Source organism: Chenopodium quinoa, unplaced genomic scaffold (assembly GCF_001683475.1).
Source record: "Chenopodium quinoa cultivar QQ74 unplaced genomic scaffold, ASM168347v1, whole genome shotgun sequence".
Taxonomy (NCBI): domain Eukaryota; kingdom Viridiplantae; phylum Streptophyta; class Magnoliopsida; order Caryophyllales; family Amaranthaceae; genus Chenopodium; species Chenopodium quinoa.
Window position 1 is genome coordinate 16,380 of NW_018745470.1, and position 60,948 is coordinate 77,327.

General features: G+C 39.8%; 1 protein-coding gene and 1 pseudogene across 1 annotated transcript in view; both read left to right on the top strand.

Moving 5' to 3' along the window:
* Positions 1 to 4,218, top strand: part of LOC110715107 — an 8,723-nt gene extending 4,505 nt beyond the window's left edge. The window contains exons 3-4 of the mRNA XM_021893685.1: positions 3,013 to 3,371; positions 3,450 to 4,218. Coding sequence (XP_021749377.1) covers positions 3,075 to 3,371; positions 3,450 to 4,037 — 885 coding nt within the window. The 5' untranslated portion in view covers positions 3,013 to 3,074 and the 3' untranslated portion in view covers positions 4,038 to 4,218. The remainder of the gene's footprint in view (positions 1 to 3,012; positions 3,372 to 3,449) is intronic.
* A 21,792-nt stretch (positions 4,219 to 26,010) lies between these two features.
* On the top strand, positions 26,011 to 60,395 carry LOC110715114 (annotated as a pseudogene).
* Positions 60,396 to 60,948: the final 553 nt, after the last annotated feature.

The window sequence follows — 60,948 nt, forward strand, 5'->3', positions numbered from 1 at the left end:
TTATTGAGGGTAAGCTGGATCCACGAGCCAAGAAGGGGTGTTTTGTTGGGTACGGGGATGGTGTGAAGGGGTTTAGAATTTTTTCACCTTCGGAGGGTCGGGTCATTCTTAGTAGGGATGTTACTTTCGATGAAAACACCATGTATTCAATTAAAAATGCAGAGATTTCAGATTTGAGAAGGGAAGTAGACAATTTATTACAGACAGATGGGGTACTTGAGGTACATCAGTCTACCATTGCTGATTTACCTCGGGTACAATATATTGATGATGATGCTGATGTTCCAGTGCCGGGTACTCCTGAACCTGAGATTACTCCTACTCATTCTAACTCTGGGGATGAGGTGGAGCAATCTAATCAGGGGTCATCTAGTCAACCTGACACCATTCTTGAGATGCCTAAACGAGTTATCAAGAAGCCTGTTAGATTGATTGAAGAGATGGAGGGAAGAAATTGCTGTGTTGATGCGATGACAGGTTATGCATTGAGTGTAGCTGATGATGTAGAGTCATTTGAACCTGCCACATATAAACAAGCAATTAGTTGTAGTGAGTCTGCGCAATGGCTTGCCGCAATGGGTGAAGAGATGCAGTCCCTTTACAAGAACAGAGTGTGGGAACTGGTAAAGGTACCGGAAGGGAGGAAGCTTGTGGGTTGTAAATGGATTTACAAGAAGAAAGAAGGGTTGTCGGAAACTGAGCAAATACGTTTTAAGGCTAGGCTAGTTGCTAAGGGGTTCAGTCAGGTAGAAGGGGTTGACTTTGTTGAGATATTCTCACCTGTGGTTCGACATACTTCTATCCGTGTGTTATTGTCAATTGTAGCACATTTTGATCTTGAGCTGGAGCAGTTGGATGTTAAAACGGCCTTCCTTCATGGCGATTTGGAGGAGGAGATTCTGATGAAGCAGCCCGAAGGATTCGAAGCTCCTGGAAAGGAACACTATGCCTGCAGATTGCTAAAGTCATTGTATGGACTTAAGCAATCCCCCCGACAGTGGTACAAAAGGTTTGATTCTTTTATGGTTTCACAAGGTTTTGACAGGAATTCATATGATTGCTGTGTGTATCATAGTAAGCTGGATAATGGTTCCATGATTTATCTTTTGTTATATGTTGATGACATGTTGGTTGCCACAAAGAATAAATCTGATATTGCTAGATTAAAGGAGATGCTTAACTCGGAGTTTGACATGAAAGACTTGGGTGCAGCTAGGAAGATTTTGGGTATGGAGATCTACAGGGATCGGGCTAGAGGTAAGCTTTTCTTGACTCAGAAAAGCTACATTGAAAAGATTTTGTCTCGTTTTGGGATGGAAAAATCGAAGCCTATAAGTACGCCAACTACTGTTAGTTGTAAGTTGTCTTTGTCTATGTCACCTCAATCAGAGGAGGAGTTGTCTTATATGTCTAGAGTTCCATATGCAAACGCGGTTGGTTGTTTGATGTATGCTATGGTCTGTACTAGGCCGGATATTGCGCATGCTGTTAGTGTTGTAAGCAGGTTTATGGCTCGACCTGGGAGGGAACACTGGCAAGGGGTGAAAAGGATTTTTCGCTACCTGAGAGGGACAGCTGATATTGGTCTTGTGTACGGGAATGATAAGGAATGCTTGGTCACTGGGTACAGTGATTCTGATTATGCAGCTGATGTGGATACCAGGAGGTCTGTGACTGGTTATGTGTTCACTTTGGGTGGTTCTGTGGTTAGTTGGAAGTCTACATTGCAGTCATCAGTTACGTTGTCAACTACTGAAGCTGAGTATATGGCTCTAACTTCTGCAGCTAAGGAGTCTATTTGGCTCAAAGGCCTAGTAGGTGAACTGGGTATTGCACAGGATTTTGCTACAGTGTATTGTGATAGTCTAAGTGCGATTTGCTTAGCTAAAGATCAAGTACACCATGATCGGACGAAGCACATTGATGTCAGGTATCATTTCTTGCGTACTGACAAGAGGATTAAGGTGAAGAAGATTGGGACTGCTGACAACCCGGCTGATTTCTTCACTAAGCCTGTTCCGTTTAGCAAGTTTAAACATTGCTTAGACTTGCTAAATATTGATTACTACGTGATGTAGTAGGCCCTGAGGGGCGAAGTTGGGGAGCTCCTGGTGTAGGTGTGTTGGCCTTAAGGTGGAGCTTGCCCGGGGCTTGTGATGCAGGTGGAGCATTATGAGTTGTTATACTTGGAGACGAGTATGTGATGGGTCTTGGTTGAAGACTTATCGGGATGTATGGCTTATGCATGAGTCTTGCATCGGGTTTGGCTTGAGATGTTTTTTCACTATGTCTTGATGGGGTCGTTTGCTGACTACGAGTTCTCGTCAAGGTGGAGATTGTTGATAAGTATATTAGGTGACTCGTACTTCGTAGCTTTGTCCGCCCGATCGGGCGGACATTGCCCGGTCTGACCGGGCGGAAGAAGAAGAGGTGCCTGGCAAATTCGTTGAAGAAGCTGCTCTCGCGCCCGACCGGGCGAGCCTTCGCCCGACCGGGCGAGCCTTCGCCCGACCGGGCGAGCCTTCGCCCGATCGGGCAGACCTTGCCCGGTCTGACCGGGCGGTGGGGGTTGGATACGTTGAAGCATTCGTATGGAGTTTTCTTCTCGCGCCCGATCGGGCAGACCTTGCCCGGTCTGACCGGGCGGAGAAGGAAAAATGCGGAGACGCGGATTTTACGATTTAAAGTTATCTTTTATGTTATCTTTTTGCCCAAGTATCTTTTATTTTAGGGATTAATATAAAACCTCCCTAATATCAGTATTAGGGTCAGAAGAGAGACAGAGTGAGAGCCGTTCTTGAGAAATACAAGAATCATCTTTGTAATCTTTGCAGTTTATAGTGAAATCATTCGATCTCGGTGCCCGTGGACGTAGCTATCACATCGATAGTGAACCACGTAAATTCTTGGTGTTGTTCTTATTGTTTGCATTGAATTTCTTTATTGTTTTCTTGTTTGTTTACGACCTTTGCTTCCGCTGTCGCACAACACAACTTGTGTTTTGTCTTTCAGAATTCGAAGTCAATGAATAAGCCAACTGAGAGGGGGGTGAAGGATCTTCCCAAGCGACGACGATGGAGTTGGATGATCAGGGGTCTCACCATGCTTCCCCAGCGGACTCACGCCATATTGAGCTTTTGGAAGCTGAAGGCTATGGGAAGCAGGGAAAACGACCTCGCATTGAGGAAGGGAGTAAGGCCGAGGACCCCAAGCCACCATTGTTTCGCGAGCCTTTCTTAACTTTGACTAAGTCGGGGCGTAAATCTATGGTGAAGGATCTCATGCCCCGCTTCTCTTCGCCGGGAGACTTTCAGGCTTTGAGGAGAGACCCGTCCAAGTTTGTCTCCTCTGCTTTTGATAGTATCTTGAAGGTATATATTTTTACATTTTACAATGGTTTTCTATGTCCTTGGGGTTATGCTAACCATCCGTTATCCTTTTTGATGTAGGTCGGCGTGACTTTGAGCGTGCTGGCCGAGGAGTACAAGAGGTGTGCCGTGCAGGACATGGAGGGACTGCGGGTAGAGTTATCAGAGGCTCGGACTCAGATTCATGATCTGAAACTGGAGCTCAGCTCGGCCAAGGATGCACTGGAAAAGGCCAAGCAAGACCTTACTGACGCCCAGGAGGCTAAGAAGACTAGCATCCAGGCGGTTGAGACTAAAGTTGCTGAGGCCAAGGAGGAGAAGAAAAAGATGACCGAGATGCTTAAGAAGAAGGAAAATGAGCTGACAGACCTGAAGAAAGAGTTGACTCAGGCTCGGAAAAGAGCGGAGCAGTCCCAGGAGGAGGTGATTGTTGAATGGAAGAAGTCTCCCGCCTTTGTTGATTTTCAGAATGAGCTGGGATATGAGGCCTTCGAGGCGGGGATTGCAGATGCTCTGGCCCACATGGAAATGACTTTTGCTGCCCTTGGTCTACAAGAATATTATCCCAAGGTGCGGGAGAAGGTTAGGGATCTCCTCGCCGCGACTGAGGCGGAGGAACGGAGGAAGATCTTGGCTGACATGAACCAGCAGGGCGGGATCGATGGATAGCTTCTCTAGCTTGGCCTTTTGCATTAGATTTTGTTGATGTTTCTTAGGATGCATTAAACTTGTGGCACTTTGTCTTTGTTTCAATGAACTTTTAACTTATCTTTTGATGTAATGAAACTGCATATCCTCCTTTGGCTTGGTTTTATTGACGTAACGGAGTTGCATGTCTCCTTTTGACTTCTTTTTTGTTGAGTTTTCGCACTTTGCTTGATTCCCTAGGGATTATTGAATCATAGGGGCCAAAAATCCTCTATTAATTGACAAGTAATCCTAACATGCTATTCTTGCTTTTTCGGGTTAGGTGGGGGCTAAACGAGCCCCATATTATTGATGCATGAGAAATGGTGTTGTTTTTTAGTTTTTATCTTGTATTTTTAAAACTCGTTGAGGGGCTAAACGAGCCCTTAGTTATATATATTATATTGATGGACTTCGATAAAAGGTTGGTTAGGGGCTAAAACAAGCTCCAAGTTGGGAGTTTTATGAGAGTAATGCTATTCCAATTCTTTAGAATAGGATGAGGGCTAAACGAGCTCTAAGTTATTGAGAGTCTAATAGCTGAGCTTGCCCCTCTTTGAAGCGGGCTAAGGGCTAAACGAGCCCTGACAGACTAAAGTCATATCACCTAATCAAAACTATTACCTAAGTCCTCTAACTAATGTAGATAGGGAAGTAGGGTCGAATCCACAGGAAAACAAGTCTTTCTATTCCTAACTAAATTAAATAATCTAGATTATCAAGTAACAAAAATTGTTGTTATTAAAAAGGAACTAAATTAAGGAGATTAAGAGTAGGGAGAAATCAATTAATAAAAGGCCTAGGGTCATAGGTTCACCAATAATTAATATTTCGGGATAAAACATAACAACCAATAATTAACATTGCATAAACATGATTAACAGGCTCTCGCAATTTATTAATCAACATATATCTAACAGGCTCTCGCAATTTACTAAATTTAAGTTCCTATTGAAAATAGCCTTTAATATCAAATTAACATCTGCTCGATTCATCAATTCAATATTGATATACTTTTACAAGCAAATCACAACTGCTCGATTCATATTTCGGTTGTAAAGCGTTAAAACAAATCAATAAGAAATTATCATGCAATATCAATAATCAACAATAACAAATTATCCCTTCATATTAATTACGGATCCCTAAGAACCCTAGAATTAAACTACTCACACATAATCAAATCTAAACTAAACAAAACAATTAAATAATACATGATCAAAGAAAGAGAATAAAACACTGAGATTAAAAGAGAAGAAATTGTTACCAAAGTTAAGGGAACAAGGGATGGAATTAAACCAAGAGTTGTAGAGAGAGAAAATAATACTAAGAGTTTTAGAGGAGAGAGAGAGAGAGAAAAGTTAGAGAGAGAAAGAGAAAAGAAAACTAAAACTAATTAAAAGCTAACTAAAACTAAACTACATCTAATCACCCCAACCTACATACTACTACTCCTTTTATAAGGAAAGTCCACTAAAACAAATTCCCACTAAAACAAGGAAATCAACATCTGGAGGAGTTAGCGAGCCCAATAACTAATAAGCCCAATAGCTCAAATAATCTGATGCATAAGCTATTTACAAATTTTTACCTACACTCTACGGCAGGGACACTGCCTGCACCCCCCTTCCGCGCGTGTCCCGCCCCCATCCCTTTTCATTTATGAATTTTCTGTAAATTTTTTATAATATGTTCATTTTTGTATTGGTAAATGTTCATTTATAAATCATTAGATGTTCATTTTTATAATAAGGAGTTTTTGTTCAAATTGATATATTTTATGAATTGCATTTTAAGAATTTTTTTATCAATAAAAATGAGAGAAAATTTATTTATATGGATTGTTGCGTTCAAATCATTTTTATTATTAGAAGTATTGCATCATCCAATGTACATTTTTGTTTATTCGTGTTTCAACATATGTTCATTTTTGTATCATTAAATGTTCATTTCAAAAAGCTATGTGTAAGTTTTATAGTAAGATGTATGCAAATACATACGTCTTAGAATTGTATTTATATAAATAAAGAGTTGTTAAAAATAATTTCCAACATAAAATAAATTCAATTTAATTACAATAATAATGCATTTCCATACAGTTATACTATTACATGTAATTGTTTCATAAACACGAAAGTGAACATTTTCAGCATCCAATGTTCATTTATATTTAATGTATGTTTTCTGTAGTAAAATATAGGTTTATTGTAGTTGTATTTAAATATAAATGTTGTACACGTGAATTTCAATAATTTTTATTCTTTTAAAGACGCTCATATATATTTTAACTAGTGAACATATTTTAAAATTTGTTATTTTGTGTATTTGTAATAATGTTCAATTATGCAATTATAAATGTTCATATGTATTATAAATGTTCATATGTGTGTGTGTGTGTGTGTGGGATTATAAGTTGTACATGTGACTTTTAATGATTATCAATGTTTTGTAGTTTCATAAATAATGTTCAGTTATGTAACAATAAATGATCATATATATTTTTACATATGGTAATTTAACTGTAATTGATCAAATGCATTATTGTGATTGACCATTATTGTAACTGTATGTGTTCATTTGTTACATGTTTAATTATTGCAGTGGGAAAAAGAGAATGCTATTATTTTTGAAGAAGCAAGTCAATTTGATTTTTGGGGAAAACAATTTCCTTTTGAAGATGATGCATATGAAATGTATAATGAGTATGCTTTTATGAAAGGTTTTGGTATTAGAGTTGGGAGTAGTAAAAGGCAAAGGAATGACTCATTTTCTACGAAAATATATATTTGTTCTAATGAGGATTGTTAGAAAGATAACAAGTGTAGAAATATTATGTCCTATGAGAGACTTGATACAAGAACTGAATGTTTAGCTTTTGTACAGTTTTCTATTGATAGTGTCAAATATTCTAATATATATAGTTAGTGAATAATGGTTCAAAGTCGACAATAATTGTAAATGCTCAACCACAAATTCAAGTTGTTATGAATATTTAGTTTTTTGTTTATGAACATATTGGTTTCCTAATATGAACATTATATAAGTCATCAAAAAATATGAACATTATATATACTTTGGGAAAAAAAAAGTTTATTTCCTTTTAAATGTTTGCTTTTGAAGGATGTGATTTGTAATAATACTTTGGGAAAAAAAGTTTATTTCCTTCTTATTAAAATCAAATAGAAATTTTATATCACCAAAAATTAAAATATTGGATATTAAAATATACAACACAATTCCACACATATTATTATACATACTGAATTCTCGATCCAAAATTGAAAAATACAAGCTCATGTTATTGGTTCATGTTGCGCAAATCCATGTCTTCTTGATTAATTTCCTTATTTTTGTCGTCTTCTTTTTTCTCTTTGCTATTATGTTGTGTAACTAACTCACTATATCCACAATTCTTTGTTTAACTAATAGACAAAAACAAATGAATTTTTAGTTAGATTTGAGTAAGAATAAGTGTTGAAATGAACCAATTTTCATATGAATATGAATAGTAGAACAATTGAAATGATCGATATATATGAAAATGAACATTCATCACACCTTTGATATACTAATATACAAATGAACATCTATCAAAATGGAAAAAAAATATTTATTAAATAAAAAACCCACTACGAACTAGTTTAATTAATGCTTACTTTTCTCCAGATTTTCTATGTTCTTCTCTAAAACTATTTCCTTCGTACTGCAATAAAAATGAACATTCATCAAACACCTTTGATATTCTAATAATCGTATGTTAATTAATATGTGAAATTGTGAATGACCTTGTATTATTATGTGATTGAACATTTACCAAAATAAAAACGAACATTCATCAAAATAATTCTCCACTTCAAACTATGAAAAAATGAACATTATTACACGAATGACTATAAATTATTAAATACATATGAATTGAATGATTTATGAGCATTTGTATTAATTAAATGAGAGTTTTTTCGAAAAAAAAAACATGTGAATGATAGTATACTAATGTATAAATGAGCATTTATCAAATGGAAATGAACATTCATCAAAAGAAAAATTTCACTACGAATCAATTTTATTAATACTTACATTTTTCCAGAATCTTTGTTTTCCTTCTCTGGAACTTTTTTCTTCGTTGTACAAAAAGAAATGAAGAATGTAATGATTTGATTTACTAGTTTTTGAACAAAAATCACTAAAACTATAGTAAATAATTACATGATGCATTTTCCGCAGTTGATGTTTCAATAATTGTTTTGAAATACAATCACAACAAAAAACAAAAAAAAAAAATTAGTAAACCCTAGGTTTCATACTCTTTTTGAACCAAATATGAGCAAAACCACTTATTCTTTCGAATTTCAATCTTGTTTTGTTGAATTTTGTAGTGATTGAACAATTTTTATTGATAATTTATCTCAAATTCGTAGAAATTTTGGGTTTGAAAAAGTAGATCAATGGGTTTAGAGAGAGAAAATGGGTGTAGAGAGAGAAAATGGGTAAGGAGGGAGAAAATGAAATGAAATGATGATTTGAATTTTTATTTTTAATTTTTTTTTGTTATCTATAGGTGGGAAAAAAGTGTGGTTACTATTCAGTTACTACTCAATTACAGAAAATGGGTTTGTTGAGTTTGTTTATGCATTGTTTAGGGATGGGGGTGTAGGGATATATAGCTACACTAGAGGCTAGGAGTATATAATTAGAAGCTATTCGCCTGACCGGGCCAGGCCTCGCCCAATTGGGCCCGGTCAACTGGAGTTGCGGCTGGGCCTTGCGCCTTCTTTTGCTTTGGGCCATTTCTTCTTTCTTTCCTTCTTTGTCCGTGACACTTGTTTGGTTGTATATTGTGGACTCCTTCACTAAAACCGAACCCTTATTCACCAAACCAAATCCCTTTAACTTGGTCTTGGGCTTTAAATATGTGGTCATAAAATACGATCCGACTCCAATATCTTTGTAGTGGCTCAATAAGCTCGGGAATTGTCATAAATCTGCAAATTCCTACAAAATAAACCAACTCTACAAAAACATTAGACAACGTATATTAGTAATAAAAATAGCTCCGCAGAGCTCAAATAAACACAAATATGACCGTGGGATGGGGAATAAATATATATATATAATAGACTCATCAAACTCCCCCAAGCTAAAACTTTGCTTGTCCTTAAGCAAAGCAATGAATAAATAAATCAATACTTCGCCCCAAAAATAATTAAAATCAATAAATACCATTCAAGGTAAATCTGACAAACAAGTATCAAAGTCAATCAATCAAAATACCAATCTTTCCTAACAATTGTCAAGTAGAGCAAACCACAAGAACATATAGAATTTAAGACTAGTGCTCACACACTCAACTCTCATTTATGTGGCGAGTAAAATATGTACTCGATCGCTCTCCATCCCAACCCCTTTAATGTGAACAATGCCTCCCAAACTCACACTCTCATGTGTTTAAAAAGATATACACTCAACCTACTAGTCGACTCGAAATATGTCAAATCATAACTTGCATTGATAAACAACACTTTCACATTCACACAACTCTATGCACAAGGTCGGAAGGTTTTTTTAGCTTGTAATGTAAGGCTAGGGTAAAAGGGTAGGAAATATTTAGGAAAATGTGAGATAAAAGCCATGCTAAAAGGGAGCCAAATCCTAATATTACCAAGGTCAAAAATAAATAATGGACCAATCATCTCCAACATACTTAACTCCAACAAAAATTCACCAAATAACTCCAAACACAACAAACAATCCAACACTTACAATATCACTCACAAAAATATAATAATATAGAACTGTGAATAAACAAACTTTATTTTCCAAACTCTGATTTTCATTGAAACTCACTTTTTTTTCCTTTGTTTTTCTCTTGATCAACCTCTAACTAGAACATTTGAATATTAAACATTTTTTTCTTTTGCTCTTTTTTCTATTGAAGTTCACTTTTTTTTTTCACTTTTTTTTTCTTGAAATTCTCTTTTTTTTTTCTTCATAACATCATACTTTATTTTTTCTCAAGAAGATTAAACAATCAAGCTCATCAAAAATAAACTACGATCAAGAACAAAATAACTTCTCAAAACCCACCCAAATTGTGCAAATAATAAGCACACTAAAAACTCCCTCACCTCACTCACTAATAGCTCCCCCAAGCCAAGATTGAGACTAGTAACCAATGAGGCAAAATAGGCTTGTAACGTGGCTAATAAACAACAAAAAGGTCAAGGCAACAACATGGGTAGCAAGAAGGGAACAAATGTATCTAAACCATTTGAAGGCTACTTAAAAGAATGAACGCCTTCGTCCTCCTCAATGTGCATAATAATGAGTCATACAAACATTACTCATAGTTGCAAATCAATACCCAAATTCATTGACATACCAGGAGCTAACACACATTCCTAACCAAATCAACTAGTCAAGCACTATATTTACAAGTAGTTGGGCAAAATTGACTCATGTTAAGGTTTCAAGGCAATCAAACATCAAATCATGATTAACTAATCCACAATACTTATCATCAATAACAAAGAATCAAAACAATTTTAAAAAATTTTCATCAAGGGGCACAGGGAAGCATGATTTATAATCCATTGGAACGTATTTTTGGATTTTTTTTTATTTTTCAATTTTTTGTATTTTTCATATAAGAAAGCAATAAAACTATATTAGAAAGCAAAAAAATCTAACCTAAGAAAACACACCAAAAATAAAAGAAAAGGGAAAAAGAAAAATACCAAATCCAAAAATCTCCCTCAAGCCAGAATCAGACAATGTCCTCATAACTATCCCAGTTGGCTAATCCTCATCATACTCATCCATGGAGCCGAATCCTCCACCGCTACCACCTGCACCACCTGTACCAGAAGAGCTACCACCAAAATAGTTAGGCTGAAAATCCCCCCAGCCTGTCCCCCAAAAGGTATGTCCTGGTCATACTAGTGGAAAGATGAATAGTCAGTATAAATACCACGGGCAGTGGGATCTCTATCGTATCCCTGGGGTGGGGGCTGAAACCAATCAGGGTAAATAGCATCGTCGGGAATATTGCCCCGACGAGCATAATCATCATACATAGGATACAGGGCTCTACCCTGGTTCCTCTCAAGGTACCCTAGTCGCAGGTCAAGGGAGCCTACCATCCTCCTAAGGTCGCTGTGTAAATGCTCTATACGCCCTATGGACTAACCTATACTCTGAAGATCCCAAGTTGTCTCATAATCACTATGGGGAGGAGGTGGGGCTGTATGAGACATGCGAGGTGGTGAAAGCACTACCTCAGGCTTAGGATGGGGTGGTGGAACTTGTGGTGCTTGCCCCCTAGTGTGGGCGACTAATAGGGCATATGTGTAAGACTCTTGCCCAGGGGGAAAAGCGGTCAACTCGGGATTAGGCAGGGGAAAGATAGGTAATGGTTGCTCCGACCCTGTCCTAATGCACCAATGGGGGACTCTCTGGCTATCCAAACGTACCCAACCCAAATCCTCTAGGTACGTACCAGTCATGTAGGTGTCTGGTATACAGTTAGTGAGACCGTGAGGTCCACTCTCAACAAACCCGGCCTTCTTAATTGTTATTCTGGTGATGAGGCCTCCTAGACGAATCGAGGTACTAGCATGGTCACTAGCCGAGGCATGTCTACTGAGGTGGAAGATGATGTATCTAGCAATGTTTAGCTTACCGTACCCAAACACATAGTGTCCAGTTACAACTAGTTCATTGGTTTGGGCATTGTGCGGCTCATTCCTACCCAAAAAACAAACACATGCAAAATCTTTGCCAGATTTTAGGTACAGGGTGATGGATGGGTCTGGCACTAGCATGTTGGGCGTTAGGCGCCGATAAACTAGTTAAAACATGATAAATATCTTCTATTTTATAATTCTCATGCCATTGGTTGGGTAATTCAGAATTTAAATCAAAAATCTTACAAAAATCAACAAAAGTTAAAATAATATTTCTATTATTTAACCTAAACATTAATTTTGGACCATTTTTGCTATGTACAACAGACAAAGAAGACAAAAATTCACATGTTAATTCACGATAAGTAGGGTAGTGCATGTCTACAAATTTTCTCATCCCTATATCATTCAAAAAACGGTTCACATAATCATATAAGCCATAGGATTCAAGAGTAGGGCGGTGTAACCACCGTGAAGGGATTACCTCACGCCCGTAGAGTTGCTCTAGCCGTTCTTTTTGCTCCGGTTCTGATGGCCAGCCATTGCGGAAGTTGCAATTCCGGATCGTATTGTGGACTTGAGCTAGTACTCCTCCCTAGAATTGACCTTGACCTCTTTGATGCCATATTTAAAAAATGGGTAATATTTTTTTTGATTAGAATTTGGGGATTTTGTTATGGGAATGTAGAGGATGAAGAGAGGGTTACAAATATGTAAAAATTATTGAATTTGGATGAGAAATGGAGAAGAGATCTTAGAGAGAAGTTAGAGATTTTAAGGTTTTAGAGAGAGAAAAAATGGTGGAAAGAGAAATAAGAGAGAAAATAAATAAGGAAGAAGAAGAAAAACCCGAGCGGAGGTGATATCGCGCCCGGTCGGGCGAAAATTCGCTCGATTTTTCTTCGACTCTCGCGCCCGGTCGGGCGTTCAAATGCTCCGTATTTCGTCAATTCTCGCCCCCGATCGGGCGCCCTTCGCCGGATTGGGGGAAAATTCTTCAATTATTGCCCTTCGTCTCGCGCCCGGTCGGGCGGTGCTTCACCTGATCGGGCCCAAGATAAGATTAGTACGGGGGTATTTTTTTCCTCTTTTATTCAAATTTTAACCAACTCTTTTCCTTAAACCTCATTAAACCAGTACAAAAACTCAATAAACTCATTAAACTCCCTTATCTCTCCTCTCACAAGAAAAATAAAGAAAAACTAGTCTAAAAAGCAAGAAAATACGGATTGCCTCCCGCAAAGCGCTGATTTATCTAGGTCCCGCACGACCTTCTTACCAAGTTTTAAAATTAGGACCCATGGCCTACCGCTTGGTCGAGTGGTTTCTCACCCGGTCGAGCGGTGTTTAGACCCTGTGGGACGCCAATTTACCTTATCTGGTTGATCCTCCTTGACTTGAATTGGGGGTTCTTTAATACACACTATAGAACCCTTTTCGACCGATGGTTGCTTCAAATTATCACTAGATTGATGAGCAATTGCAACTCGATTTGGCGGAACACTTACTGTAAGCTCAATTTCCACAACTTCCTTGTTTATTTCCACCTTCTCATCTTCAAAGCCAAGACAGACAGTGTAGAGGGCTCTCTCTATTGCATCAACTTCCTTTTGCCATTTGTCTATTTCATCTATAGAAGATGCAACACAAGATACCGCCTGCAAGGGATCTTTTACAAGAGCTTGGGGCTTGTTAGAACAATTATGAACCACATTAACAGTAAAACACTTCTCCTATGTCATGGGGCTTTTAGGGGTATTATTCAAATTGAAAGTAATTTTATCGTCCCCTACTGATAGTGTCAATTTGCCACATTTCACATCTATAATTGCTCCTGTAGTGTTAAGGAATGGTCTACCCTAAATAATTGGGGTTTGCATATCCTCGGCCATATCAAGAACAACAAAATCAACAGGTATATAAAATTTACCTACTTTAACAGGAACATCCTCTAAAACACCTAAGGGGTATTTAAAAGAACGGTCTGCCATTTGTAGAGTAATATTAGTAGCTTTTAATTTACCCATATTTAGCTTGGAACGCACAGACAATGGCATGACACTAACGCTAGAACCCAAATCATATAATGCATTATCAATCATTAGATTGCCAATATGACAAGGGATAGAAAAACTACCCGGATCTTTCTGTTGGGGTTTGGTGAGTCCGACTCACCGCGGAAACAAACCCCGACCCAAGGAACCACTCGCAATAATTAAAATCATAAAGCATAAATAAATAAACACTAAGAAAAGATAACGAATCTTACCCTCGAAGCGAGCTTCGCCCAAAAACCGGGGCTCTTACTTGAAAGCTACGAGCACGTCAAGCGCCGCGCCTCCAACGGTATCCACCCACAAAAAGGCGAACACAACTTTAAGGTCTACTACCTGGGGGTTAGCGAGGTCCGACCAAAACCCGAGTGTTATATGAGTTTAAGAGTTTTCCCAATATTATGGAATGCTCTTTTTAACTCCCACTCAAGCATCATTTCCAATGCCCAAAGTTGGGTATTTATAGGGAATGATGGAGTATGAAAATCTCTCCCATCAATGTGGGACAATGAGATTTTCTCATTTTATTTTAAAGCTAAAATAAAATTATTAAGCAAACTAGTAATAAATCAACAAGTGTCAAGCATACATGAGAGAGTAGGTGAGGACCACTTGGAGATGGGGACCAAACTTGCTCCCCACTCTCTCCCTCACCATGTGCCACATGGCAATCCCACTTACTCCCATATTCCAACCTTCCCCTTATTCACGGCCCTATGGCCCGAGCCAAGCCACGAGCCAAGCCCGAGCCCGGCCCGAGCCCAGCCCGTACCTGGCCCGCACCTGCTGCTGCTGTGGCGTGGTGCGGCTGCTGCCGTGGTGCGGCTTCTGCCGTGGCGCGTCACGGCTGCTGCTGTGCCTAGCCGCGGCTGGCCGTGGCTGCCAGCACGGTGCGCCGGCTCGTCTTGCCCCTAGCATTCGGATGCTCGGGGCACTCCGATGCTAGGGGTATGTTTGAGAATATTGTTAATTTATTATATTTTGCGCGTCTCGTCTTTATTATTTAAACTCGACTTCCGACGATCGGTTTCGACGCTCTAAGATCGAATTACCGACGTCTAATTATTTAACACTCGGGCGACGAATTAATTTCTTCCGAATTAATTCGTCGAGTTGGTTCGCAAATATTTGCTTGGGTGTGACCCGAAGTGTTCAGTCAAGATTAAGCTGTAATATTAATTATATTAATATTACTGATCGGAAGCAGCCTCCACCCAGGCATTCCGATCACTTGACCTTACTGAATATATTAGCTTTCTAATAATTCTGAACCCGCTATCAGAATAATACACTTGTTCAAAGGACACTATTCCTTTCACTTTCAGTTTAGGTGGAGATTTATTTTGAAGTACTACACTACATTCTGCTGTAAAAGCGACTGTCTTTACCTCACTAATAGACCTCTTTCTAGACCTCTTTCTAGTCAATTTCCTTCATGAATTTTGCATATGCAGGAATTTGTGTAATTAATTCAGTGAAGGGAACTGTTACTCTTTAATCATGTCCAGAAACTTACCAAACTGCCTATCCAAATTTGTTTTCAAGTGACGATTGGGGAATGGAAGTTTGATAATTGGCTTTGGAGCATTACTGCTCTTATTTGAAGCTGCTACCTTCCCTGGAGTCATAACCTACAATGTATTATCAGAAATATTAGTACTACTCTTTAGCCTTGCAGGGCTATTAGCAACATTGTCAGGTTTAATGGAATCAAGATTAGCATTATTCATTAAAACAGGTTCATCATCATTGGGCATAGGGGGCCCTTCATAGTGTGAACCACTCCTTAGAGTAATTGCAAAATCTTGATCTGTAGGCCTGGTTGGCTGTGCTGGCAGGGATCCCTGTTGACGGGCTTGGAGAATAGCAGAAATCTGCGCAATTTGATTATCTAAAATTTTATCATGTGCTATGATCGAATCATTTTGGGCATCTCTACTCTCCATGTGCTTCTGCATACTAGCCAGCATCGCTCTTATTTCTGCTAAAGCAGGGTTAGCAGATGAGTAGGGTTGTTGTGGCTGGTTCTTCTGGCCGGCATTGGGGTGGTATTATTTCTGTTGAGTTTGTTGTGACGCCTGTGATTCTTGTGGAGGTGGAGGATTTTGAACATTGGTGCTCCGGTAGGAAAGATATGGATGATTCCGAAACCCAATATTGTAGGTGTTGGAGTATGGGTCATTCTGCCTATAAGCTTGAAAGGCATTGACTTGCTCCACGAAACTCCTGCAATCTTGCTCCCAATGACCTACAATTCCATAATTTTCACAGAAAGCCTCATTAGCATTATTATTAATTGCAGAAACATTACCTATATTTACAGTACTAAGATTATCTAATTTTTGGCGAATAGAGGTTAATTGAGCTTGTCAAAAGGATACAGAGTCGACACTATGATTCCCTTTGTTAGAAAAGCCTATGGGATTCCCATATTGGGTATTATGAATTTCCATATCTTCAATAACCTGACCCGCACCATCAACATTAAGGTTCATAAACCTCCCACTAGCTGCAGAATCCAATATTATTCTAGATGAATTTCCAATCTCATTGTAAAAGGCTTGGATCAACTGCCATTGTGCCAGATTATGGTGGGGGCATTCTCTCTGTAGATCCTTGAATCTCTCCCAAGCCTCATATAGAGTTTTATCGGCCTCTTGGGCAAAGTTCTGAATAGCACTCCTTAGTACAACTGTTCTCTCTGCAGGATAATATTTATTATAAAAATTTAAAACAAGAGTCTCCCAATCAGTTATACCAAGTGCAGTTCTATTTAATCCATTATACCATAATTTGACTTTTCCACATAAAGAGAAAGGAAAGAGAATCTCCCTTATTTGGTCCTGTGTGACCCCAGCTTGCCTGATGATATTACAATACTGATAGTAGTCAGCAATATGAAGATTTGGGTCTTAACCCTTAGCTCCACTGAATTGCTTCCTTTCTATCATCGTGATAAATTGAGATTTAATCTTGAATTGTACCCCATCAAAAGCCAGAGTAGGAGTAAGGTGTGGAAAATCTGTAAGCTTTGGCTGCGAATAATCCATGAGTTTCTTAGGTACCGCCATCTCTGATCTGGATCTGAAGATACCTCTGAATCGCTAGAATCAGTTGGAGGGTCACGGCGATTATTGTTATCACCAGAACCAGCCAGGATATGCCTGCAAAGATTCTTTTTTCTATGGAAAGATCGTTCGATCTCAGGATCGAATGGGATATAGCCTGATCTGGAACACCTTGGCATAAACAAAGAACTCGGAAGCAAATATGAGACTTGCCTCAAAGAACTAACGTTCTCTGAGGCAAGAACAAATAACTAGACTACAGAAAACAATCAGAAATAAAAATTAAACCGTTTCCCCGGCAACGGCGCCAAATTTTGACAGGCTAAAGTCGTATCACCTAATCAAAAGTATTACCCTAGTCCTCTAACTAATGTAGATAGGGAAGTAGGGTGGAATCCACAAGGAAACAAGTCTTTCTATTCCTAACTAATTAATATAATCTAGGTTATCAAGTAACCAAAATTGTTGTTATTAAAAAGGAACTAAATTAAGGAGATTAAGAGTAGGGAGAAATCAATTAATAAAAGGCCTAGGGTCACAGGTTCACCAATAATTAATATTCCGGGATAAAACATAACAACCAATAATTAACATTGCATAAATAACATGATTAACAGGCTCTCGCAATTTATTAATCAACATAGATCTAACAGACTCTCGCAATTTACTGATCTAAGTTCCTATTGAAAGTTGCCTTTAATATCAAATTAACATCTGCTCGATTCATCAATTCAATATTGCTATACGTTTACAAGCAAATCACATCTGCTCGATTCATAATTCGGTTGTAAAGCGTTAAAACAATTCAATAAGAAATTATTATGCAATATCAATAATCAACAATAACAAATTATGCCTTCATATTAATTACGGATCCCTAAGAACCCTAGAATTAAACTACTCACACATAATCAAATCTAAACTAAACAAAGCAATTAAATAGGACATGATCAAAGAAAGATAATAAAACACTGAGATTAAAAGAGAAGAAATTGTTACCAAAGTTAAGGGAACAAGGGATGGAATTAAACCAAGAGTTGTAGAGAGAGAAAATAATACTAAGAGTTTAAGAGGAGAGAGAGAGAAAAGTTAGAGAGAGAAAGAAAAAAGAAAACTAAAACTAATTAAAAGCTAACTAAAACTAAACTACAGCTAATCACCCCAACCTACGTACTACTACTCCTTTTATAAGGAAAGTCCACGAAAACAAATTCCCACTAAAACAAGGAAATCGACATCAGGAGGAGTTAGCGAGCCCAATAACTAATAAGACCAATAACTTAAATAATCTGATGCAGAAGATATTCGCCTGACCGGGCCAGGCCTCGCCCGATCGGGCCCGGTCAACTAGAGTTGCGGCTGGGCCTTGCGCCTTCTTTTGCTTTGGGCCATTTCTTCTTTCTTTCCTTCTTGGTCCGTGACACTTGTTTGGTTGTATATAGTGGACTCCTTCACTAAAACCGAACCCTTATTCACTGAATCAAATCCCTTTAACTCGGTCTTGGGCTTTAAATATGTGGTCATAAAATACGATCCGTGTAACACCCCAATAATTCTATCTTAAAAACCTGTGAATAACCTGAAAATTCCAAGAGAATTACTGGCGTGCTACCGCCACGTGTTCAAACGTTAAGTCTTTTTCAGAAAATATCAGCGGAAAAACTAAAACAAATATATATAAGTTTCAAAAACAATAACCAAAACCAAATTAAATCTTACAACTTGGAACCCTTAAGTCCCTTATTCAAAACTTAAACCAATAGAAATAGTATGAAAGTAAAGTTGACTTTAAATAACTTTAAATGTAAATAGAAATTAAAAAAATAAGAAAAGTAACCAACTCTCCACTCAAGATCCCACCACCTAGAAACAAATGTTGCATGTGTAAGAACCTGTGGTTAATATGCTCCCCAATATTACAAGTGTTGAAATTGGATCGTCACAGGGTCATTAAAAGGCGAAGGCCATGACCAAAGAAAGACACACACAAAAGCACGCAATCAGCAAAGCTGAGTACATACAAGTTGCGAAATAAATTAAGAAATAACTAACATGCTACTAATAATCAAGCATAAAGCATCATTAAATTATAGACTCAACACATGCATGACTCAACCATCGAATTTATTAAGACTTCACTAGTTAATATTAACTAACTCATTTATTTATTTCATTGAATTTAGCAATAGACAAGGTTGTCCAACCCATGTCCCATTTGGAACATCAAAAAAGAAAAACCCCATGCCTCCTTTTGAAAACATCAATAAACATCCAACGACCACGGGCGCAACTCCGTGACCATAGTTAGTATGAGATCTCACCTAACTCCTAGTTTAAAAAAAAAAAATTAAAATAGGAGAATCGTAGATCAGACGACCTCGATAAAAGTACACAGCTAATACCCCATGTACCCCAACCCCTATTGTCATTACTCCAGATGTGCACCAATCCAGAGTTTTATTGCTCATCCATTTTGCACTTTATGTGATTTACAGGTTTAGACTTGGTGATGACTCATATGCATAACAATACAAACATTCCAAACACAATTCAATCAAACAAGGCAAATTTCCTCAAACAAGGCAAATTTCCAATTTAAATTTTTGATTTATTAGTGACAAACAACATTTACTATTTATTCCTTTACTACCTTGGTGTATCACCTTGAGTGCATAAGGTACCCCAAAACCTTAACCTCGTCTTATAAGACTTGAATTCTTCCTTTACTCATCATGTTTGCATAATCATGAATGAGTAATAAATTAATATTTACACCAATCACATACCTTTGCCTCTAAGCGCACCTTGTATAATTAGAGCACAAATAATACTTGCAATATAAAATAGTGCACATCATATGAAATTCACAATATATAACCAAACAATTTAACCCAGTCAACCCTATACATGATACTAAGTTCTCGATCCGTCCTTAAACATGCACCTACAAGCAAGGTTTAGTAACTTGTACGTACCTTGTGTACACAATCCGGTTGGCCACTTTAAACTAGAAATTGCCATCTACAAAGTCCTCTCCTAAACCAAACAACGAGAAATAAATCAATACCCAAGCAAATAAATTTACAACAATATTAAACTACTTTAAAACCTCTTAAATCATCAAAATAAAGCCTCCAATAGTCAAAGTTAATAATATAACATCCCAGCTATAAGTTTATATGTTAAAATTATGAAAATAGTGTATAACAAGAAATTCCAGCAGCTTTAAAGTAAGTAAATAAATCTGAAAATTTAGTTTAAGTATATAAAATGACCCCATAAGCATCATTACTTGAAATTATTGTTATATAGCAAGTTAGTGCGTTAAATACCCAAAAATATATCAATTCAATGTAATTAGAGGCTTCAAAATAAAAAAGTATGAAATCTGAAAATTTATACTTGAGGTTGTAATTTAAATTTCAAAGCTTTTTAATCATAAAATACCCACAATAATTATTTTATAGGCTTAGAAGCATAAAAACATGAAATTAACATATCTTGCTCATAAAAATCAAAACTTTAATAATTTGAAAATTTATATATAATCAAAATAATCATACTTTGATTTAATTTAAAAATAGAATAATTAGATAACTTGATTAGTACGTTATCAAGCCCTAAAACATGAAAAATCAAGGTTTAAACCCTAAATTATACAACATATATAATCTGAAATTTTATATAATAAATTAAACATGCTAAAACTCATAAATTTATAATCTTTTATAATTTAAACATACTATCAAACCATAATAACAATAATTTAGAATTTAAATCAAATAAAAATTGAAGCTTTAAATCAAAAATAACAAAATAAGAGAAGTGAAAAAAAGGGAGGAAGAAGGGCGACTACTACACAAAGGGGGCCACTAGCGGCGCGCTGGGTGGCCGGAGGTGGCGGTGGTGCAGGCGGCTGGGCAGCAGGGCGTCGGCAGCAGCTCTCTCTCCCTCTCTTTTTTCTTCTTTTGTCGAGTGAGTTGAGGGAGGAGGAAAGTTGAGGGTTTTGTTTTTTTTTTTTTTCACATAGAAGAGGAGAAAGAGAGGTGAGGGTTTTTGTGTTTTATTTAGGTTTTATTCTCCTAGTTTTATTAGGAGTGGGTTTTGGGTAATTTGGGTTTGGGGAGGAATTAAGTATTTGGGCCACTAAGTTAAGGAAAAGCCTATAATTTTAATAAAAACTTAGTAGTTTTAACTTATTAATAAAGAAAATTGTATTGCTTTTACATTAAATAATCCATATTTATAAAACTAAAATTAAAATATTGTATAAATAATAAATAATTATATTAGAAAAATATGGGGGATTACAATCCGACTCCAATATCTTTGTAGTGGCTTAATAAGCTCGGGAATTGTCATAAATCTGCAAATTCCTACAAACTAAACCAACTCTACAAAAACACTAGACAACGTATATTAGTAATAAAAATAGCTCCGCAGAGCTCAAATAAGCACAAATATGACCGTGGGATGGGGAAGAAAAATATATATATAATAGACTCATCAAGCCCTAAGTTATGAATAATTACTTGGACAGGACTTTTATCTCAAATGTTTTAGTATAGGCTAGCATCTTGCCCCAAAACATTGAAACAAACTTGTCATCACTAACCCAATGAAACGAAATGCCCTATACGGGCATTCAAAGTTGTTTAAAAGTTTGTCGGCTATTCTAATAAGCGATATAAAAGACAAAAAATAAATTTCAAGTAAGATTATAACAAAAATGCAAAAAATAGGGGGAAAACATCCTAAATAAGGGCGTTTTTTTCACTATATTAACATAAAACCAAAAATATAACAATGATACACTATAAAAAAAATTGATCTCCTCGTATCAGCTCTTATTTCCCCTAGGGCATCATTGTAAGGGAATGACATGCTTACACATAAAAACTTCATAGGTTGTTCGCATTTCATGGTCGGGGGAGGTCCTTGCCATTTAGGAGTATGCAATCAAAAGGACCCACTTACAGCATTACTAGACGACCTATTCACATAAAGATCTCAAGGGGCGGAGGTGTCCATTGGAGTAGGCATGCAGGCGCACTTGGATACGAAGTCATCTAAGGCTTGTGTTTTTATGGCTTTGCGGGGCTCAAATTCAATTTCAAAATCAGCCAATTGATTAGATCAATCTGTCCTCAGGGAGGAGTGATTTTTGCTTTCTAGCACTTTCTTAATTGGCTGGCTGGTGAGAACTTTAATTGGGTGTGCTTGAAAGTATAAATTCAACTTCCTGCTAGCCATCACTAAGGCGTACACCACTCTCTCAATAAGAGTATATCGTGTCTCGGCCCCTTTTAAGGCATGGCTGACAAAATAGACATGTACTTGGCCTTCTTCTCTTTAAGCAATAAAAACTGCACTCAGGGCATAGTCGGATATGGCTAAAAACACAAATAATGTCTCCTCAAACAGGGGGATGACGAGTTTCGGGGTGTTCATCAAATGTTCCTTTAATTGTTGGAAGGCCTTTTTAGCCTCCTAATCCCACCTGAACTCAGGCCTCTTGAGAGCCTTGAAAAATGATAGATTCTTGTCAGCTGATCGGGATAAAAATCGTCCAAGCGCATTTAAGCAACACATAATATGTTGCACTTCTTTCACATTTTGGGGGGATTCAATGTCAAGGATGGATTGAATCCAAGTAAGCATCAATGCCACGCTGATCCACCATAAAGCCAAGACAGTTTCGCCTTGCACCCCGAAGACACATTTGTTTGGATTTAGTTTCATTTTATATTTTCTAAGGGTGGTGAATGTTTCTCTTTGGTCTTCTATGTGGTATGAGCTCTCTTTGTTTTAACGACCATGTCATCAACATAGGCTTCAATGTTTCGGCCTAACTATACTTCAAAGATTTTGTTAATCAAGTGCTGGTATGTAGCCCCGGCATTTTTCAAGCCGAATGGCATAACATTATAACATTATACCCCTTGGCTTGTGATGAAGGCTGTGTAGGCTTGATCTTTTTCTAACATGGCTATTTGATGGTACCCAGCATTGACATTCATGAAACTTAGTAGGGCATGACCAGCGGTTGAATCCACCAACCTATCAATTTTTGAAAAAGGGTGATCATCCTTTGGGAAGGCTTTGTTCAAATCTGTAAAGTCCACACACATACGCTAAGAACCATTTGGATTTTTAACAAGTACAACATTAAATAGCCATTCAGTAAATTGACATTCTCGAATGAATCTCGCTTTGAGAAGCTTTTTGACTTCAGCTGCTGCTGCTTTGTTTCTCTCTGACCCGGCATGTTTGAGTTTCCGCTTAACAGACTTGTAGCCTTCCCAAATATTTAGCTCGTGCGTCATGACATTGGGATCTATGCTCGACATTTGGGAAGATATCTTTTAATTCTATAAGTACTTGGATGATTTTTTCCTTGAGATGGGGTCTAAGTTCTTTCCCACTCTCACAGTCCGAGAGGGTCATCCCCTAGAGGAATGCTTTTATCCTCCTTAATAGACTAAGGCCTACCATATTGCTTAGGATTCTCAGCCATATAGATGTTCATTACAGGGAGTTGGGGTTTATCTACGTCCATTGCCTTCTGCTTGGCCCCGTTATCATCCTCTTTATTGACCGAGGTCTCGGGTTGCTTTAAGCTATCTACATAGAATTTTCTCCCCTCAAAATGATCTACATATAACTTCCCCACGGAGCCATCATCAATCTCGAACTGAAGGAGTAGATGGTAAGTTGAGATTGCAGCTTTGACCATGTTGAGTAAGGGCCGGCTAATGATCATGTTGTATGGAAGAGGGTTGTTCACAACCAAGAATGTGAATACCAAACTTCCCCCCTTCATCTTCTCCCTTAGACGGATTAGTAGCTTGATCGTTCCCAAGTGGTAAACATGTTGCCCGTTGTAGACACCCATTTGTGTCTCCCCAAAACCAAACCCACTGATGAGTACCTTTCACGTCGAATCATAATCGAATGAAACGAAAGTGTGGAAAGGTCTAGTGTTGCGGAAAGTTTTATTTCTTTTCTCTTCTCCCTGATTTTGAAAACTTTATTTTAAGAAAAAAGACAATCCAGTTTGGTTGGTCCATGATATAGGTCCAATATTGGTGTAGTTGGATAGGGCTTGCAAAGACCTTTCCAACGATATATTATAAACCCAATTCCGATGAATATTGAGGAAATTATGGCCAATTTACTAAACTGGGTCCGGTTTGAGCTTTATGTACGGCCTAATGATTTAGGGGAGGGCCTAATATAATTTATCATTCCTAATGCAATTAGGAATGGTTTTAGTCTTCTAGAAAATTCTAGAAGGTTCTTTTCATTCCTAATTCAATTAGGACTTTTCAGAGTTTTAATCAAGATCAAATAACATTTTCGATGGAATTATATTATTTTATCTTCCAGTACGGGAAATTTATCAGATTTTCGAAAACGCGTGGAAAATCAGTTTGGCGTCCAACCCCAGGCCTTGGCGCCTGGAACCAGGATTGGCGCTAGCCACTGGACCTGGCGCCAACTAGCCAGGGCTGGCGCCAATGTGTTTTTGCGATCTTCAGACTCTGTTTTGTTAAATTATCTTTTTTGGATGATTTTCTCTATAAATATCGTATCAAAAACTCCGTTTTCATTCACCAATTATCATCAATTACCATTCATTAATTCTCTTCATTCATCATCTAGAATCATCATTCACGAATTCTCATCAACAATTAGTTTTAATCAACTCTCTTTATTCACAAGTTTTCATTCATCAATTCTCAATAACATTCTTTCTTGCTTTTTAATACAAAATTCCGCATTCGCAAGATCTTGAAACAACTAGCCATATTCGAAGTTGCCTTCGCCCTAGACGTGAAAGGTTTTAATTTCTGAGGGTTTGGTCCCAAATCTCTATTTCGATTATTTAATTTAATTGCTTTGATTATTATTTTCCTTGAAGTTACTAACGTGTGTATTTTGTAATTAGAAAGAGGTACGAGGCATCCAAGTAAGTACTTTAATGGTTTAATTGATATTATGATGTAGAAATCATGTTTATATTGTTATTATGATATTCCTAGTATCATGTCTAGGATATTTTTAATATTAAATATGATTGTTATGATGCTTCCTATATTCTTCCTAATATTTATTCATGTTAGTATCATGTTAGGGTTAAAGATTTGATTTTTATTGTTTAGTGACATGCTAGGGTTTGTTATTAATCTTGTTAGTATCATGCCTAGGATCTTGCTATACTTTAACATGATTATGATTATGATTGATATTATTATTATTAATGATGTTGATTATTTATTATGTTGCTTGATATGTATTATTTTATATTATTTATTGCTTGATCACTTTTATTGTATGTTAAAGGGAATTTGTACCTGCAATCACGTTTAATAAGATATTTAATAATCTTGTTAGGTTAATTGTGATTATAAATTTAAGTGATCGCCAATAATAGTTTATTTGTGCATTAATATTCAACCAACATAGATTAAACAGGTTTAGGGTTAATCCTATTGATTGCATGTTAGTCAGAAAGCGCACATGAATACGAGCAGAATAAAGTAGAGGCCTATTATTAGGGCAAGTTCAATCTCTTTTAGGTTGGATTCGTACCTTCATCCCCGAACCCTTATTTGGTTCATGACCTTATGGAGTTGACGATCTCTTGGATCGTTAAGGGGTGTAACCTTCACCTCGTGAACGGTAAACAAGTTCCTTAAAAACTTGTTGGCGACTCTTTTGCTCTATCTTCTTCCCTTTTGGACGCCACCGTACTTTAGTGTATGATAACAGTGGGGTTCGAGCTAGTGGGATTAAGGCTTGAAATTATTCCCTACACCCGTCGAATCCAACTAATGGTTTGTCTAGTGGTGTGAGGTCTCCTCTACTGAGATGCACCTGCTCGAGGCATTTCCATGTAATTATGTAAGTTGAACTCCCACTATTCACCACAATATTTTTGACATTAGCATTGGCCATTTTCATGTGGATCACTAGAGAATCATTATAGGGCCTTTTAATTTTCTTTGCAGCATCATCACCGAAGACCATGAGAGGGTCCTTCGGAGTGGATGAGGGAGTGCTAATATTGTAGATAAGTTCCTCAAGCAACCGCAAATGACCTTTGTGTGATGTGTTAGATAAGTACCCGGAGGCATATTCCCCGGTTATGACATTGAAGCTTATGTTGGAGTCAGGTGAGCTATGATCTTCTTGCACAACCATGCAAGCCTTGATCCTTTGTTTGTCTTTTTATTTTGGGGGGGGGGCTTTGAGATATCAGTCAAGCTTGCCTTCATCTGCTAGCTTATCAAGTGCTCTAATGAGTTACCGACAGTTCCGGGTGGTGTGGCCACACTCCCGATGGTACTCACACCAGAGTTTTTTGTTCCTTCGCTCTATCGGCATGTTCATTGGATTCGGCTTGGGAAGGAGAGCCTTGTTCTTTATTTCCATGTAGATCTCACGCCTATCAACATTATATCTATGACGAGTCATATTTATATAGTGTTTATAGGCACGATTATGCTAGTTTTATAGTTGTTTTTTGAGTCTTTTGTCACTTTTTAGGTTGCAATTGCATAAGTTGTCCATTTTGTGCTCTATTATGCTTCGTTTGTGTTTTCTTAATGTTTTAGGTAGTTTCTATTGCTATTTGAACGCTTTCGGAGTGGTTTTGGAAGAATCACTACAAGAATAGGCCGATTTCCAACGGAAGTGTTTCGACGGAATTTTCGTAGGAAAGTATATTCCGACGGAAAATCCGTCAGAAATAAAATAATTTCCGACGGATTTAAATCTGTCGGAAATTTCCGTCGCAAAAGGCATCTGAATAAATTTATTTTAAAAAAAGAAAACTTTGTATAAATATCTAACCCTAACCCTTTACCCCTCATTTCAACCCCTTTTCGCCGTTTCATCTCCCCTTTCTCTCTCTTCTCTTTTATCTCTCCTCTCTCACTCCTCTCCTTCGCTCTCTTCAGTCTCACTCTCTCCTTTGCTGCGTACTCCCTCTCCTCTTTGTCCTTTTGCTGTTGAATTCCGGCCAAGCTAGCCCACAAAGCAACCCCAATTTATTTTCCGACCAATCTCCCGGCGTTTTTTTATCATATCTAATTTATGGCTTTAAGGTCAAGTTCGACCATGGAAACGCTAGATTTAGCGTTTTCATGGTCGAATTTGGCCTTATATAACCAATTTCAAGACTTTGAATCGTTGTGGTAAGTTTTTTTGTTTGAATTTCAAATTTTTTTGTTCTGTTTTCATTTTTTTTCGGGTTTAAGTTTGGTTATGGTGGCTGTTGGAGTTCGGGTTTAGGGTGTTGGGATTTTAATTTTTTTTTTCTTTTTTTTTGTTAATTTTTTCGGGTTTTGGCGGTTGTCTGATGTTGGGTTTTGGCGGTGGTTTTAGGTGGGTGGTGGCAGTGGACTGTTTTCATTTTTTGTTAATTTTTTTTCTTTTTTTTGTTAATTATTTTTTCGTTGTGTTTTCATTTTTTTGTTCTGTTTTCAATTTTTTTCGGGTTTCAAGTTTTCATTTTAATTTTTTTTCTTGATTTTTTGTTAATTTTTTCGGGTTTGGTGGTAGATCTGGTGGTTGTGGGTGGGGTGGTAGATCTCGTGGTTGTGGGTGGTGGGGTGGTTGGAGCAGTGGCGGATCCAGGAATCCTAACTAGGGGTAGCACTGGACAATTAAAAAAATATAACATTGGTGTAACGCAACATAATATAATAAGCCAAACAAACTATGTTTAATTTTGGATATAATACGTTGTGTAGTCGTATTATAATTAACAATCAAATCCAACCATTTATCTTGACAAGTTTTTTTTTTTTTTCCAAACAATTTAAATTCTAGATATCGATTATACTATGATAAATTTTTCACCTATTTATTATTTTATTTTATAAGTCAAAGTTGCATATGAATATTTACAGAAAACTTTGTTATAAATTTCCCTTGTGCACGTATGCTAATGTGAATTTTAACTGAAAATGTCTTTAATAATAAAAATTATAACAATTGAATATTAATAAAAAATTTCGTTGAGACGATTCCAACAAATATCCACATGACTATATATATTCTTATGTATAAATCACAAACATTAGTCAAAGTGAATTAAAAGTCAAAACATTTCATTTACTTAAACATAGATGGAGTATGTTTTATATTAATTTTAGGGTAAATTTTCATACTAATATAAACAAGATATAATAATGGCCAAATAAATGCAATAAGTATTATATAATGAAATTGAGAAGAATGTCATCAAATTTTCATACTAATATAACACAAGATATAATAATGGCCAAATATAATGCAATAAATTATATAATGAAATTAATATAAGGATTGATTATAAAAAATGTAAAAATTAAAAGGAAAAAAAATATATCTTGGAAACATAGTACTAGCTTATCCTTGTGTTGATGAAAGTAGAGGAAAGTGGAAATTTATTTGGGTTAAAGGAAAAAAAAAAAAACTGCTAAGAGGTCTCGAACCCTTGACCTTGAAAACAAATATGACTCTCCTTACAACCCTCTACCACTGAAGCAATGCTGAAGATAGTTAACATAAGTATAGATTGTAATCTTTATATAATTTTAATGAGCGCTTTTTTCATAAAAACAATTTTTTTTTTTGGGGGGGGGTAGCACGTGCCTCCCCGGGCGTCAACGTGGATCCACCACTGGGTTCGGGACTGTTGATACGAGTTAGGGGGCTGGTGGTTGTGGCGGTGTCTGATGTTGGGTTTTTTGGTGGTTGGAGGTGGTGATACGTCGTGCCGATGGTGGCGCGGCGTATTTTTTTAATTTTCAGAAAAGCATTTTCCGACGGAATTTCCGTCGGAAATTTCCGACCGAATTGAATCCGTCGAAATTTTCCGACGGATTATTGCAGTGCCTAAAAATATTTTTTCGACGGAAAATTCTCTCGGAATAGTGTTTTCGACGGAATTTTCTTTAGAAAAGTTCATTTTTCCTACAACTGGTTTTCGACAACCTTTTACGACGTAATCCTTCGGAAACCCTATTTCAGACGGATTTCAGGGTGTTTTCGACGGAATTTTTCCGTCGGAATTCGGCCTATTTCTAGTAGTGAAACGAACAATGATAGGATGAAAAGTCGATGAATCGAGGTCTCTTAATGAAAGATATGTGTTAGTGGAAGCTTAGGTTGAGATTTATATGAATGAGTAACGAATATAGCATCCACAGGTGTCGTTGCTCACTTTTCAGAATTGAATTTGAGTTAGAAACGAAGTAAAACGATGTTTTACAAATTGACAAAACTGACCTTTGCTCACTCTTTTGATCATAACTTGAGTTATACTAATTGGATTGAAGTGATTCAAGTTGCGTTAGAAACTAGACTTGAATATATTTCCAACAGTAGGTCACACGCCTATATACAACTTATGAATCAGAAGTTACAAGCCTGTGAAGTTGACACAATGCCCAGTAGCCCCGAGCGAGAGCTCGCAAGGTAGCTCGCATAGGCCTCAAGCAATACCAGCCCCGAGCGAGAGCTCACTTGACCAGGGAACTATAGCTCCAGTTTACCCACGACAGCAGCAAGCAAGGGACATTGTAGCACGTCTTTTGCTTGGCCCTCGATTCCATTGAGCATCTTCGTGCCATATCATCTTCTATCGTCCAATCGTTTGACAACTTGTGTAATTTTTATTTTCTTATTTCTTTTCTTTATTTATCTTTAGATTAGAATTTAGGAAGTTTATAAATACCTCAAGGGATTATTATTTCCCTTAGGCCTTTTTATACTTTTTATTTTACGTTCGCTGTAGTTTTTTCTTTAGCCCTAATTTTTCATGGACAACTCCATGGATTCCTCCATGGATTTGTCCTTGAATTTGTTACTTTAATTTATATAGGTAATTTTATTTCTTTACTTTTGATTATGCTTTCTTTATTAGTTTTAGTTTTAATTATTTATTTCATGCTAGAGTAGTTTATTTCTAGGGTTTCTTTACTATGAATCTTGATTGATGTTATTGATATTTTAATTATTGATTTCTCTAATTGATAGTGTTTTGTTTTTAATCTTGCAACCTGATCAATTGTACGATTAATTCATGTTAATAAGAGTTTGAATCGAAAGATCTTACTTTTAGAGGCTTACCTACAATTAGCAATTCTGATTATGTTAGCGACCGAACTACATATGTTGAATTAAGAGCGTTAAGACCCGACCGTAGGCTTAGCAATTGCTCTAGATAATTGATTGATTGAATTATTATTGATATTTGATAGATTCAGAACTATAATCATGGTGAACCATAACCCTAGGTTCTTTTATCAATTGTTTTATTCTTATTTTTAATTTATACTACTTTTCTACCCAAATTTCGTGACATAGTTTAGTTTCACAAAGTTCTTAAAGGTTAGATTAAATAGCCAACTATATGTGGATTCGACCCTACTTACCCTACTACATTGTTAGTTGGTTTGGTTAGGAATTTATTTGACAATTGTACGACAACCTATCACTAAGTCCTTCATCATCACTCTCAGCCTTTCTTGACTTTCTGTTTCTGTTCTCATGCTAGTTGTATTCGTGCTTTCTTTTCCTCTTGTCCTTAGCCAAGGGTGGCTTGCACAAATCGCTTGATTTAATGATTCTTTCAACTCTTTTCATGGATTCAAAGAAGGTATAGTGGCTTTATCATGCACAAGCTCAAATTTTAGTTTGTTAGACTTGAGCCCGAAAAGAAGGGCTGTGAAAGCAACATTATCTTGGAGGTTAGGGATGAGTTGAGACTCGGTGTTGAACCTCTTGATATAGTATTTAAGACTTTCATTTTCTCCTTGTTTTACAGTCATCAAGTGAACGCTAGTCTTTGTTTGCCTACTCCCATCGATGAAATGCTTTTTGAATTGGCTGGTGTAAACACCTACTTTTGGCCTCTTGTCCCGAAGGAAGTGCGATGATGTTACAAAAATCCGTTCTTCATGCTAGATCAAAGTTGAAGTGTTTATGGACTATGAAAAGAATTATGAAGTAATTTGAAACCCATATTTGAGACCAATTTATCTTAGAGCCTTGTCCGATTACTAATTAGGCCTAAAACGTGTTCATACATGTTTAAACTTGATTAATAACAGACCCAAATGCGTCAAATGCAATGATTGGATCCAATGGAACCTACATTGTTTAAAAAACGAGCCAAACAGATGAACCAACTATAAAATTCCCATGAAAGGCCTATACATATGGATATCCCTTTCAAAGATCTTTCCAATGGTATATTATAAACCCAATTCCGAGCCAGAACGAATAAGTTATGATCAAACACTAAACCGGGCCCTAAAACCGACACCCTTGCACTCCAACGGCCATAACTTTTTATCCATAACATATTTTAACCTAATTGAAACGGCATTAGAAAGTAGACATTCAGAGCTTTCCAATTATATCTCACACGCCTTAATCCGACTGCGCAATTAAAAGTTATGGAAGTTTTAAAAACGCGTTTTCGTATAAGGCAAACCGCAAACCAGCACAACTCAATCAGTTGCGCGCGCAACTCATTGAGATGCGCGCAGCACCCAACGCGACTCAAAGAGTTGCGCACGCCACCTGACTCATTGAGTGCAAGGGTGTCGGTTTTAGGGCCCGGTTTAGTGTTTTGATCATAACTTCTTTGTTTTGGCTCGGAATTGGGCTTATAATATACTGTTGGAAAGCTCTTTGAAAGGGCTATCCATCTGTATAGGCCTTTTATGGGAATTTTATAGTTGGTTCATTTGTTTGGCTCATGTTTTCAACAATGTAGGTTCCATTGGATCCAATCATTGCATTTGACGCATTTAGGTCCGTTATTAATCAAGTTTAAACATGTATGAACGCGTTTTAGGCCTAATTAGTAATCGGACAAGGTTCTAAGATAAATTGGTCTCAAATATGGGTTTCAACTTACTTCATAATTCTTTTCATAGTCCATAAACACTTCAACTTTGATCTAGCATGAAGAACGGATTTTTGTAACATCATCGCACTTCCTTTCAGGACAAGAGGCCAAAAGTAGGTGTCTACAGCTGGCTAGCTTGTCAAATGTTCTAATTCTTCCTGGGTAAGATTTTTAAACCACGTATGAGTTATGCCCTTAAGAGTGGTAGGGAAGAATCTGCACTAAGAGGTTTCACACCCGATTTGAACTCCCATTTGTACCTTGTAAGCGTTCAAATGGTCCGTTGGGTTTGTCTTTCCATCATATGTATTTAGTGTAGGGATTTTGACCTTCGGGGGAATGGGTGTGTTCATTATCTCCGAGCTGAAGGGGGTGATATTCTTGACAATCCCAAACCTCCTCGGCCCAGGGGAGGGAGGACGCTCGGGGCTTCTACTTGCTGAGAGAGCGGGCTGAGGAGAGGTCTTTCTCCTTTGTCTTGAAATAGCTTAGTTAACCAAACTATCCCGGTATCTTGTTGATCCATGCTGAGAGTGAACTCTAGTTTGACCTCGATGGCTTGAATCATTTTCTTCCTTTGAGTTCTCCCGTCTAGAGTTAATTATCTGACGGGCATCTAAAGTTCCTTTCCTCGGCCTTCGGTCATCGATTATCTCTCTAACATCTCTTAGTCGGGTTGGCTGCCTTGACTCCCACTAGGAGTTTGGAGATTGATGTGGTTGTGAACGAAGGGACTCCGAGCGCTGAGGCCGGGGGAGGCTTGATGGAGCTGGAACAAGTGAGGCTGAGGGTTAAGCTATGGAGCATTCCCCAACCTACCTTAGCTTGCACCCCGCCCTGATTGACGATTTCCCTTAGACTTTCCTCAAGGTTCTTGTTGATTTGGGCTGCCAGCTGATTGAAATCCCGACGGGTGACCACCTGAGGGCTATTTACTTCTCCCGCGGGGTTGCTTCGAACATGGAGTGTTATTTCCTCGACTACATGGGAATGCCTAGCCGAGAGAATCGGAGCCTCTCTAACAGGGTCTTGATATGTGGTGCGGGGACGCCTAGTGTTCACCATGACTTTTTGTTAGTTTTTTCCCACAAACGGCTCCACCTGTTTCTGGAAAAAAAATACTCCTCGAGGTATTAGGGTAATAATATCAAGGTGAATTAGATACTAAGTCCAATAAATGTCCAAATGTCCCTAGCAAGGGTATATCCGAGAGCTCTACCTTGATGTCCGAGAACTCGGCCTGCAAAAGAGAGAAGGTTAGCTGCGGGCCCCAAGGGTGTGACTTGGGAAAGCCTCTCCGGTGCTTAAGTGGGGAAACGTACTTTCTAGAGAGAGAGAGTACTTAGAGAGAGAAATACTCTGTTTGGTGGTAGCGTCGTTTGAGGTAGCGTTTAGCATTCTGATCAGTCAAACGTTAAAAATAGTAGCGTTTAGAAGTATCGGGTAGCGTTTGGCAAATTTTCATTACTTTTTAAAAATGTTTATATGAATTTTGATATATTTTAATATTACAACCGCTAATTTTGCCAAAGACTCATAATATCAGCCGTTACTTTGACAGCTAACTTCTACTATATCCACTTCTAATTGACCGCTGCTCGCTATTTTAACATCTACCCGCTACTCGACCGCTAAAAGCTACCCGCTACCGCTACTTTTTCCAAAAAGGACCAAAGTACGTAGAGAGAGAAGGAGAGAGAATTAGGAAAAAATTGCCTTCATTAATGATTTGAGAGATATTTATAGTTGTACTTTCCGGTGACATAAATTGTACTTAATTGGATAGATTAAGGGTAAACTTGTACTTTGCAATGATTAATGATGGGCTAGATTATGAAGGAGTATTTTCGTAATTTTAGGTCAGTGGGCTTACGACAATGGAGTTGGTCTAAAGAATATTTGTACTTGGATGCATATTATAGGTCTTCCAAACTAATTTAGTTGACCATAATAGTTCTAAATAGTTCTAAATCAAATATCTCTAGAAAAATGATTATGACGGTCTTCCGATTATGAATTATTGCATCAATTTCAACATTAATTTAAAGCTTCAAAATTGTGCTTGAATTAAAAGGGGTTCTCAGGTACCAAGGAGGCAAGGATCTGAACATTTCTTGAGAAAGATGGCGCAAAATCTTTAACAACCTTTGTATACACCCGGTTTTCAGTAATTTATTGTACATTGGGTACACTTTTGTCAGATTTCGTGTCACTTTTGTCAAATTTAGTGTCACTTTTGTCAAATTTATCAATGAAACATAAATAACTCATATATATCAGGGTAACTTTTATGCGTTTTAGTGTAAGTTTTGCGTATTTTATTGTCACTTTATAACGGATGTTCAGTAATTTACTGAACATCCGTTTTATTTAAAAGTTTGTGCAAAATCTTTTGGTTAAACATCCCAATTTCCCTACAAATTTTCAGTGGAGGAAATACTTTTGTGATAAGTTGGACCATTAACTTATCTTTCACATAGTAAAGTGATGTTAGACAGGATTTTTCCTTCCTTAATTTCATGCCATTGGGGATAGACAAGTTATTTAATTTGGAGCGTCTAAAAGAACAAAAAAGTTAAAAGTTGAATTTTTAATAAAACAAAGGCTCCATTTGGGTCCATCTCCTGCCCACCACTTACACCGACCATTTCCCACGCCCTTTCATAATCTCATGTTCTACTACCAATCATAGAACTACACCCTTACCTAGCTAGTGTGTTAGTGTAACAATCGAGTGAGTTAAGACTGGGCTTCAAGTTAGGTACACTTTCATTCGAATTAAAATTGACTCAAGATATTGAGTCCTTGAAGAAACTTACATGTGAGTAGAAATTTTGTCCCACTTATATTAAATCAGTTTAAATGTTTGTCCTATATTAGTATATTGAAGAGAGAGAAAAAAAAAAATATATATATATCCACTTTAAAAGGTTAAGGGGCTATTAAAATACGAAGTAGGAATTTTTGAGACTTTGAGTAATAACAATCCAAGTTGGGATGAGAAAACAATTAAGATGCACAAAGGAAACCACACGCAATATTTATAGTGGCTCACTCAAAATGAGCTACATTCACTTTTGGGAAAATTGAACCTTTTATTGCTCTTTGATGGAGGAAGGATTACAACAGAGAAAGCTAGTGTTTTTGGTGAGCTAATTCTAAATCTATGTCTCATTTGTGTTTCTCCGTAATCATCTTAAAATACTATATAAATGTATTTGTAGTGCTTAAAAATAAGGACAACCCAACGTCCAAGATTAGAGCTCATCGTGAGAACAAGGGAAAACTGAAGCAAGGTAGGTTTGGGAGAACCTATCCTTGGTCCGGGAGAACCTCATTCAAGATTAGGGCGAACACTATCACAAGAGGCTCTAGATGGTTTTCTTCAATTCAATAGGTTCGGGCGAACCTAATATGGTTTCAAGTAAACTTTCGTGCAAATGACTGATATCTATTTGTAAAACAGTCACAACTTTCTTGTTTCATATTGAAAATAAACTTATGACCACTTGTTGGAAAACTCTTGAAACAAGTTATCACCTCTAATTAGAGTAAACTCGATATCATTTGTAGTTTTTAAGATGTGATCATTTGAAGTCATCCCTTTTCTATGCTTTTTTAAAGCTCCAATCACCATAATACCAAACATGCATCAACAATTCAACATTGAGCATTCGAATTAGGCATACATATAACAACTACGTATACTCTTCTCATTGTCATATGGTTTTGATCGAGGTGAAATCTCTTTGGAATTATAAAGTAGACTTTCATGACATGTTCGGCCAAGTCCCATTTAACATGGTATGAGAGCTCAGATTAAATTGAACTGTGATCTGGGCCTAAAATTATGGACCTCACACATGCATGTGATGAGAAATGTTGAGTCCATAAACAAACCTACATATGAGTGAAAGGAAAAACGATATTAACTACTCCCTCCGTATTTTAATAAGTGTTACTATTTGACCGACACATAGTTTTAGGCAATTTAATTGACTTAAATAAAATAAGAGGTAGTAGGGTACATGGAGTATTAAAATATTATTGTAAAGAAAAAATAGTGAGGTTAATGGTTTATTGAAAATTAATGAATATGAGAGGAAGTATATTATAAATAAAGTAGTAGTGGGTTTGGGTGAGAACCATGAGAGGAGAGATATATAATATTTAAAGGGAGCTTTTTGCCAAAAAAAAAATGTAACACTTATTAAAGCACGACCAGATTTAATAAATGTAACACTTATTAAAACACAGAGAGAGTACTACAAACAAACGCCACTACGTAGTCCTACACACTCTCTGATTAAGCAAGATCATGTCCTAGAATTAATGACACGTTTTCCTATTACTAAAAATAATGTGCAATATCATGGAGTTAGACCTATTCAAAAGACTTAAGCCACAAGAATAAGAATTACTCTCTATATTCTGAAAGTTCAACTCACTTTGCATTTCTTGTTAAAAATCTTGAATTCGACTTTATTTTTAATTAGTAATTTTAATTAAAAATAGTTATTTTAAATATGTTTATATTTCAAAAATTATTTTTTTAATATTTTTGAAATTTTGGAAATAAAAAATATATATAAAATAATTTTAAAATGATTTTTAATTAAAGTTACTAATTAAAAATCATCAATCAAAAAACATATAATCTCAGCCGTCTATTTTAAAAAATTATGGTAGTAAAAAATCATCAAACTACATTAGAATTTTCACAATTTTGTATTAAAATTATGTGAGGCTCATTTTTCTTTTATATTGTAAGAAAGTGTGTGTTACAAATATTAATGGAAGAAGAAAATACATTTTTGTTGCTAATATATGCCATATTCATAATATTTTAATGTATTACATTTTTGTTGCTTAAAAAATACTCCGTACGACTAAAGGCCTGATCACATTTACTGAAATGAGTTGAACTGAAATGAACTGAACTGATTGGAGCTGAGCTGAACTGAACTGATTGGAGCTGAACTGAACTGAATAGAACTTAAATGAATATTTTACTAGGAGCTGAACTGAACTAAACTAAGATGAACTGAACTGAACTAAAATTAAGCTGAAGTGAATAGGCCCTAAGTAATAAGTAATGAGTATATTTGGGACAATAACATAATGTACATTCTTGTCTCAATTAAATCCTAGTTTTCCACCTCGATTGATCACTAATTACCTTTTTCTATATTCAAGATAGATAAAACCTCAGCTCATTAAAAGGCCACCACTAGTGTCGTATCCAGTGGTGGATCCAGGATTTTCGAACTTATGAGTCACCATCAATAATCGATCACTTGTTTCAATCCAAAAATTATATAAAAAAATTATATTTCACCAAAATGATTGCAATCCAAAAATAGGATATAAAAATACATACTATAAAACTATTACATTAAACTAACTTAATGATCTTTTACTTAAAAACGAGAATTATTAAAAAAAAGTTAGATAACTTAAGAGACCTGTTATTAAATATAACAGGTCTCTTTACTAAAATATGAAAGCATCGCATAAAATAATTCTAATTCTGACAAAAGGAGACCTGTTATCTAGATAACAGGTCTCTAATGACGTGGTGGCAATAGCAGCAACAAAGAGATTACCTATCTGATATTTTAATAGGCGGTCTCTTTGATATTTTAAAAATGATTGTGGGATAATCTCAAGTAGAAGCAACAAAGAGACCTCCTATCTGTAATAGGCGGTCTCTTTTTTTTTTTTTTTTTTTTTTTTTTTTTTTTTTTTTTTTTGTGCTGGTGAGTCACGTGACTCACTGTGCACCTTAATAGATCCGCCCCTGGCCGTATCACCCCAGAAGAAATCTTAACACAATTACATTTTTCATTTCTATATTGTAAAAGTTATTATTAAATTTTGACTAGAACTAAAAATAAAAATAAAGCTACATCACCCAAGATCTAAATAAAGTGGGTGTAGATCAATAGAATAATTAGTAACTTACGTTCCTTTTTGATAGGATGACGAAGGTACCTAACTTATGGCTGCATGCGATATTAGATCGTATAGTTTGATAGGTTATCTTAAACTTAGAAGATAATAAACATAATTATGATGACATGAAAATATGAATATAATTGGAGGTTTAATTTGGCCATTAGGATAATAAAATCTATCAAATGAAATGATGTACGTGAAAGTACTTTATTAGTAAAAATGGAGTCTTAGGTGTAAAGCTTTAAAAAATCCGGTCATGATTTATGATTATAAATAATAATCTATCTATCTATCTATATATTATACTAAAAGACAAGCGTCTCAATGTGAGGATGACAAATGTCACTCTCTCATTGGCTTATCTTAAGTATTAAATATATCTATATAATTATTGTTTACATATTCAAGCATAGTTATTTTTGTTAAACTTCAAACAATAAAAGCAAGTTTCTATACATGCATAAGATTTTCATGATTTCCTAACATAAATATTGATTTAATTTTTTTTATATTAAATATATACTTTCCAATACTACAAATAATCCATAAAAGTCTTTCCAATCTTTATTTATAGTCAAGTTAAAGAATCTATCTATCTATATATTATACTAAAAGACAAGCGTCTCAATGTGAGGATGACAAATGTCACTCTCTCATTGGTTTATCTTAAGTATTAAATATATCTATATAATTACTGTTTACATATTCAAGCATAGTTATTTTTGTTAAACTTCAAACAATAAACGCAAGTTTCTATACATGCATAAGATTTTCATGATTTCCTAACATAAATATTGATTTAATTTTTTTATATTAAATATATACTTTCCAATACTACAAATAATCCATAAAAGTCTTTCCAATCTTTATTATAGTCAAGTTAAAGAATAATAACTAATTTGAAGCAATATGATTAAAGTGGCATAATTAAGGAAACAAATATTTCGTATTTTGAAAGGCTAATATTGTTTTTTTTATGAAAATTAAATAAAATCGATAAGAATTTAGTTTGACGTCAATTATGAAATCAATACAAACATTTAAAAAAAATCAGATGTACAATAAAATATTGTGCACCTATTATAAAAGGTACCCTGTAATGAATGAAAGTTATTTATGCTTTATTGATAAAAGTTACCCAAAATAGTCTACAAGTTATTCTAAATTCAATTCAAGTAGTCGGATGAATACAAAAGTTTTTGATAAAGATACAAAATAGTGTAAAAATTACTTTTATCGTTTGTTGTACTCCTTAACAAATACTGAATGCTGAGCCGAAATGTTGTCTTGGAAAAAAATACATAATTTTGAACATAAATTTAATTTTAACCGGCCTTTCATTTTCTATACAATGTCTTTTACAATGACCTTTTGTTTTTCTTGTATAAAAAATAAAAAAATAAAAAACTGAACCAATAACCAATCAAAACAAGAAGAATAAAAGTTAAATTGAATTAGACATTTGACGGAAAAGGGATAGATATAAAATCGTGTTTTAAATTGTAATATTCATATTAACAATGCTATTACTTATGAATTATTTAGAAAAACTAACATTTTGATTTAAAAATCGTGCATTGCTCATGTGCTATACTAGATATACAATAATCATGTGCAATAATTTATGTTGTTTTATACATAATAATACTTTTAACTATAATAGTATGTGTATATACTATAATATTTTTTATAATATAAACAAGTATATGTATATAATATAATATTTTATAACACGTGTCCTCCATACCAAGTGTTTGGTTGTTGGTGGTGATTGAGACTACACTTGGTAGGGAGGACATGTGATCGCTCCCCTGCAACAACAATCGGAAGGGGAGTGGAACCTAATAGCCTAGAAAAGATCCTCAAATCTGGATTAGCCCAAAGGGCGAGCCGGATAGAACACCCAAAACTCAATGCATATATGACGGGAATTAACTTATCCTTTATCTATCTTACACAAAACTCCAAAGTCTAATTTTTTTTTCAAAATATAATAATATTTGTAAATTTTTGTTATTATAAAAGATATAAACCTATCAAAATGTATATATAGTTAAATTGTTTAATAGCTTATATCGAATGCGTAGATTTATTAAAATTATTTGCATGTAATCATTAAATGTGTTGGATGTTGTGTAGCTATGCAATGTCCAAAACTTTAGTTGAGCGACTTTGATTTAGTGATTGTACGGTAAAAAGATATTGACTTCGATCTTGAAACTTAATAGTCTAATAAATTCTAAATAGAAAAATTAAAAGAAAAGGAAATGAAAATAGTAAATGGCTTAAATATTGAGATAAACATAACCTTTTAAATCAATTTAGCGAATTCAAGGGACAATTTTAAGGCTTTTAAAATTAAATGGGGAAAAATATATGTAAAAAAACATTTTTAGATATATAAATGTCCATGCACTATTATAAGAATTTTGTTAACCATTTTATAATTAAGGTAGGGATAAATCTTAGTAATATATACTCCGTATACTTTATTTATATAAAATTATCAGTATCCATACCTATATACGAAGTATTTGTGTTGTATTTGTTTAAAAAAAAAGTACTTGTGTTGTATACTATATTTAATCAGCTGTTGGTTATATATATATATATGACTATTATATAATATATAGTTTTTGGCACAATGCTTAACTTAGGAAAATATATGTTCTGGTAGGTCAAATATAAGGTTATTATTGTGTCTATAGATTTAATGAGTACGACGGGTAAATAAAACATGTATATATTAGATTGATTGTAGCTACTGATGCGGATGGTATGATAAGAAAATTTTAGTTTTTTCTCAACGGGAGATATAAATAAATTAGTCCACTTCTTATATAGCTACGTGGAGTATTATTCAATTATTTTTCAATTAATAAAAAAACATTATAAAAAATTAAAAGAAATTCAAATAACATAAAATACTATTCAAATAACATTCCTTTAACTTTTTTTTTATTGACCATTAGTAACCAAGTCCTTTGATAGTAAATGAATTACCTTTGTTTTTGTTTTTATTTTTCCTACGGGTTTAATAGTTTGATTTATAAACCGTGCATCGCACGGGCACTATGCTAGTTATAAAATCTATTTAACTACTCCCTCCGTTTTTAAATACTTGCTCCATTTTTCTTGGACACGCATGCCAGTGCTAATCTTTGATCACTAATATCTTTAATTATCAATAAGTATAAATTCTAACAATTGAAAATTAATAATCTATTCATTGAGATGATTCCAACAAGTACCCACAAGAATATTTTTTTTTTATGTATAAATCACAAATATTAGTCAAAGTAGGACAAATGAATAGTGCAAAAAATAGAAATGGAGCAAGTATTTAAAAACAGAGGGAGTATTACTAAAAATAGAAGTTGCTGACATCATCATTGCCCACGCGAGGGTGATGGTGTAGGGGTTTTAGGCTTTTCGTCTGCTCCTTGACGGAGGCCTTTGCTCTTGCGGTTCTTAGCCATTGCTACTAAGATAATTGCAAGATGATCTTGGTTAGAAATTTGGCTTAAAGATTTTTGAAAGTCTTCCCCACAGACGGCGCCAAATTGTTTCGGGTGAAAAAAATGGGACCTTGCCGAAGGTCCGATGAAGTGGAGAAGACTAGATTCGATCCAAGTAATGTTGGGCCGAAGGTTTCCTGCACAGTAAACACACGTAAACTAGCCTCGGGGGTGTTGCCGAGGAAGGCCCCTCCGATGCTAAAGTCAGTACAGTGTGTAGAAAGAGAACACTATGCAAGAGAATTAATTGCTTGAGGCTTTGCTTGAATGAATGTACAAATGTAATATTGATGGCTTTTATACCTCTGCATACATGGAGAAGTTGGGCCTTAGCCCAATTGGCTTGCCTTGAGGACTGATATTTGACTTTAGCACAATTGGAGAGATGAACCTTGACCCTGGGCTTTTAATTGGATCATTTAATGTCTAAGCCCAATTGGACTAAATTGGACCCAAACAACTTGCCCTCCAGACCCGATTTGGAAGGATGACGGGTCGGGTTTGATTTAATCAGAAAAGGAGGGAAGTGAATGATTTAATTAATCCAAAAATTTGAATTTAAACCGTAATTAATGAGATAACAACAGTTAAGGCGGATAATTGTGGAAGTTGGACGGATAATGGGCCGTTTAATCGCAAGGTCGTGTGTTTAACGGTTACTTAGTAGGGTATTTAAGAGAAATTGAAACGCGGACTCCCCGTATCCCATTTCTGGAGATATAATCAGAGGCGCGTCATCTCTCCTCACTTATTCACCAACACAAACCCAGAATTCTCGAGAGAACCCAAGAACCCGCATCAAAACTTCGCAAACTCCCCGAGCATTAAGCTTAGAAACTGAGACTTGCCACTACCAATTCGTAAATCGGCAACTTTCGCTTCAGATTAAGGTAAATTCCTTTGATTTTAGTTTATTTTTCTTCGAATTTGAACTCTTTCCCTTTTTTTTTCGACTTTTTTCTTCGAAATTATCAATGGCGAGAGGAGTTAGGGGTAGAGCCCGTGCTCCAAGAAGAGCAAGACCAATTCCCGATCCCAGGAACAGGATTGGGACCTGGAATGGACGAAGAGCAGAGTCTGACCCTGCTGAAGGGATCAGGGCGACTCTAGTTTCCTCAGCTCCTCCTCAGAGAACGGAGGGGCCGAGCGCTTCTGGGCGGGACGATGAAGTTCCTGCTGTCCTTTGGCATATCCTTCCCGGGTTTTCAGAGTGGGAGGATGCCGAAGTAGCTTCGGCCATGATAAAGAACCGCCCCTACTCATGGTGGGTGGAGAATGCCGAACAGTATCGGTTTTCCGAACAAATTGAGTTGCATTACGGCATCCTTGAAGCTGATGGGTATTGGTGCCGAATGCCCGTGGCATCCGATAGAATCCATCGTCCACCCCCGGGGTATGTGGGGGTGTACACAAGACAACTTCAGTATGGGCTGAGATTCCCTTTGGACGTATTCGTCCGAGACTTGCTGATCCATTACAATATTTTCCTATGTCAGCTAACTCCTACTAGCATCAGAAGGGTGATGACATACTTATGGGTCTGCAAGTTCTTCAGGTATGTGCCGAACCTGCACTGCTTCAAAAAGCTTAATCGGCTAGTGCCAAATATTCAAAGTGGGCATGGAAGTCATGGTTCTGGGTGGTACCGGATTGAGTCTCGGCCCCAGTACCTAACCATGTGGCCGAACGACTCTTCAGACAAGGACTGGAGAGGTCAATGGATTTGGGTTAGGGCACCCACGGACCCGGGCCACCCTTGCGTCTTCAGCGCTCCCCGGTACCTTGCTGAGCCTGATCCCGACATGGGAAGTTTAGGTCCCCCCGCAGATAACGGCCCAGATCCGAACCTTAATCAACAGAATATCTTCGGCAAGCTGCCGAACCGGGGGGGCAGCGGCCGAATGCAGCATATCCCGGAGACTTGGCTCCCCGATACGCATTATGTTTTCCAAGAGAACATGCTAGCAGCTGTCGGCCTCAGCCGAAAGTTTAAGGATGGTAAGCTTCTTCGGCTAGGGCCGAGGCTTTTTAATTATCTCTTTTTCTCCTCTCACTTCGCTTTTTTATGCTGTGCCAACCTAACTGAACTGACCTTTCCCCTTTTCTTTTCCAGAGCGGGACGAGACCAACGTCGGCATTAACTACGCTCGTCTTGGCGTCAACCGAGAACGAGTTATAACTGATCGGGCCCCCTCTATCACTGAACCGCGGCATAGAGAGGTTCATCTAGACTCTTCCCACTTCCAAATTGAGGCTGTTGCTCTGTATCAAAGGCAGAAGCCTTGGTGGAAGAAGAGAGATCCCTGGTTTCAGCTGCTGGACGAAGAAGCTGAAGCTGCCCGTACAGCCGAAGAGGTTGCACGGGTTATTGAAGCTTGTGAAGGAGGAGAAGGGTCCTCCAGGGCTGCTGAAGAAGAAGCTGCAGCTAGGGCAGCTGAAGAAGACGAGGCTTTGCTGAAGACCTCGGTGAGCTTTCAGACTTAATTTTGTCTGTTTCTGTTTGTTGTTTTGTTTTTACTCACATTCTTCCTCCCCCCTTGTCTTTTACACTCTGAAGAGAGTAATAGACACAGAGAAGGGAAAGCCCCTATTCGTCCCGAAGACCAGATACAAGAAGAGTCTTCAGACTCAGATATGGACGAGCAGCCGCTTCAGAAAAGACGCCGAAGAATGGCCATCATCGGCCCCCATGACTTTCAGCGGAGGCCGATGACCATCGGCGTCGAAATAAGGGAACCCAAGGAAGGCAATGGATCGCCGAGGGTTCCCCGGCCACCACCTCAATCACCTCCAAAGACCCCTCTGCCACCTCCCGAGATGGAGGTGGATCAGAAAACTCCCGAACCTAAGGGAGGGGTCCAAGAAGAAGTTCAAGAGAGTGCTGCTGAGCACAAGAACGAGGATGTCGTGATGCCCAGTGCTGAGGGTTTCACGGCAGACATTGCAAGAGAGGTTGAGGCTTTCGTCCTCACCCCTGAAGAAGAAGAGGTCATAATAATTGACTCTTCTGAGAAGGAGGATGCTGAGCCATCCAAAGTTAAAGAAGCTCCGTCGTCATCCTTTCCTTCCTTCCAGACTCTACAATCTGGAGAAATGGGTTTCTCGGCCCCCCGAATTCCAATCCCAGATCACATCTGGGACCTCATACGGGGTCAGAACCGAGAAGGTGCTGCAGCCTACTTCGGCGATTTTGCTGGCACGTCCGAAGTAGATAGGGCAAGAATCTGGTCGCTGAAGGCCACTGCTAGGATGGGCGAATCCAGCAGATCAGTTCCTGACCCAGCCAGGTCTAACCAACTGCTGATGATGCAGGTGATTTTCCTTGCCTTTATCTCCTCTAAAATTCAGCTTTATTTTTTATTTTAACTTGTGCTCCTGTTTTCAGTTCGTGCACAATCAGACTCTCACTGTTGAGCTGATAGATACCCTACAAGATAGGGTAGACGCTGCCGAGCACGACAAAAAGGTAGCCGAAGAGGAGCTAAAGCTTGCTAAGCTGAAGCAAGCAGCAGAAGGGTGAAGAATACGAGAAAAAAGCTGCTGAAGCCTTCAAAACCTTCTGCGACGTTATGGAGAAGGAAGTTTTTCCCCCACTGATGGAAGGGGAAAAATTCCTCCAAGAGCACATGGGAGTGGACATCTCCAAATTCAAGGCTACCATTGAGAGCCGAATCCAGGAAGGAGCTGCTGCACAAGCTGAAGTGCAGCAACGGCTAGAAGCTCTTGAAGCCAGCAGAATGGCTGCTGAAGAGATGCTCCAAGCCAGGGATGTCCAACTCTCAGAGGCTGCTACTGCTGCTGAAGCTCAGAGAGCTAAGCTCCGAGAAGCTGAGGATCAGCTGATGGCCAAAAAGGAAGAAGTGGCCCAGGCCCAGACAGAGGCTTCCTAAGTTCAGCAGCAGCTGAATGAGCTGAAAGGTTCCTCCTTCAAGCTCGCCGATGAGCTGAAGAAATCCAAGGAAGACTTGGAGGAGACCCAGAAGAAGTTGGCTGATGCTGAGGCTCTACTCAAAGTCCGTGTCTATACCCAGGAAGAATATGAAATGGGTTTCAGAAACGGGTTCAGAGTGTGCCGAAGAGTCTGCCTTCATGCTGAGCCGAAGCTGGACTGGTCCAAATGTGCTGAATGGGTCCAGAATCCCGAAGACCCTCATATGAAGTATGCAACTCCAGTCGAAGCTGAAATCCTTAAGGCTGAGGAAGCCGAAGAAGAAGCTGAAAGAATGGAGTTGGAGGCTGAACAGAGGGAAAGGGAGGCTCGGCAGAGTGCAAAGCCTGCTTCTTCTGCTGCTGGGGCTCAGACCACCATGGGGCCCAACAATGCTGACCAGTCTGATCCTCGGGCTGAAGCATAGGAACTCGGGAAGTCGTCTTCAGAATCTTGTGGTTCATCATGCGCTCAACTTAAGACTTGCCGCTTTCTGAATTTTTGCCTTTTGTTTTTTGCTTCAGCTTGCCTTGTCGTACAAAACAGTTTATTTTTTTGCTTCTGTACGTATTTCGGCAGCTGTTATTTTCCGCTTGTGGGCGGCTGCCGATATAGTTTCTTAACTTATTTGAACTTGTAGCTCAATTTCTGAGCATGAATTATTAATTTGATGTTCTTTTCTTCAGCTGCTTTGTTTTTGAGTGCTTTACTGTTTCTTCAATTCTGCTGAACATAAACTTGCACTAGTAGTGCTTCTTGTCCCTCCCCAGAAATTGAAGTATGGCTTCAGCTGAATAAACAATTTCTTTATTTCTTAAAAATGGGTATTCGAAACACAGGGCCAACTGAAGGCAATGCTTCGGATAATGGCTTTGGCAATATCCCAGAATTGTCCATGGACTCATGCCTTTGGAGAACAAATCTTACTGAAACTTGACTTCAGCTAAAAGACCAGAGTTCTTTAATAAGACGAGTTTGCCAGCAATCAGAAACCCTGTTTCCCGAAGGCGAAGGTTTCAGACGAGGCTGAATAAACAATTTCCAACTGTTGCTGTTATCCTTGATTTTCTGTCTATCATTGAAAAATGGATATCCGAAACACAGGGCCAACTGAAGGCAATGTTTCGGATAATGGCTTTCTGGGATACAAGGCTCAGTTAAGGCAATATCCCAGAATTGTCCATGGACTCATGTCTTTGGAGAACAAGTCTTACTAAAGTTTGACTTCAGCTGAAAGACCAGTGTTCTTTAAAAAGACGAGTTTTGTCAGCAATCTGAAACCCAGTTACCCGAAGGCGAAGGTTTCAGACGAGGCTGAATAAAAAACCCTTAAAGAGTAGATAGAACCGAGAAAACTTTGAAAGGATAAAAAGTTGCAAACATTTATATAAATGGTGGCTCCAAGGCCTTTCATTAGTTCAAAATGTACTTACAAAGATTGTTCTGCCCCGAAGGGTTTACACATGATATTTTTTCAGTACATCAGCGTTCCAGTGATTTTTCAACTCAGCTCCATCCAACTGCCGAAGTCGGTATGTCCCTGGCTGAAGCTCATCACAGACTTCATAAGGCCCTTCCCATGCAGCTGAGAGTTTCCCATGGATTCGGCCTTTCTAAACTGCAACAGCATTTCGAAGGACAAGGTCTCCAATTTTAAGAGGCCTTGCATGGACCCTTCGGTTATAAAATTTGCTGATTCTCTGCTTATAAGCAGCCATTCTGTCTCGGGCTGAGTCTCTTACTTCGTCGAGGAAATCGAGAGATTCCCTCATTAGTCGCTCATTCTCAGCCGAGAAGTGGTGCACTCGTAGGCTCTCAGAGCCAATTTCCACTGGAAGAACGGCTTCGGCACCATACACCAGTTCAAAAGGTGAATAGCCCGTTGCCTCTTTTTCAGTTGTCCGAAGGGACCAAAGGGTTCCAGGGAGCTCCTCCAGCCACTTGGACTTTTGATCTTCCACCCTCTTCTTGAGGGCATTTAGGATCTGTTATTTGCAGCTTCGGCTTGTCCGTTACTTTGCGGGTGACATACCGCTAAATATGCCAGTTTGATGCCGAACTGATCTGTATACCGCTTCAATGGTAAGTTATCAAATTGCCTCCCATGATCGAAGACAAATACTCTCGGGATGCCAAAACGAGTAATGATATTCTTCCAGATAAATTTTCTGACAGTTTGCTCTGTAATGTTCGAAGCTGCTTCGGCCTCGATCCATTTACTGAAGTAGTCAACACCAACTATCAGCCATTTTTACTGGTACACAGCCTCTGGAAATGGTCCTAGTATATCCAGTCCCCATTGGGCAAACGGGAGTGGATTAAGGATCGGCTGAAGATCCCTTGCTGGCTGGTGGATAACTGGAGCGTATTTTTGACATTTTTCGCATTTCCGGACCAACTCCTTAGCATCTGCGATCATGGTGGGCCAGTAATATCCAGCCCTCAATGCCTTGTGGGCTAAGGAACTTCCCCCAATGTGGTTCCCACAGATGCCGAGGTGAATCTCCCGTAGGATATAATCTGCATCTGTTGGTCCCACGCATTTCAGCAATGGGGCTGAGAAGGACTTCTTCAGAAGTTCCCCCCTGAAGACAATGAACCTTGAGCTGGTTCTCTTCATCTTGGAGGCCAAAGCTTTATCTTCGGGAGTTTCTCTCCGAAGCTTGAAAGCTAGGATGGGGTCCATCCAACTAGGCTCTGGGTCAGCGCAGCACACTTCAGGTGGTTCGTCGACACTTCTCTCTCGACGCGCTTCTACATATACAGATCTGTTCAACTCGGTAAGAGATGAACTGGCAAGTTTGGAGAGTGCATCGGCTTGAGTATTCTGACCCCTTGGGATCAGCTGAACCTCAAAAGTTTTCAGCTCTGCAATGACTGACTTGGTCTTGGCAAGATAAGCTATCATGGAGGGCTCTTTGGCCTCGTAGCTGCCGCTAATCTGATATGCAACTAGCTGAGAGTCTGTTTTCAGGCAGACATGATCGGCTTCCAGGGAGATGCACAATTTTAGGCCGGCGATTGCTGCCTCATATTCGGCTTCGTTGTTCGAGGCCTTAAAAGAAAATTTTAGTGCATACTCAAAGGATTTGCCTTCGGGAGAAGTTATCACTACTCCTGCCCCCGAACCGTTTTCGGTGGAAGATCCATCCGTAAACACGGTCCAGACTTTCTTTTCATTGTCTAGCGCTTCTTGGTATGAGCATTCGGCCAAGAAATCCGTTAGAGCTTGAGCCTTAATGGCAGCCCTCGGGCGGTAGCTGATGCTGAATTCGGTGAGCTCAAAAGCCCACTTGGCTAGCCTACCAGATTTTTCAACCTTGCCGAGAACTTTTTCCAACGGCTGATCAGTTAAGACCACTATCTGATGGCAATCAAAATAGGGCCTCAACTTCCGAGCAGCTACTACTACCGCGAAAGCGACTTTCTCGAGTAGAGGGTAGCGAGTCTCGGCATCCGTCAGTGTATGACTGACAAAGTAGATCGGTTGCTGACTTTTACTTTCTTCCTTCAGCAGTACTGCACTGATGGTGGCTGGGCTAACGGCCACATACAGGTACAAAGTTTCTCCTTCTGCTGGGCTAGCCATCGTTGGGAGTTGAGCCAGATGCTCCCGAAGCTGTTTAAAGGCGTCTTTTTGCTCTTCCTCCCAAACGAGCTCTTTTGTTTTCGGGAGTTTCAGGGCTTTGAAGAAAGCTAACCCCTTATCCGAAGCTCTGGAAATGAACCTCGAGAGGGCTGCCATTCTTCCAGTGAGCCGCTGAACATCCCGCTTTGTTTTCGGCTCAAGAAGGTCGAGCGCTGCTTTGACTTTGGAGGGATTGGCATCAATCCCCCTTTTGCTGACTATGAACCCAAGGAATTTCCCTGACTTCATGCCGAAGACACACTTCTTCGGATTCAGCTTCATTTGATGTTTTCTTAAGGTGGCAAAAGTTTCAGCCAGGTCCTTAACATGGTCCTCAGGTTTTTTGCTTTTGACGATCGAATCGTCAACATAGACTTCCATGTTTCGGCCCTTTTGATCGGCAAAAACTTGATCCACCAGCCTTTGATAGGTTGCCCCTGCATTTTTCAATCCGAAGGGCATCATTTTGTAATTGTACACCCCAGCGTTTGTGACGAATGCTGTCTTTGCTCGATCGTCGGGGTGCATGAAGATCTGATGATACCCCGAGAATGCGTCCATGAAACTAAGCAAGGCATGGCCACTTGTCGAATCGACTAGCTTATCGATCCTCGGCAAAGGATAGAAATCCTTCGGACAAGCCTTATTTAGGTCCGTGAAGTCAACGCACATCCTCCAGGTACCATTGGCCTTCTGAACCATCACCACATTTGCCAGCCATTCTGGATATTGGCAAGGTTCGATGAAGCCTGCCTCCAGCAATTTTTTGACCTCGGCTGCGATGTCTCGGTTCTTATTAGCGGAGTAATTCCGCTTCTTTTGCTTAATTGGTCGACACGTTGGGTCAACATTAAGCTTATGGGAGATGAGGTATGGACTTATCCCGGGCATATCAACTGCCGAGAAAGAAAACACATCTCTATTGTCCCGAAGGAGCTGAATAAGTTCACAACGGGTGTTCGGATCAAGGTCCATCCCGATTGTTACACATTTCTCAACGTCTCCTTCGGCCAACTCAACTGTTTCAGTCTGTTGGTCCATGTCCATTGCTGAGGGACTGGACTCTTCATAATCTGGCCTGCTGCCTATGTCAGCAGGTGTCCCAGTCTTTGTGTTCTTCGGCTGGCTCTCTGAGTCTTGCTGTTCAGCTGAAGAGCTAGCCTTTTCCCTTTCGGGTCCTTTACCTCTGGGTACAGATCCTTGGGCCGAAGCACTTAGGCCTTTCGGCTTTTTTGTGCTTGGCTCTCTTTCTTTTTCTTTCTCCTCCTCATCCTTGTCGTCATCTGGGCGACTACTGGATGGCTTGAGGTAGTTGCACCTTCGGGCGTCCCTTTGGTTGCCCTGTATCCTTTCGGGGAAGCCAGCGTCTGAGACGTAAATCATCAGCTGATGATAAGTTGAGACGACCCCTTGGATCTCATGAATTATGGGTCTCCCCAAAATCACGTTGTACACTAAAGGAGCGTCAATGACTAAAAATTCAATCATGACGTTCCTGGCTGCCTCATCGCAGCCGATGGTGATAGGAAGTGTCACCTTCCCATCTGGATAAGTTGAAGCCCCGTTGAACCCGGATACCGGGTAGGGTACCGGCGTAAGGTGCTTGGGCTTCAGCTTGATTTGATTGTAGGCCTTTCGGAACAGAATGTTTGCTCCGCTGCCACCGTCAACAAGGACCTTACTGACGTCGTGGTTGGCCACCATGGCGATGATCACCGTCGCAGAAGGTTTTGAAGGCTTCAGCAGCTTTTTTCTCGTATTCTTCACCCTTCTGCTGCTTCTCTTCAGCTGCTGCTTGCTTCAGCTTAGCAAGCTTTAGCTCCTCTTTGGCTACCTTTTTGTCGTGCTCGGCAGAGTCTACCCTATCTTGTAGGGTATCTATCAGCTCAACAGTGAGAGTCTGATTGTGCACGAACTGAAAACAGGAGCACAAGTTAAAATAAAAAATAGAGCTGAATTGTAGAGGAGATAAAGGCAAGGAAAATCACCTGCATCATCAGCAGTTGGTTAGACCTGGCTGGGTCAGGAACTGATCTGCTGGATTCGCCCATCCCAGCAGTGGCCTTCAGCGACCAGATTCTTGCCCTATCTACTTCGGACGTGCCAGCAAAATCGCCGAAGTAGGCTGCAGCACCTTCTCGGTTCTGACCCCATATGAGGTCCCAGATGTGATCTGGGATTGGAATTCGGGGGGCCGAGAAACCCATTTCTCCAGATTGCAGAGTCTGGAAGGAAGGAAAGGATGACGACGGAGCTTCTTTAACTTTGGATGGCTCAGCATCCTCCTTCTCAGAAGAGTCAATTATTATGACCTCTTCTTCTTCAGGGGTGAGGACGAAAGCCTCAACCTCTCTTGCAATGTCTGCCGTGAAACCCTCAGCACTGGGCATCACGGCATCCTCGTTCTTGTGCTCAGCAGCACTCTCTTGAACTTCTTCTTGGACCCCTCCCTTAGGTTCGGGAGTTTTCTGATCCACCTCCATCTCGGGAGGTGGCAGAGGGGTCTTTGGAGGTGATTGAGGTGGTGGCCGGGGAACCCTCGGCGATCCATTGCCTTCCTTGGGTTCCCTTATTTCGACGCCGATGGTCATCGGCCTCCGCTGAAAGTCATGGGGGCCGATGATGGCCATTCTTCGGCGCCTTTTCTGAAGCGGCTGCTCGTCCATGTCTGAGTCTGAAGACTCTTCTTGTATCTGGTCTTCGGGACGAATAGAGGCTTTCCCTTCTCTGTGTCTATTACTCTCTTCAGAGTGTAAAAGACAAGGGGGGAGGAAGAATGTGAGTAAAAACAAAACAACAAACAGAAACAGACAAAATTAAGTCTGAAAGCTCACCGAGGTCTTCAGCAAAGCCTCGTCTTCTTCAGCTGCCCTAGCTGCAGCTTCTTCTTCAGCAGCCCTGGAGGACCCTTCTCCTCCTTCACAAGCTTCAATAACCCGTGCAACCTCTTCGGCTGTACGGGCAGCTTCAGCTTCTTCGTCCAGCAGCTGAAACCAGGGATCTCTCTTCTTCCACCAAGGCTTCTGCCTTTGATACAGAGCAACAGCCTCAATTTGGAAGTGGGAAGAGTCTAGATGAACCTCTCTATGCCGCGGTTCAGTGATAGAGGGGGCCCGATCAGTTATAACTCGTTCTCGGTTGACGCCAAGACGAGCGTAGTTAATGCCGACGTTGGTCTCGTCCCGCTCTGGAAAAGAAAAGGGGAAAGGTCAGTTCAGTTAGGTTGGCACAGCATAAAAAAGCAAAGTGAGAGGAGAAAAAGAGATAATTAAAAAGCCTCGGGCCCCAGCTGAAGAAGCTTACCATCCTTAAACTTTCGGCTGAGGCCGACAGCTGCTAGCATGTTCTCTTGGAAAACATAATGCGTATCGGGGAGCCAAGTCTCCGGGATATGCTGCATTCGGCCGCTGCCCCCCCCGGTTCGGCAGCTTGCGGAAGATATTCTGTTGATTAAGGTTCGGATTTGGGCCGTTATCTGCGGGGGGACCTAAACTTCCCATGTCGGGATCAGGCTCAGCAAGGTACCGGGGAGCGCTGAAGACACAAGGGTGGCCCGGGTCCATGGGTACCCTAACCCAAATCCATTGACCTCTCCAGTCCTTGTCTGAAGAGTCGTTCGGCCACATGGTACTGGGGCCGAGACTCAATCCGGTACCACCCAGAACCATGACTTCCGTGCCCACTTTGAATATTTGGCACTAGCCGATGAAGCTTTTTGAAGCAGTGCAGGTTCGGCACATACCTGAAGAACTTGCAGACCCATAAGTATGTCATCACCCTTCGGATGCTAGTAGGAGTTAGCTGACATAGGGAAATATTGTAATGGATCAGCAAGTCTCGGACGAATACGTCCAAAGGGAACCTCAGCCCATACTGAAGTTGTCTTGTGTACACCCCCACATACCCAGGGGGTGGACGATGGATTCTATCGGATGCCACGGGCATTCGGCACCAATACCCATCAGTTTCAAGGATGCTGTAATGCAACTCAATTTGTTCGGCAAACCGATACTGTTCGGCATTCTCCACCCACCATGAGTAGGGGCGGTTCTTTATCATGGCCGAAGCTACTTCGGCATCCTCCCACTCTGAAAACCCGGGAAGGATATCCCAAAGGACAGCAGGAACTTCATCGTCCCGCCTAGAAGCGCTCGGCCCCTCCGTTCTCTGAGGAGGAGCCGAGGAAACTGGAGTCGCCCTGATCCCTTCAGCAGGGTCAGACTCTGCTCTTCGTCCATTCCAGGTCCCAATCCTGTTCCTGGGATCGGGAATTGGCCTTGCTCTTCTTGGAGCACGGGCTCTACCCCTAACTCCTCTCGCCATTGATAATTTCGCAGAAAAAAAGTCGAAAAAAAGGGAAGGAGTTCAAATTCGAAGAAAAATAAACTAAAATCAAAGGAATTTACCTTAATCTGAAGCGAAAGTTGCCGATTTACGAATTGGTAGTGGCAAGTCTCAGTTTCTAAGCTTAATGCTCGGGGGGTTTGCGAAGTTTTGATGCGGGTTCTTGGGTTCTCTCGAGAATTCTGGGTTTTTGTTGGTGAATAAGTGAGGAGAGATGACGTGCCTCTGATTATATCTCCAGAAATGGGATACGGGGAGTCCGCGTTTCAATTTCTCTTAAATACCCCACTAAGTAACCGTTAAACACACGACCTTGCGATTAAACGGCCCATTATCCGTCCAACTTCCACAATTATCCGCCTTAACTGTTGTTATCTCATTAATTACGGTTTAAATTCAAATTTTTGGATTAATTAAATCATTCACTTCCCTCCTTTTCTGATTAAATCAAACCCGACCCGTCATCCTTCCAAATCGGGTCTGGGGGGCAAGTTGTTTGGGTCCAATTTAGTCCAATTGGGCTTAAACATTAAATGATCCAATTAAAAGCCCAAGGTCAAGGTTCATCTCTCCAATTGTGCTAAAGTCAAAGATCAGTCCTCAAGGCAAGCCAATTGGGCTAAGGCCCAACTTCTCCATGTATGCAGAGGTATAAAAGCCATCAATATTACATTTGTACATTCATTTAAGCAAAGCCTCAAGCAATTAATTCTCTTGCATAGTGTTCTCTTTCTACACACTGTACTGACTTTAGCATCGGAGGGGCCTTCCTCGGCAACACCCCCGAGGCTAGTTTACGTGTGTTTACTGTGCAGGAAACCTTCGGCCCAACATTACTTGGATCGAATCTAGTCTTCTCCACTTCATCGGACCTTCGGCAAGGTCCCATTTTTTTCACCCGAAACAATTTGGCGCCGTCTGTGGGGAAGACTTTCAAAAATCTTTAAGCCAAATTTATAACCAAGATCATCTTGCAATTATCTTAGTAGCAATGGCTAAGAACCGCAAGAGCAAAGGCCTCCGTCAAGGAGCAGGCGAAAAGCCTAAAACCCCTACACCATCACCCTCGCCGGACCGGAACTCTCCCAAGGGTGCCAGCTCGGGGGGAGGATCATTCAGGGAGGATTCCCTTTCTCCCGTAATTCATAACTCTCATCATAGGCCGAGTCACTCTCGGTCTAGCAGGGGTGAGTCCGATCATAGGACACATTTAGTGCCCCAAAGCCAACCATCGACTGTGCGCCCTCATTCCCATACTCGGCCGAGGACCCCTTTGACGGGGCCCAGCTCGGAGGAGGTGGCAAGAGCGCTGGCAGTTCTCATGGAGGCGATGAGGGCACAAAATATGCCACCACCTCGTGATCGAACTCCTCCGCATACCCGGCATCAACGGAGGAAGCTAGACCATGATGGTGGGAAGCTTCCTTCCTTCCGGGAACTGGAAGAGTGGGAAGAGGATACCTGGAAAAATGAAAAAGAGAGGAAAAAGAACCCTCAAATTTTAAAAGGATCCTCATCCTCCCGACCAGAAACGCATAAGAGCAGCAGCTCAGCTTCTCGGCAAGAATCTACTCACCGAGAACGACCTGAGACTGTTCGCCGAAGCGTCCTCGACCGACTCGGCGGCAAGGAACCGAGCGTGCACATTCGCCTCTCGTTCCCTGCGGCCGAGGCCTAGACTTCCCAGCCAGGGACGAAAACCACTCCTACCTCTCTAAGAGGGCGGAGCGCGGTCCCTTCGGCCAGGAACAAGGGCAAGGCCGTTATGCTACCCGCCAGTTCGCCATTCGAGCAATGGATATTGGAAGAGCACGTGCCCACGGTTAAAATACCGTCGCACATCACATATGACGGGACCTCGGATCCGAAGGACCACGTGGCCTCGTATGAGACTCATATGCATCTTTGCCCCAGATCCGAAGCGACTTGGTGCAAATATTTCCCAACCACTCTCAAGGGGGTCGCGCAAGCGTTGATCTCCAAGGGAGTAAAGCAAGGCTCCATAACAGGGTGGGATGATATGTCCTCCAAATTTAGGAGCAAGTTTTCCACGGCAAACCGCCGAGAGAAGACTACTGCAGAACTCATGAGTCTGCAACAGGGGGAAACCGAAAGCCTCCGAGACTATCTGACCCGTTTCAGTAACGAGTCATCCAGCGTCTCTCAGCTGGACCAGGGGCTAGCCGTTTTTGCTATGCAGAATGGCCTTCAGCCCGGGAAGTTCCTAGACTTCATGGTCATGCATACCCCGCAGACCTTGGAGGAAGCTCTGAATGCCTCGGATAAGTTCATTCGAGCCGAAGAATGGAACAAAGCGAAAACCCAACCTCAATTCGGGGGAGGGAAACAAAGACAAATACCCTTGTCTGAAGGCCAAGGCCATAAAGAAAAGGGAAAGTCAAAGGCCTCGGAGCAATCTTCGGCCAGCGACCCAAAGAAGGAAAAATCTGCCTCATACACAGGCAGATACGAGCCCTACACTCCGCTCTCTCTTCCACGCGCCAAAATTTACAGCGTGACGAAGGAGGAGCAGAGTTACCGAAAGCCGAGACCACTCCCAGAGTGGTATCAACGAAAAAATAAAAATCAGTGGTTCATTTCCAGAGTTACCGAAAGCCGAGACCACTCCCAGAGTTACCGAAAGCCGAGACCACTCCCAGACCGGAAGAATGGCAGCCCTCTCGAGGTTCATTTCCAGAGCTTCGGATAAGGGGTTACCTTTCTTCAAAGCCCTGAAACTCCCGAAAACAAAAGAGCTCGTTTGGGAGGAAGAGCAAAAAGACGCCTTTAAACAGCTTCAGGAGCATCTGGCTCAACTCCCAACGATGGCTAGCCCAGCAGAAGGAGAAACTTTGTACCTGTATGTGGCCGTTAGCCCAGCCACCATCAGTGCAGTACTGCTGAAGGAAGAAAGTAAAAGTCAGCAACCGATCTACTTTGTCAGTCATACACTGACGGATGCCGAGACTCGCTACACTCTACTCGAGAAAGTCGCTTTCGCGGTAGTAGTAGTTGCTCGGAAGCTGAGACCCTATTTTGATTGCCATCAGATAGTGGTCTTAACTGATCAGCCGTTGGAAAAAGTTCTCGGCAAGGTTGAAAAATCTGGTAGGCTAGCCAAGTGGGCTTTTGAGCTCACCGAATTCAGCATCAGCTACCGCCCGAGGGCTGCCATTAAGGCTCAAACTCTAGCGGATTTCTTGGCCGAATGCTCATACCAAGAAGCGCTACACAATGAAAAGAAAGTCTGGACCGTGTTTACGGATGGATCTTCCACCGAAAACGGTTCGGGGGCAGGAGTAGTGATAACTTCTCCCGAAGGCAAATCCTTTGAGTATGCACTAAAATTTTCTTTTAAGGCCTCGAACAACGAAGCCGAATATGAGGCAGCAATCGCCGGCCTAGAATTGTGCATCTCCCTGGAAGCCGATCATGTCTGCCTGAAAACAGACTCTCAGCTAGTTGCATATCAGATTAGCGGCAGCTACGAGGCCAAAGAGCCTTCCATGATAGCTTATCTTGCCAAGACCAAGTCAGTCATTGCAGAGCTGAAAACTTTTGAACGTTATCCCCCGGCAGTCGGCGGCTGTGAACGTCATGTTCGGCACCGGCGATTGGGGAGACTGAATGTCAGCGTTGTTCACCTGGTGAGTCAAAGCCCTAAGGTGTCGCTTGTGCTCCCTCCGAGAGCATATTCCTCCCGAGATAACATTGATCGGAGAGAATTTCCCCTCCGGCTTTTTACTGTTCTTCCGGGGGAAGTCGAGGTCTTGCCGAGAGTCCTTTGCTGACTTCTCGGACTCTTTTTTCTCGCGGTGATCCGCGATGTATTTTTTCAAGTATCCCTTCCGGACCATGTCCTCTATCTGGTCCTTCAGTTGGATACACTCCTCAGTGTTGTGTCCCGGAGACTCGTGGAACTCGCACCACTGATTTTTATTTTTTCGTTGATACCACTCTGGGAGTGGTCTCGGCTTTCGGTAACTCTGCTCCTCCTTCGTCACGCTGTAAATTTTGGCGCGTGGAAGAGAGAGCGGAGTGTAGGACTCGTATCTGCCTGTGTATGAGGCAGATTTTTCCTTCTTTGGGTCGCTGGCCGAAGATTGCTCCGAGGCCTTTGACTTTCCCTTTTCTTTATGGCCTTGGCCTTCAGACAAGGGTATTTGTCTTTGTTTCCCTCCCCCGAATTGAGGTTGGGTTTTCGCTTTGTTCCATTCTTCGGCTCGAATGAACTTATCCGAGGCATTCAGAGCTTCCTCCAAGGTCTGCGGGGTATGCATGACCATGAAGTCTAGGAACTTCCCGGGCTGAAGGCCATTCTGCATAGCAAAAACGGCTAGCCCCTGGTCCAGCTGAGAGACGCTGGATGACTCGTTACTGAAACGGGTCAGATAGTCTCGGAGGCTTTCGGTTTCCCCCTGTTGCAGACTCATGAGTTCTGCAGTAGTCTTCTCTCGGCGGTTTGCCGTGGAAAACTTGCTCCTAAATTTGGAGGACAGATCATCCCACCCTGTTATGGAGCCTTGCTTTACTCCCTTGGAGATCAACGCTTACGCGACCCCCTTGAGAGTGGTTGGGAAATATTTGCACCAAGTCGCTTCGGATCTGGGGCAAAGATGCATATGAGTCTCATACGAGGCCACGTGGTCCTTCGGATCCGAGGTCCCGTCATATGTGATGTGCGACGGTATTTTAACTGTGGGCACGTGCTCTTCCAATATCCATTGCTCGAATGGCGAACTGGCGGGTAGCATAACGGCCTTGCCCTTGTTCCTGGCCGAAGGGACCGCGCTCCGCCCTCTTAGAGAGGTAGGAGTGGTTTTCGTCCCTGGCTGGGAAGTCTGGGCCTCGGCCGCAGGGAACGAGAGGCGACTGTGCACGCTCGGTTCCTTGCCGCCGAGTCGGTCGAGGACGCTTCGGCGAACAGTCTCAGGTCGTTCTCGGTGAGTAGATTCTTGCCGAGAAGCTGAGCTGCTGCTCTTATGCGTTTCTGGTCGGGAGGATGAGGATCCTTTTAAAATTTGAGGGTTCTTTTTCCTCTCTTTTTCATTTTTCCAGGTATCCTCTTCCCACTCTTCCAGTTCCCGGAAGGAAGGAAGCTTCCCACCATCATGGTCTAGCTTCCTCCGTTGATGCCGGGTATGCGGAGGAGTTCGATCACGAGGTGGTGGCATATTTTGTGCCCTCATCGCCTCCATGAGAACTGCCAGCGCTCTTGCCACCTCCTCCGAGCTGGGCCCCGTCAAAGGGGTCCTCGGCCGAGTATGGGAATGAGGGCGCACAGTCGATGGTTGGCTTTGGGGCACTAAATGTGTCCTATGATCGGACTCACCCCTGCTAGACCGAGAGTGACTCGGCCTATGATGAGAGTTATGAATTACGGGAGAAAGGGAATCCTCCCTGAATGATCCTCCCCCCGAGCTGGCACCCTTGGGAGAGTTCCGGTCCGGCGAGGGTGATGGTGTAGGGGTTTTAGGCTTTTCGCCTGCTCCTTGACGGAGGCCTTTGCTCTTGCGGTTCTTAGCCATTGCTACTAAGATAATTGCAAGATGATCTTGGTTATAAATTTGGCTTAAAGATTTTTGAAAGTCTTCCCCACAGACGGCGCCAAATTGTTTCGGGTGAAAAAAATGGGACCTTGCCGAAGGTCCGATGAAGTGGAGAAGACTAGATTCGATCCAAGTAATGTTGGGCCGAAGGTTTCCTGCACAGTAAACACACGTAAACTAGCCTCGGGGGTGTTGCCGAGGAAGGCCCCTCCGATGCTAAAGTCAGTACAGTGTGTAGAAAGAGAACACTATGCAAGAGAATTAATTGCTTGAGGCTTTGCTTGAATGAATGTACAAATGTAATATTGATGGCTTTTATACCTCTGCATACATGGAGAAGTTGGGCCTTAGCCCAATTGGCTTGCCTTGAGGACTGATCTTTGACTTTAGCACAATTGGAGAGATGAACCTTGACCTTAGGCTTTTAATTGGATCATTTAATGTCTAAGCCCAATTGGACTAAATTGGACCCAAACAGGTAGTATTTGCCAACAACTAACATGGTGGATGTTCGTCGTACCCATCATTATGCTCGATATCAAGTTATACGGGCAATGGTTTATTAAGGGAAAACGAGTTCTAACGAAGGTGGCTAACCCGGCTTGCCAGCTATCCGTCATAGCAAATTTGGTAGCAACAAAGGAAGCTATGTATATGGGATGGTCGGAGATGGCGTTGTGCTTCTTCGCATTAAGCATGGCTCACTACTTGGTGTTGTTTGTCACCCTTTATCAAAGACATCCAGGGAGCAATGGTGTTTCGCCGTCATTAAGGCCGGTTTTCTTCTTGTTCATTGCGACTCCTAGCATGGCTAGCATAGCATGGTGCTCAATAGCCGGGACTTTTGATGTTGCATTAAAAATGCTCTTCTTTCTTTCCATGTTTCTCTTCATGTCCTTGGTAAGTACCCATACTCACTATTTTTCCTTTTCTTTTCTACTTTAAAATTACCCTTTGAGTCACCTTGCACCTACTTATTCCACTACTAAGTGGTACTAATAATAGATTTCTTTTTCTCTGACAAAAAACGTGTTTAGCAAGAAACTATAACCCAACAACTTTTTACATATTACAGTAACATTTATTTTATGTAGAAATGTATGACAAAATCACACGCACATCAATGCAATTGAAGAATATATCTTATTAATACTTTCCTCTTTTAACTTCTTATACATAGCTTTTCGGACTCATTTTCCATTTATTTATTCAGTATTACTCTGTAGTACAGTTAAAAAAAATACGAGTAACTTTCATTTGATCAATTTTATCATAAAACTTTACAATTTCGATGGAATTAATAGATGTTGTATGGAAATTGAGAATATGTCTCCATGTTACACACTATTCAATTCGTACATAAGAGTATATGTAGACGTGTTCGTAGTTGATTTTTTTACCTGTGTTTGTTAATGTTGCAGGTATGTAGGCCAACACTATTCAAGAAATCACTAAGAAAGTTTAGTATAGCATGGTGGTCTTTTTCACTTCCTTTGACAACACTGGCTTTGGCATCCGTCAAGTACGGGTAGGAGGTGAAAGATGGCGTAGCACAAACACTAGCACTTGCCTTATCAATTGTTTCTATGATTGTTATCCTTGCTCTAATGGTCATCTCTACTATCAAGATTAACACCTTGTTCCTTGCTACTCATCAAGTACAAAATTCAAACACCAATAATTTAACTAATAAGTAATAATGTAATTAAATTAATAGTTAATTAATGTACTAATTAATATTATATATTCACTTTCCTTAATTCCTTTTATTAGGTAAGAAGAAATTAATATAAGATTGAGAGGGATGTATCAATATTAATGTTATAATGTACATAGTGTATAAGGGGTGTACACAAACTGGCTTGAACATGAAAATCGACCCGAATCAAACATGTTTAGACTGGACCAAAACCAGACCTGGTCCTTAAAAAACCATGATTCCGGGTTTCAGGTGTAGTCCGAGTAAAGCCAAATTTTCAAGTCCGGACCTAAAATCGGTAAAGCTACTTTTTTTTTAAGAACAAATAGTTTTCTATCTTTTCATTTGCAAACCCCACTCTAATCTGTTTGCCTGACCATCACTCCCCATGCGACCACAGTCGACCGTATAAACGCCGACCTGCAAGCCACTAGCTTGACAGGTCGACAACAACAACTCCATGTCCCCCCCTAGTAGGGATGTTCAAAAATTGGTCCGGACCCAAAAAATGGATCGGACCAAATTTATCGGTCTGGTCTTTGAATCGAGAT